Source organism: Carettochelys insculpta, chromosome 34 (assembly GCF_033958435.1).
Source record: "Carettochelys insculpta isolate YL-2023 chromosome 34, ASM3395843v1, whole genome shotgun sequence".
NCBI lineage: Eukaryota > Metazoa > Chordata > Testudines > Carettochelyidae > Carettochelys > Carettochelys insculpta.
The window spans coordinates 988,506-1,049,453 of record NC_134170.1 but is presented as its reverse complement, the minus strand read 5'-3'; the positions used below and the strand labels follow the sequence as shown (position 1 = coordinate 1,049,453).

Below are 60,948 nucleotides of genomic sequence, written 5' to 3'. Positions count from 1 at the left end.
CACCTCCATCCTGTCCTCTACAGCAGAGACCAGCTCCGTCTCCTCTCGCAGCACCTCCATCCTGTCCTCTACAGCAGAGACCAGCTCCGTCTCCTCCCCCAGCACCTCCATCCTGTCCTCTACGGCAGAGACCAGCTCCGTCTCCTCCCCCAGCACCTCCATCCTGTCCTCTACAGCAGAGACCAGCTCCGTCTCCTCTCGCAGCACCTCCATCCCGTCCTCTACTGCAGAGACCAGCTCCGTCTCCTCTCCCAGCACCTCCATCCCGTCCTCTACAGCAGAGACCAGCTCCGTCTCCTCCCAGAGCACCTCCTTCCCGTCCTCTACGGCAGAGACGAGCTCCGTCTCCTCCCCCAGCACCTCCATCCCATCCTCTACGGCAGAGACCAGCTCCGTCTCCTCCCCCAGCACCGCCATCCCATCCTCTACTGCAGAGACCAGCTCCGTCTCCTCCCCCAGCACCTCCATTCTGTCCTCTACAGCAGAGACCAGCTCCGTCTCCTCCCCCAGCACCTCCATCCCATCGTCCATGGCAAAGACAAGCTCCGTCTCCTCCCCCATCACCTCAATCCTGTCCTCTACGGCAGAGACCAGCTCCATCTCCTCTCCCAGCACCTCCATCCCGTCCTCAACGGCAGAGACCAGTTCCGTCTCCTCACCCAGCACCTCCATCCCGTCCTCTACAGCAGAGACCAGCTCCGTCTCCTCCTCCAGCACCTCCATCCCGTCCTCTACGACAGAGACCAGCTCCGACTCCTCCACCAGCATCTCCAACCCGTCCTCTACGGCAGAGACCAGCTCCGTCTCCTCACCCAGCACCTCCATCCCGTACTCTACGGCAGAGACAAGCTCCGTCTCCTCCCTGACCACCTCCATCCCGTCCTCTACGGCAGAGACCAGCTCCGTCTCCTCCCCCAGCACCTCCATCCCATCCTCTACTGCAGAGACCAGCTCCGTCTCCTCTCCCAGCACCTCCATCCTGTCTTCTACGGCAGAGACCAGCTCCGTCTCCTCCCCCAGCACCTCCATTCTGTCCTCTACAGCAGAGACCAGCTCCGTCTCCTCCTCCAGCACCTCCATTCCGTCCTCTACGGCAGAGACCAGCTCCGTCTCCTCCTCCAGCACCTCCATCCCGTCCTCTACGGCAGAGACCAGCTCCGTCTCCTCTTACAGCACCTCCATCCCGTCCTCTACGGGAGAGACGAGCTCCGTCTCCTCCCCCAGCACCTCCATTCCGTCCTCTACAGCTGAGACCAGCTCCGTCTCCGCTCCCATCACATCCATCCCGTCCTCAACGGCAGAGAACAGCTCCGTCTCCTCCCCCAGCACCTCGATCCCGTCCTCTACGGCAGAGACCAGCTCCGTCTCCTCCCCCAGCACCTCCATCTTGTCTTCTACGGCAGAGACCAGCTCCGTCTCCTCCCAGAGCACCTCCATCCCGTCCTCTACAGCAGAGACCAGCTCCGTCTCCTCTCCCAGCACCTCCATCCCGTCCTCTACGGCAGAGACCAGCTCCGTCTCCTCCCCCAGCACCTCCATTCTGTCCTCTACAGCAGAGACCAGCTCAGTCTCCTCTCCCAGCACCTCCATCCCATCCTCTACTGCAGAGACCAGCTCCGTCTCTTCTCCCAGGACCTCCATCCCGTCTTCTACGGCAGAGACCAGCTCCGTCTCCTCTACCAGCACCTCCATCCCGTCCTCTACGGCAGAGACCAGCTCCGTCTCCTCCCCCAGCACCTCCATCCCTTCCTCCACTGCAGAGACCAGCTCCGTCTCCTCTCCCAGCACCTCAATCCCGTCCTCTATGGCGGAGACCAGCTCCGTCTCCTCCCAGAGCACCTCCTTCCCGTCCTCTATGGCAGAGACCAGCTCCGTCTCCTCTCCCAGCACCTCCATCCTGTCCTCTACGGCAGAGACCAGCTCCGTCTCCTCCTCCAGCACCTCCATCCCGTCCTCTACGGCAGAGACCAGCTCCGTCTCCTCCCCCAGCACCTCCATTCTGTCCTCTACAGCAGAGACCAGCTCCGTCTCCTCCCCCAGCACCTCCATCCCGTCCTCTACTGCAGAGACCAGCTCCGTCTCCTCCCCCAGCACCTCCATCCCGTCTTCTACGGCAGAGACCAGCTCCGTCTCCTCTCCCAGCACCTCCATCCCGTCTTCTACGGCAGAGACCAGCTCCGTCTCCTCTCCCAGCACCTCCATCCCGTCTTCTACGGCAGAGACCAGCTCCGTCTCCTCCCCCAGCACCTCCATCCCGTCCTCTACGGCAGAGACCAGCTCCGTCTCCTCCCTGACCACCTCCATCCCGTCCTCTACGGCAGAGACCAGCTACGTCTCCTCTCCCAGCACATCCATTCCGTCCTCTACGGCAGAGACCAGCTCCGTCTCCTCCCCCAGCACCTCCATCCCGTCCTCTACGGCAGAGACCAGCTCCGTCTCCTCCCCCAGCACCTCCATCCCGTCCTCTACGGCAGAGACCAGCTCCGTCTCCTCCCCCAGCACCTCCATCCCGTCCTCTACGGCAGAGACCAGCTCCGTCTCCTCCCCCAGCACCTCCATCCCGTCCTCTACGACAGAGACCAGCTCCGACTCCTCCACCAGCATCTCCAACCCGTCCTCTACGGCAGAGACCAGCTCCGTCTCCTCCCCCAGCACCTCCATCCCGTCCTCTACAGCAGAGACCAGCTCCGTCTCCTCCCAGAGCACCTCCTTCCCGTCCTCTACGGCAGAGACCAGCTCCGTCTCCTCTCCCAGCACCTCCATCCCGTCCTCTACGGCAGAGACCAGCTCCGTCTCCTCCCCCAGCAACTCCATTCTGTCCTCTACAGCAGAGACCAGCTCAGTCTCCTCTACCAGCACCTCCATCCCATCCTCTACTGCAGAGACCAGCTCCGTCTCCTCTCCCAGCACCTCCATCCCATCTTCTACGGCAGAGACCAGCTCCGTCTCCTCTACCAGCACCTCCATCCCGTCCTCTACGGCAGAGACCAGCTCCGTCTCCTCCCCCAGCACCTCCATCCCGTCCTCTACGGCAGAGACCAGCTCCGTCTCCTCCTCCAGCACCTCTATCCCGTCCTCTACGACAGAGACCAGCTCCGACTCCTCCACCAGCATCTCCAACCCGTCCTCTATGGCAGAGACCAGCTCCGTCTCCTCCCCCAGCACCTCCATCCTGTCCTCTACGGCAGAGACCAGCTCCGTCTCCTCCCCCAGCACCTCCATCCCGTCCTCTACGGCAGAGACCAGCTCCGTCTCCTCCTCCAGCACCTCCATCCCGTCCTCTACGACAGAGACCAGCTCCGTCTCCTCCACAAGCATCTCCATCCCGTCCTCTACGGCCGAGACCAGCTCCGTCTCCTCCTCCAGCACCTCCATCCCGTCCTCAACGGCTGAGACCAGCTCCGTCTCCTCCCTGACCACCTCCATCCCGTCCTCTACGGCAGAGACCAGCTCCGTCTCCTCTCCCAGCACCTCCATCCCGTCTTCTACGGCAGAGACCAGCTCCGTCTCCTCCGAGAGCACCTCCTTCCCGTCCTCTACGGCAGAGACCATCTCCGTCTCCTTTCCCAGCACCTCCATCTTGTCCTCTACGGCCGAGACCAGCTCCGTCTCCTCCTCCAGTACCTCCATCCCGTCCTCTACGGCCGAGACCAGCTCCGTCTCCTCCTCCAGTACCTCCATCCCGTCCTCTACGGCAGAGACCAGCTCCATCTCCTCCCCCAGCACCTCCATCCCGTCCTCTACGGCAGAGACCAGCTCCGTCTCCTCCCCCAGCACCTCCATCCCGTCCTCTAAAGCAGAGACCAGCTCCGTCTCCTCCCTCATCACATCCATCCCGTCCTCTACGGCAGAGACCAGCTCCGTCTCCTTTACCAGCACCTCCATATTGTCCTCTACGGCAGAGACCAGCTCCGTCTCCTTCCCCAGCACCTCCATCCCATCCTCTACTGCAGAGACCAGCTCCGTCTCCTCTCCCAGCACCTCCATCCCGTCCTCTATGGCAGAGACCAGCTCCGTCTCCTCCCAGAGCACCTCCTTCCCGTACTCTACAGCAGAGACCAGCTCCGTCTCCTCTCCCAGCACCTCCATCCTGTCCTCTACGGCAGAGACCAGCTCCGTCTCCTCTCCCAGCACCTCCATCCCGTCCTCTACGGCAGAGACCAGCTACGTCTCCTCCCAGAGCACCTCCATCCTGTCCTCTACGACAGAGACCAGCTCCGTCTCCTCCTCCAGTACCGCCATCCCATCCTCTACTGCAGAGACCAGCTCCGTCTCCTCCCCCAGCACCTCCATCCCGTCCTCTACGGCCGAGACCAGCTCCGTCTCCTTCCTGACCACCTCCATCCCGTCCTCTACGGCAGAGACCAGCTCCGTCTCCTCCCCCAGCACCGCCATCCCATCCTCTACTGCAGAGACCAGCTCCGTCTCCTCCCCCAGCACCTCCATTCTGTCCTCTACAGCAGAGACCAGCTCCGTCTCCTCCCCCAGCACCTCCATCCCGTCGTCCACGGCAAAGACAAGCTCCGTCTCCTCCCCCATCACCTCAATCCTGTCCTCTACGGCAGAGACCAGCTCCGTCTCCTCTCCCAGCACCTCCATCCCGTCCTCAACGGCAGAGACCAGCTCCGTCTCCTCACCCAGCACCTCCATCCCGTTCTCTACGGCAGAGACCAGCTCCGTCTCCTCCTCCAACACCTCCATCCCGTCCTCTACGACAGAGACAAGCTCCGACTCCTCCACCAGCATCTCCAACCCGTCCTCTACGGCAGAGACCAGCTCCGTCTCCTCACCCTGCACCTCCATCCCGTACTCTACGGCAGAGACCAGCTCCGTCTCCTCCCTGACCACCTCCATCCCGTCCTCCACGGCAGAGACCAGCTCCGTCTCCTCCCCCAGCACCACCATCCCATCCTCTACTGCAGAGAACAGCTCCGTCTCCTCTCCCAGCACCTCCATCCTGTCTTCTACGGCAGAGACCAGCTCCGTCTCCTCCCCCAGCACCTCCATTCTGTCCTCTTCAGCAGAGACCAGCTCCGTCTCCTCCTCCAGCACCTCCATTCCGTCCTCTACGGCAGAGACCAGCTCCGTCTCCTCCACCAGCACCTCCATCCCGTCCTCTACGGCAGAGACGAGCTCCGTCTCCTCCCCCAGCATCTCCGTTCCGTCCTCTACAGCTGAGACGAGCTCCGTCTCCGCTCCCATCACATCCATCCCGTCCTCAACGGCAGAGACCAGTTCCGTCTCCTCACCCAGCACCTCCATCCCGTCCTCTACAGCAGAGACCAGCTCCGTCTCCTCCTCCAGCACCTCCATCCCGTCCTCTACGACAGAGACCAGCTCCGACTCCTCCACCAGCATCTCCAACCCGTCCTCTACGGCAGAGACCAGCTCCGTCTCCTCACCCAGCACCTCCATCCCGTACTCTACGGCAGAGACAAGCTCCGTCTCCTCCCTGACCACCTCCATCCCGTCCTCTACGGCAGAGACCAGCTCCGTCTCCTCCCCCAGCACCTCCGTCCCATCCTCTACTGCAGAGACCAGCTCCGTCTCCTCTCCCAGCACCTCCATCCTGTCTTCTACGGCAGAGACCAGCTCCGTCTCCTCCCCCAGCACCTCCATTCCGTCCTCTACAGCAGAGACCAGCTCCGTCTCCTCCTCCAGCACCTCCATTCCGTCCTCTACGGCAGAGACCAGCTCCGTCTCCTCCTCCAGCACCTCCATCCCGTCCTCTACGGCAGAGACCAGCTCCGTCTCCTCTTACAGCACCTCCATCCCGTCCTCTACGGGAGAGACGAGCTCCGTCTCCTCCCCCAGCACCTCCATTCCGTCCTCTACAGCTGAGACCAGCTCCGTCTCCGCTCCCATCACATCCATCCCGTCCTCAACGGCAGAGACCAGCTCCGTCTCCTCCCCCAGCACCTCGATCCCGTCCTCTACGGCAGAGACCAGCTCCGTCTCCTCCCCCAGCACCTCCATCTTGTCTTCTACGGCAGAGACCAGCTCCGTCTCCTCCCAGAGCACCTCCATCCCGTCCTCTACAGCAGAGACCAGCTCCGTTTCCTCTCCCAGCACCTCCATCCCGTCCTCTACGGCAGAGACCAGCTCCGTCTCCTCCCCCAGCACCTCCATTCTGTCCTCTACAGCAGAGACCAGCTCAGTCTCCTCTCCCAGCACCTCCATCCCGTCTTCTACGGCAGAGACCAGCTCCGTCTCCTCCCAGAGCACCTCCTTCCCGTCCTCTACGGCAGAGACCAGCTCCGTCTCCTCCCCCAGCACCTCCATCCCGTCCTCTACGGCAGAGACCAGCTCTGTCTCCTCCTCCAGCACCTCCATCCCGTCCTCTACGACAGAGACCAGCTCCGACTCCTCCACCAGCATCTCCAACCCGTCCTCTACGGCAGAGACCAGCTCCGTCTCCTCCCCCAGCACCTCCATGCCGTCCTCTACAGCAGAGACCAGCTCCGTCTCCTCACCCAGCACCTCCATCCTGTCCTCTACGGCAGAGACCAGCTCCGTCTCCTCCCCTAGTACCTCCATCCCGTCCTCTACGGCAGAGACCAGCTCCGTCTCCTCCCTGACCACCTCCATCCCGTCCTCTACGGCAGAGACCAGCTACGTCTCCTCTCCCAGCACATCCATTCCGTCCTCTACGGCAGAGACCAGCTCCGTCTCCTCCCCCAGCACCTCCATCCCGTCCTCTACGGCAGAGACCAGCTCCGTCTCCTCCCCCAGCACCTCCATCCCGTCCTCTACTGCAGAGACCAGCTCCGTCTCCTCCCCCAGTACCTCCATCCCCTCCTCTACGGCAGAGACCAGCTCCGTCTCCTCCCCCATCACCTCCATCCCGTCCTCTACGGGAGAGACCAGCTCCGTCTCCTCCCCCAGCACCTCCATCCCGTCCTCTACGCCACAGACCAGCTCCGTCTCCTCCTCCAGCACCTCCATCCCGTCCTCTACGACAGAGACCAGCTCCGACTCCTCCACCAGCATCTCCAACCCGTCCTCTACGGCAGAGACCAGCTCTGTCTCCTCCCCCAGCACCTCCATCCCGTCCTCTATGGGAGAGACCAGCTCCGTCTCCTCTCCCAGCACCTCCATCCTGTCCTCTACGGCAGAGACCAGCTCCGTCTCCTCCCCCAGCACCTCCATTCTGTCCTCTACAGCAGAGACCAGCTCAGTCTCCTCTCCCAGCACCTCCATCCCGTCCTCTACTGCAGAGACCAGCTCCGTCTCCTCTCCCAGCACCTCGATCCCGTCTTCTACGGCAGAGACCAGCTCCGTCTCCTCCCAGAGCACCTCCTTCCCGTCCTCTACGGCAGAGACCAGCTCCGTCTCCTCTCCCAGCACCTCCATCCTGTCCTCTACGGCCGATACCAGCTCCGTCTCCTCCTCCAGTACCTCCATCCCGTCCTCTACGGAAGAGACCAGCTCCGTCTCCTCCCCCAGCACCTCCATTCTGTCCTCTACAGCAGAGACCAGCTCCGTCTCCTCCCCCAGCACCTCCATCCCGTCCTCTACTGCAGAGACCAGCTCCGTCTCCTCCCCCAGCACCTCCATCCCGTCCTCTACGACAGAGACCAGCTCCGACTCCTCCACCAGCATCTCCAACCCGTCCTCTACGGCAGAGACCAGCTCCGTCTCCTCCCCCAGCACCTCCATCCCGTCCTCTACAGCAGAGACCAGCTCCGTCTCCTCCCCCAGCACCTCTATCCCGTCTTCTACGGCAGAGACCAGCTCCGTCTCCTCCCCCAGCACCTCCATTCTGTCCTCTACAGCAGAGACCAGCTCCGTCTCCTCCCCCAGCACCTCCATCCCGTCGTCTACGGCAAAGACCAGCTACGTCTCCTCCCAGAGCACCTCCTTCCCGTCCTCTACGGCAGAGACCAGCTCCGTCTCCTCTCCCAGCACCTCCATCCCGTCCTCTACGGCAGAGACCAGCTCCGTCTCCTCCCCCAGCACCTCCATTCTGTCCTCTACAGCAGAGACCAGCTCAGTCTCCTCTACCAGCATCTCCATCCCATCCTCTACTGCAGAGACGAGCTCCGTCTCCTCTCCCAGCACCTCCATCCCGTCTTCTACGGCAGAGACCAGCTCCGTCTCCTCTCCTAGCACCTCCATCCTGTCCTCTACGGCCGAGACCAGCTCCGTCTCCTCCTCCAGTACCTCCATCCCGTCCTCTACGGCAGAGACCAGCTCCGTCTCCTCTACCAGCACCTCCATCCCGTCCTCTACGGCAGAGACCAGCTCCGTCTCCTCCCCCAGCACCTCCATCCCGTCCTCTACGGCAGAGACCAGCTCCGTCTCCTCCTCCAGCACCTCTATCCCGTCCTCTACGACAGAGACCAGCTCCGACTCCTCCACCAGCATCTCCAACCCGTCCTCTATGGCAGAGACCAGCTCCGTCTCCTCCCCCAGCATCTCCATCCTGTCCTCTACGGCAGAGACCAGCTCCGTCTCCTCCCCCAGCACCTCCATCCCGTCCTCTACGGCAGAGACCAGCTCCGTCTCCTCCTCCAGCACCTCCATCCCGTCCTCTACGACAGAGACCAGCTCCGTCTCCTCCACCAGCACCTCCATCCTATCCTCTACGGCAGAGACCAGCTCCGTCTCCTCCCTGACCACCTCCATCCCGTCCTCTACGGCAGAGACCATCTCCGTCTCCTTTCCCAGCACCTCCATCTTGTCCTCTACGGCCGAGACCAGCTCCGTCTCCTCCTCCAGTACCTCCATCCCGTCCTCTACGGCAGAGACCAGCTCCATCTCCTCCCCCAGCACCTCCATCCCGTCCTCTACGGCAGAGACCAGCTCCGTCTCCTTTACCAGCACCTCCATATTGTCCTCTACGGCAGAGACCAGCTCCGTCTCCTCCCCCAGCACCTCCATCCCATCCTCTACTGCAGAGACCAGCTCCGTCTCCTCTCCCAGCACCTCCATCCCGTCCTCTATGGCAGAGACCAGCTCCGTCTTCTCCCAGAGCACCTCCTTCCCGTACTCTACAGCAGAGACCAGCTCCGTCTCCTCTCCCAGCACCTCCATCCTGTCCTCTACGGCAGAGACCAGCTCCGTCTCCTCTCCCAGCACCTCCATCCCGTCCTCTACGGCAGAGACCAGCTACGTCTCCTCCCAGAGCACCTCCATCCTGTCCTCTACGACAGAGACCAGCTCCGTCTCCTCCTCCAGTACCGCCATCCCATCCTCTACTGCAGAGACCAGCTCCGTCTCCTCCCCCAGCACCTCCATCCCGTCCTCTACGGCCGAGACCAGCTCCGTCTCCTTCCTGACCACCTCCATCCCGTCCTCTACGGCAGAGACCAGCTCCGTCTCCTCCCCCAGCACCGCCATCCCATCCTCTACTGCAGAGACCAGCTCCGTCTCCTCCCCCAGCACCTCCATTCTGTCCTCTACAGCAGAGACCAGCTCCGTCTCCTCCCCCAGCACCTCCATCCCGTCGTCCACGGCAAAGACAAGCTCCGTCTCCTCCCCCATCACCTCAATCCTGTCCTCTACGGCAGAGACCAGCTCCGTCTCCTCTCCCAGCACCTCCATCCCGTCCTCAACGGCAGAGACCAGCTCCGTCTCCTCACCCAGCACCTCCATCCCGTTCTCTACGGCAGAGACCAGCTCCGTCTCCTCCTCCAACACCTCCATCCCGTCCTCTACGACAGAGACAAGCTCCGACTCCTCCACCAGCATCTCCAACCCGTCCTCTACGGCAGAGACCAGCTCCGTCTCCTCACCCAGCACCTCCATCCCGTACTCTACGGCAGAGACCAGCTCCGTCTCCTCCCTGACCACCTCCATCCCGTCCTCCACGGCAGAGACCAGCTCCGTCTCCTCCCCCAGCACCTCCATCCCATCCTCTACTGCAGAGAACAGCTCCGTCTCCTCTCCCAGCACCTCCATCCTGTCTTCTACGGCAGAGACCAGCTCCGTCTCCTCCCCCAGCACCTCCATTCTGTCCTCTTCAGCAGAGACCAGCTCCGTCTCCTCCTCCAGCACCTCCATTCCGTCCTCTACGGCAGAGACCAGCTCCGTCTCCTCCACCAGCACCTCCATCCCGTCCTCTACGGCAGAGACCAGCTCCGTCTCCTCTTACAGCACCTCCATCCCGTCCTCTACGGCAGAGACGAGCTCCGTCTCCTCCCCCAGCATCTCCGTTCCGTCCTCTACAGCTGAGACCAGCTCCGTCTCCGCTCCCATCACATCCATCCCGTCCTCAACGGCAGAGACAAGCTCCGTCTCCTCCCCCAGCACCTCGATCCCGTCCTCTACGCCAGAGACGAGCTCCGTCTCCTCCCCCAGCACCTCCATCTTGTCTTCTACGGCAGAGACCAGCTCCGTCTCCTCCCAGAGCACCTCCATCCCGTCCTCTACAGCAGAGACCAGCTCCGTCTCCTCCCCCAGCACCTCCATCCTGTCCTCTACGGCAGAGACCAGCTCCGTCTCCTCCCCCAGCACCTCCATCCCGTCCTCTACGGCAGAGACCAGCTCCGTCTCCTCCCCCAGCACCTCGATCCTGTCCTCTACGGCAGAGACCAGCTCCGTCTCCTCCCCCAGCACCTCCATCTTGTCTTCTACGGCAGAGACCAGCTCCGTCTCCTCCCCCAGCACCTCCATCCCGTTGTCCACGGCAAAGACAAGCTCCGTCTCCTCCCCCATCACCTCAATCCTGTCCTCTACGGCAGAGACCAGCTCCGTCTACTCTCCCAGCACCTCCATCCCGTCCTCAACGGCAGAGACCAGCTCCGTCTCCTCACCCAGCACCTCCATCCCGTTCTCTACGGCAGAGACCAGCTCCGTCTCCTCCTCCAGCACCTCCATCCCGTCCTCTACGACAGAGACAAGCTCCGACTCCTCCACCAGCATCTCCAACCCGTCATCTACGGCAGAGACCAGCTCCGTCTCCTCACCCAGCACCTCCATCCCGTACTCTACGGCAGAGACCAGCTCCGTCTCCTCCCTGACCACCTCCATCCCATCCTCTACTGCAGAGACCAGCTCCGTCTCCTCTCCCAGCACCTCCATCCTGTCTTCTACGGCAGAGACCAGCTCCGTCTCCTCCCCCAGCACCTCCATTCTGTCCTCTACAGCAGAGACCAGCTCCGTCTCCTCCTCCAGCACCTCCATTCCGTCCTCTACGGCAGAGACCAGCTCCGTCTCCTCCACCAGCACCTCCATCCCGTCCTCTACGGCAGAGACCAGCTCCGTCTCCTCTTACAGCACCTCCATCCCGTCCTCTACGGCAGAGACGAGCTCCGTCTCGTCCCCCAGCATCTCCGTTCCGTCCTCTACAGCTGAGACCAGCTCCCTCTCCGCTCCCATCACATCCATCCCGTCCTCAACGGCAGAGACAAGCTCCATCTCCTCCCCCAGCACCTCGATTCCGTCCTCTACGCCAGAGACGAGCTCCGTCTCCTCCCCCAGCACCTCCATCTTGTCTTCTACGGCAGAGACCAGCTCCGTCTCCTCCCAGAGCACCTCCATCCCGTCCTCTAAAGCAGAGACCAGCTCCGTCTCCTCCCCCAGCACCTCCATCCTGTCCTCTACGGCAGAGACCAGCTCCGTCTCCTCCCCCAGCACCTCCATCCCGTCCTCTACGGCAGAGACCAGCTCCGTCTCCTCCTCCAGCACCTCCATCCCGTCCTCTACGACAGAGACCAGCTCCGTCTCCTCCACCAGCATCTCCATCCCGTCCTCTACGGCTGAGACCAGCTCCGTCTCCTCCTCCAGCACCTCCATCCCGTCCTCAACGGCCGAGACCAGCTCCGTCTCCTCCCTGACCACCTCCATCCCGTCCACTACGGCAGAGACCAGCTCCGTCTCCTCCCCCAGCACCTCCATCCTATCCTCTACGGCAGAGACCAGCTCCGTCTCCTCCCAGAGCACCTCCTTCCCGTCCTCTACGGCAGAGACCAGCTCCGTCTCCTCTCCCAGCACCTCCATCCCGTCTTCTACGGCAGAGACCATCTCCGTCTCCTTTCCCAGCACCTCCATCCTGTCCTCTACGGCCGAGACCAGCTCCGTCTCCTCCTCCAGTACCTCCATCCCGTCCTCTACGGCAGAGACCAGCTCCGTCTCCTCCCCCAGCACCTCCATCCCGTCCTCTACGGCAGAGACCAGCTCCGTCTCCTCCCCCAGCACCTCCATCCCGTCCTCTACGGCAGAGACGAGCTCCGTCTCCTCCCCCAGCATCTCCGTTCCGTCCTCTACAGCTGAGACCAGCTCCGTCTCCGCTCCCATCACATCCATCCCGTCCTCAACGGCAGAGACAAGCTCCGTCTCCTCCCCCAGCACCTCGATCCCGTCCTCTACGCCAGAGACGAGCTCCGTCTCCTCCCCCAGCACCTCCATCTTGTCTTCTACGGCAGAGACCAGCTCCGTCTCCTCCCAGAGCACCTCCATCCCGTCCTCTACAGCAGAGACCAGCTCCGTCTCCTCCCCCAGCACCTCCATCCTGTCCTCTACGGCAGAGACCAGCTCCGTCTCCTCCCCCAGCACCTCCATCCCGTCCTCTACGGCAGAGACCAGCTCCGTCTCCTCCCCCAGCACCTCGATCCTGTCCTCTACGGCAGAGACCAGCTCCGTCTCCTCCCCCAGCACCTCCATCTTGTCTTCTACGGCAGAGACCAGCTCCGTCTCCTCCCCCAGCACCTCCATCCCGTTGTCCACGGCAAAGACAAGCTCCGTCTCCTCCCCCATCACCTCAATCCTGTCCTCTACGGCAGAGACCAGCTCCGTCTACTCTCCCAGCACCTCCATCCCGTCCTCAACGGCAGAGACCAGCTCCGTCTCCTCACCCAGCACCTCCATCCCGTTCTCTACGGCAGAGACCAGCTCCGTCTCCTCCTCCAGCACCTCCATCCCGTCCTCTACGACAGAGACAAGCTCCGACTCCTCCACCAGCATCTCCAACCCGTCCTCTACGGCAGAGACCAGCTCCGTCTCCTCACCCAGCACCTCCATCCCGTACTCTACGGCAGAGACCAGCTCCGTCTCCTCCCTGACCACCTCTATCCCGTCCTCCACGGCAGAGACCAGCTCCGTCTCCTCCCCCAGCACCTCCATCCCATCCTCTACTGCAGAGACCAGCTCCGTCTCCTCTCCCAGCACCTCCATCCTGTCTTCTACGGCAGAGACCAGCTCCGTCTCCTCCCCCAGCACCTCCATTCTGTCCTCTACAGCAGAGACCAGCTCCGTCTCCTCCTCCAGCACCTCCATTCCGTCCTCTACGGCAGAGACCAGCTCCGTCTCCTCCACCAGCACCTCCATCCCGTCCTCTACGGCAGAGACCAGCTCCGTCTCCTCTTACAGCACCTCCATCCCGTCCTCTACGGCAGAGACGAGCTCCGTCTCCTCCCCCAGCATCTCCGTTCCGTCCTCTACAGCTGAGACCAGCTCCCTCTCCGCTCCCATCACATCCATCCCGTCCTCAACGGCAGAGACAAGCTCCGTCTCCTCCCCCAGCACCTCGATCCCGTCCTCTACGCCAGAGACGAGCTCCGTCTCCTCCCCCAGCACCTCCATCTTGTCTTCTACGGCAGAGACCAGCTCCGTCTCCTCCCAGAGCACCTCCATCCCGTCCTCTACAGCAGAGACCAGCTCCGTCTCCTCCCCCAGCACCTCCATCCTGTCCTCTACGGCAGAGACCAGCTCCGTCTCCTCCCCCAGCACCTCCATCCCGTCCTCTACGGCAGAGACCAGCTCCGTCTCCTCCTCCAGCACCTCCATCCCGTCCTCTACGACAGAGACCAGCTCCGTCTCCTCCACCAGCATCTCCATCCCGTCCTCTACGGCCGAGACCAGCTCCGTCTCCTCCTCCAGCACCTCCATCCCGTCCTCAACGGCCGAGACCAGCTCCGTCTCCTCCCTGACCACCTCCATCCCGTCCTCTACGGCAGAGACCAGCTCCGTCTCCTCCCCCAGCACCTCCATCCTATCCTCTACGGCAGAGACCAGCTCCGTCTCCTCCCAGAGCACCTCCTTCCCGTCCTCTACGGCAGAGACCAGCTCCGTCTCCTCTCCCAGCACCTCCATCCCGTCTTCTACGGCAGAGACCATCTCCGTCTCCTTTCCCAGCACCTCCATCCTGTCCTCTACGGCCGAGACCAGCTCCGTCTCCTCCTCCAGTACCTCCATCCCGTCCTCTACGGCAGAGACCAGCTCCGTCTCCTCCCCCAGCACCTCCATCCCGTCCTCTACGGCAGAGACCAGCTCCGTCTCCTCCCCCAGCACCTCCATCCCGTCCTCTAAAGCAGAGACCAGCTCCGTCTCCTCCCTCATCACATCCATCCCGTCCTCTACGGCAGAGACCAGCTCCGTCTCCTTTACCAGCACCTCCATATTGTCCTCTACGGCAAAGACCAGCTCCGTCTCCTCCCCCAGCACCTCCATCCCATCCTCTACTGCAGAGACCAGCTCCGTCTCCTCTCCCAGCACCTCCATCCCGTCCTCTATGGCAGAGACGAGCTCCGTCTCCTCCCCCAGCACCTCCATCCCATCCTCTACTGCAGAGACCAGCTCCGTCTCCTCCCCCAGCACCTCCATCCCGTCCTCTATGGCAGAGACCAGCTCCGTCTCCTCTCCCAGCACCTCCATCCCGTCCTCTATGGCAGAGACCAGCTCCGTCTCCTCCCCCAGCACCTCCATCCCGTCCTCTATGGCAGAGACCAGCTCCGTCTCCTCTCCCAGCACCTCCATCCCGTCCTCAACGGCAGAGACCAGCTCCGTCTCCTCCCCCAGCACCCCCATCCCGTCCTCTATGGCAGAGACCAGCTCCGTCTCCTCCTCCAGCACCTCCATCCCGTCCTCTACGACAGAGACCAGCTCCGACTCCTCCACCAGCATCTCCAACCCGTCCTCTATGGCAGAGACCAGCTCCGTCTCCTCCCCCAGCACCTCCATCTTGTCTTCTACGGCAGAGACCAGCTCCGTCTCCTCCCCTAGTACCTCCATCCCATCCTCTACGGCAGAGACCAGCTCCGTCTCCTACCTGACCACCTCCATCCCGTCCTCTACGGCAGAGACCAGCTACGTCTCCTCTCCCAGCACCTCCATTCCGTCGTCTACGGCAGAGACCAGCTCCGTCTCCTCCTCCAGCACCTCCATCCCGTCCTCTATGGCAGAGACCAGCTCCGTCTCCTCCCCCAGCACCTCCATCCCCTCGTCTATGGCAAAGACCAGATCTGTCTCCTCCCCCATCACCTCAATCCTGTCCTCTACGGCAGAGACCAGCTCCGTCTCCTCTCCCAGCACCTCCATCCCGTCCTCAACGGCAGAGACCAGCTCTGTCTCCTCCCCCAGCACCTCCATCCCGTCCTCTACGGCAGAGACCAACTCCGTCTCCTCCTCCAGCACCTCCATCCCGTCCTCTACGACAGAGACCAGCTCCGTCTCCTCCACCAGCATCTCCATCCCGTCCTCTACAGCAGAGACCAGCTCCGTCTCCTCCCCCAGCACCTCCATCCCGTCCTCTACAGCAGAGACCAGCTCCGTCTCCTCACCCAGCACCTCCATCCTGTCCTCTACGGCAGAGACCAGCTCCGTCTCCTCCCCTAGTACCTCCATTCCATCCTCTACGACAGAGACCAGCTCCGTCTCCTCCACCAGCATCTCCATCCCGTCCTCTACGGCAGAGACCAGCTCCGTCTCCTCCCCCAGCACCTCCATCCCGTCCTCTACAGCAGAGACCAGCTCCGTCTCTTCACCCAGCACCTCCATCCTGTCCTCTACGGCAGAGACTAGCTCCGTCTCCTCCCCTAGTACCTCCATCCCATCCCCTACGACAGAGACCAGCTCCGTCTCCTCCCTGACCACCTCCATCCCGTCCTCTACGGCAGAGACCAGCTCCGTCTCCTCTCCCAGCACCTCCATTCCGTCCTCTATGGCAGAGACCAGCTCCGTCTCCTCCCCCAGCATCTCCATCCCGTCGTCTACGGCAAAGACCAGCTCCGTCTCCTCACCCATCACCTCCTTCCCGTCCTCTACGGCAGAGACCAGCTCCGTCTCCTCCCCCATCACCTCAATCCTGTCCTCTACGGCAGAGACCAGCTCCGTCTCCTCCTCCAGCACCTCCATCCCGTCCTCAACGGCCGAGACCAGCTCCGTCTCCTCCCTGACCACCTCCATCCCGTCCTCTACGGCAGAGACCAGCTCCGTCTCCTCCCCCAGCACCTCCATCCTATCCTCTACGGCAGAGACCAGCTCCGACTCCTCCCCCAGCACCTCCATCCCGTCCTCTACGACAGAGACCAGCTCCGTCTCCTCCTCCAGCACCTCCATCCCGTCCTCTACGACAGAGACCAGCTCCGTCTCCTCCTCCAGCACCTCCATCCCGTCCTCTACGACAGAGACCAGCTCCGACTCCTCTACCAGCACCTCCATCCCGTCCTCTACAGCAGAGACCAGCTCCGTCTCCTCACCCAGCACCTCCATCCTCTCCTCTACGGCAGAGACCAGCTCCGTCTCCTCCCCCAGCACCTCCATCCCATCCTCTACGGCAGAGACCAGCTCCGTCTCCTCCCTGACCACCTCCATCCCGTCCTCTACGGCAGAGACCAGCTACGTCTCCTCTCCCAGCACCTCCATTCCGTCCTCTACGGCAGAGACCAGCTCCGTCTCCTCCTCCAGCACCTCCATCCCGTACTCTACGGCACAGACCAGCTCCGTTTCCTCTTACAGCACCTCCATCCCGTCCTCTACGGCAGAGACGAGCTCCGTCTCCTCCCCCAGCACCTCCATTCCGTCCTCTACAGCCGAGAACAGCTCTGTCTCCTCTCCCATCACATCCATCCCGTACTCTACGGCAGAGACCAGCTCCGTCTCCTCCCCCAGCACGTCGATCCCGTCCTCTACGGCAGAGACCAGCTCCGTCTCCTCCCCCAGCACCTCCATCTTGTATTCTACGGGAGAGACCAGCTCCGTCTCCTCCCAGAGCACCTCCATCCCGTCCTCTACGGCAGAGACCAGCTCCGTCTCCTCCCCCAGCACCTCCATCCTGTCCTCTACGGCAGAGACCAGCTCCGTCTCCTCCCCCAGCACCTCCATCCCGTCCTCTACGGCAGAGACCAGCTCTGTCTCCTCCTCCAGCACCTCCATCCCGTCCTCTACGACAGAGACCAGCTCCGTCTCCTCCACCAGCATCTCCATCCCGTCCTCTACGGCCGAGACCAGCTCCGTCTCCTCCCTGACCACCTCCATCCCGTCCTCTACGGCAGAGACCAGCTCCGTCTCCTTCCCCAGCACCTCCATCCCGTCCTCTATGGCAGAGACCAGCTCCGTCTCCTCCCAGAGCACCTCCTTCCCGTCCTCTACGGCAGAGACCAGCTCCGTCTCCTCTCCCAGCACCTCCATCCTGTCCTCTACGGCAGAGACCAGCTCCGTCTCCTCCCCCAGCACCTCCATTCTGTCCTCTACAGCAGAGACCAGCTCAGTCTCCTCTCCCAGCACCTCCATCCCGTCCTCTACTGCAGAGACCAGCTCCGTCGCCTCCCCCAGCACCTCCATCCCGTTCTCTACGGCAGAGACCAGCTCCGTCTCCTCTCCCAGCACCTCCATCCTGTCCTCTACGGCAGAGACCAGCTCCGTCTCCTCCCCCAGCACCTCCATTCTGTCCTCTACAGCAGAGACCAGCTCCGTCTCCTCTCCCAGCACCTCCATCCCGTCCTCTACTGCAGAGACCAGCTCCGTCTCCTCCCCCAGCACCTCCATCCCGTCCTCTACGGCAGAGACCAGCTTCGTCTCCTCCTCCAGCACCTCCTTCCCGTCCTCTACGACAGAGACCAGCTCCGTCTCCTCCACCAGCATCTCCATCCCGTCCTCTACGGCCGAGACGAGCTCCGTCTCCTCCTCCAGCACCTCCATCCCGTCCTCAACGGCCGAGACCAGCTCCGTCTCCTCCCTGACCACCTCCATCCCGTCCTCTACGGCAGAGACCAGCTCCGTCTCCTCCCCCAGCACCTCCATCCTATCCTCTACGGCAGAGACCAGCTCCGTCTCCTCCCAGAGCACCTCCTTCCCGTCCTCTACGGCAGAGACCAGCTCCGTCTCCTCTCCCAGCACCTCCATCCCGTCTTCTACGGCAGAGACCATCTCCGTCTCCTTTCCCAGCACCTCCATCCTGTCCTCTACCGCCGAGACCAGCTCCGTCTCCTTCTCCAGTACCTCCATCCCGTCCTCTACGGCAGAGACCAGCTCCGTCTCCTCCCCCAGCACCTCCATCCCGTCCTCTAGGGCAGAGACCAGCTCCGTCTCCTCCCCCAGCACCTCCATCCCGTCCTCTAAAGCAGAGACCAGCTCCGTCTCCTCCCTCATCACATCCATCCCGTCCTCTATGGCAGAGACCAGCTCCGTCTCCTTTACCAGCACCTCCATATTGTCCTCTACGGCAAAGACCAGCTCCGTCTCCTCCCCCAGCACCTCCATCCCATCCTCTACTGCAGAGACCAGCTCCGTCTCCTCCCCCAGCACCTCCATCCCGTCCTCTATGGCAGAGACCAGCTCCGTCTCCTCTCCCAGCACCTCCATCCCGTCCTCTATGGCAGAGACCAGCTCCGTCTCCTCCCCCAGCACCTCCATCCCGTCCTCTACGACAGAGACCAGCTCCGACTCCTCTACCAGCATCTCCAACCCGTCCTCTACGGCAGAGACCAGCTCCGTCTCCTCCCCCAGCACCTCCATCCCGTCCTCTACAGCAGAGACCAGCTCCGTCTCCTCACCCAGCACCTCCATCCTCTCCTCTACGGCAGAGACCAGCTCCGTCTCCTCCCCCAGCACCTCCATCCCATCCTCTACGGCAGAGACCAGCTCCGTCTCCTCCCTGACCACCTCCATCCCGTCCTCTACGGCAGAGACCAGCTACGTCTCCTCTCCCAGCACCTCCATTCCGTCCTCTACGGCAGAGACCAGCTCCGTCTCCTCCTCCAGCACCTCCATCCCGTACTCTACGGCACAGACCAGCTCCGTTTCCTCTTACAGCACCTCCATCCCGTCCTCTACGGCAGAGACCAGCTCCGTCTCCTCCCCCAGCACCTCCATTCCGTCCTCTACAGCCGAGAACAGCTCTGTCTCCTCTCCCATCACATCCATCCCGTACTCTACGGCAGAGACCAGCTCCGTCTCCTCCCCCAGCACGTCGATCCCGTCCTCTACGGCAGAGACCAGCTCCGTCTCCTCCCCCAGCACCTCCATCTTGTATTCTACGGGAGAGACCAGCTCCGTCTCCTCCCAGAGCACCTCCATCCCGTCCTCTACGGCAGAGACCAGCTCCGTCTCCTCTCCCAGCACCTCCATCCTGTCCTCTACGGCAGAGACCAGCTCCGTCTCCTCCCCCAGCACCTCCATCCCGTCCTCTACGGCAGAGACCAGCTCTGTCTCCTCCTCCAGCACCTCCATCCCGTCCTCTACGACAGAGACCAGCTCCGTCTCCTCCACCAGCATCTCCATCCCGTCCTCTACGGCCGAGACCAGCTCCGTCTCCTCCCTGACCACCTCCATCCCGTCCTCTACGGCAGAGACCAGCTCCGTCTCCTTCCCCAGCACCTCCATCCCGTCCTCTACGGCAGAGACCAGCTCCGTCTCCTCCTCCAGCACCTCCATCCCGTACTCTACGGCACAGACCAGCTCCGTTTCCTCTTACAGCACCTCCATCCCGTCCTCTACGGCAGAGACGAGCTCCGTCTCCTCCCCCAGCACCTCCATTCCGTCCTCTACAGCCGAGAACAGCTCTGTCTCCTCTCCCATCACATCCATCCCGTACTCTACGGCAGAGACCAGCTCCGTCTCCTCCCCCAGCACGTCGATCCCGTCCTCTACGGCAGAGACCAGCTCCGTCTCCTCCCCCAGCACCTCCATCTTGTATTCTACGGGAGAGACCAGCTCCGTCTCCTCCCAGAGCACCTCCATCCCGTCCTCTACGGCAGAGACCAGCTCCGTCTCCTCCCCCAGCACCTCCATCCTGTCCTCTACGGCAGAGACCAGCTCCGTCTCCTCCCCCAGCACCTCCATCCCGTCCTCTACGGCAGAGACCAGCTCTGTCTCCTCCTCCAGTACCTCCATCCCGTCCTCTACGACAGAGACCAGCTCCGTCTCCTCCACCAGCATCTCCATCCCGTCCTCTACGGCCGAGACCAGCTTCGTCTCCTCCCTGACCACCTCCATCCCGTCCTCTACGGCAGAGACCAGCTCCGTCTCCTTCCCCAGCACCTCCATCCCGTCCTCTATGGCAGAGACCAGCTCCGTCTCCTCCCAGAGCACCTCCTTCCCGTCCTCTACGGCAGAGACCAGCTCCGTCTCCTCTCCCAGCACCTCCATCCTGTCCTCTACGGCAGAGACCAGCTCCGTCTCCTCCCCCAGCACCTCCATTCTGTCCTCTACAGCAGAGACCAGCTCAGTCTCCTCTCCCAGCACCTCCATCCCGTCCTCTACTGCAGAGACCAGCTCCGTCTCCTCCCCCAGCACCTCCATCCCGTTCTCTACGGCAGAGACCAGCTCCGTCTCCTCCTCCAGCACCTCCATCCTGTCCTCTACGGCAGAGACCAGCTCCGTCTCCTCCCCCATCACCTCAATCCCGTCCTCTACGGCAGAGACCAGCTCCGTCTCCTCCCCCAGCACCTCCATCCCGTCCTCTACGGCAGAGACCAGCTCCGTCTCCTCTCCCAGCACCTCCATCCTGTCCTCTACGGCAGAGACCAGCTCCGTCTCCTCCCCCAGCACCTCCATTCTGTCCTCTACAGCAGAGACCAGCTCCGTCTCCTCTCCCAGCACCTCCATCCCGTCCTCTACTGCAGAGACCAGCTCCGTCTCCTCTTCCAGCACCTCCATCCCGTCTTCTACGGCAGAGACCAGCTCTGTCTCCTCCCAGAGCACCTCCTTCCCGTCCTCTACGGCAGAGACCAGCTCCGTCTCCTCCCAGAGTACCTCCGTCCCGTCGTCTATGGCAAAGACCAGATCTGTCTCCTCCCCCATCACCTCAATCCTGTCCTCTACGGCAGAGACCAGCTCCGTCTCCTCTCCCAGCACCTCCATCCCGTCCTCAACGGCAGAGACCAGCTCTGTCTCCTCCCCCAGCACCTCCATCCCGTCCTCTACGGCAGAGACCAACTCCGTCTCCTCCTCCAGCACCTCCATCCCGTCCTCTACGACAGAGACCAGCTCCGTCTCCTCCACCACCATCTCCATCCCGTCCTCTACGGCAGAGACCAGCTCCGTCTCCTCCCCCAGCACCTCCATCCCGTCCTCTACGGCAGAGACCAGCTCCGTCTCCTCACCCAGCACCTCCATCCTGTCCTCTACGGCAGAGACCAGCTCCGTCTCCTCCCCTAGTACCTCCATTCCATCTTCTACGACAGAGACCAGCTCCGTCTCCTCACCCAGCACCTCCATCCTGTCCTCTACGGCAGAGACCAGCTCCGTCTCCTCACCCAGCATCTCCATCCCGTCCTCTACGGCAGAGACCAGCTCCGTCTCCTCCCCCAGCACCTCCATCCCGTCCTCTACAGCAGAGACCAGCTCCGTCTCCTCACCCAGCACCTCCATCCTGTCCTCTACGGCAGAGACCAGCTCCGTCTCCTCCCCTAGTACCTCCATCCCATCCTCTACGGCAGAGACCAGCTCCGTCTCCTCCCTGACCACCTCCATCCCGTCCTCTACGGCAGAGACCAACTACGTCTCCTCTCCCAGCACCTCCATTCCGTCCTCTACGGCAGAGACCAGCTCCGTCTCCTCTCCCATCACCTCCATCCCGTCCTCTACAGCAGAGACCAGCTCCGTCTCCTCCCCCAGCACCTCCATCCCGTCCTCTACGGCAGAGACCAGCTCCGTCTCCTCCTCCAGCACCTCCATCCCGTCCTCTACGGCAGAGACCAGCTCCGTCTCCTCCCCCAGCACCTCCATCCCATCCTCTACGGCAGAGACCAGCTCCGTCTCCTCCTCCAGCACCTCCATCCCGTCCTCTACGGCAGAGACCAGCTCCGTCTCCTCTTACAGCACCTCCATTCCGTCCTCTACGTCAGAGACGAGCTCCGTCTCCTCTCGCAGCACCACCATCCCATCCTCTACTGCAGAGACCAGCTCCGTCTCCTCCCAGAGCACCTCCTTCCCGTCCTCTACAGCCGAGACCAGCTCCGTCTCCTCTCCCATCACATCCATCCCGTCCTCTTCGTCAGAGACCAGCTCCGTCTCCTCCCCCAGCACCTCCATTCCGTCCTCTACAGCCGAGACCAGCTCCGTCTCCTCTCCCATCACATCCATCCCGTCCTCTTCGTCAGAGACCAGCTCCGTGTCCTCCTCCAGCACCTCCATTCCGTCCTCTACGGCAGAGACCAGCTCCGTCTCCTCTCCCAGCACCTCCATCCCATCCTCTACGGCAGAGACCAGCTCCGTCTCTTCCCCCAGCACCTCCATCCTGTCCGCTATGACAGAGACCAGCTCTGTCTCCTCCCCCAGCACCCCCATCCCTTCCTCTACGGCAGAGACCAGCTCCGTGTCCTCACCCATCACCTCCATACTGTCCTCTACAGCCGAAACAGTTCCCTCTAACATCACCTTGGTGACCCAGCCGAGCACCGTCTCCTCGTCTGTCCCCTCCAATGTCACCTCGACCACCCTTCCCAGAACCGTCTCCTCGTCCGTCCTCTCCAACATCACCTCCACCACCCATCCCAGCACCGTCTCCTCGTCCGTCCCCTCCAACGTCACCTCCACCACCCAGCCCAGCACCGTCTCCTCGTCCGTCCCTTCTAACGTCACCTCCACCACCCAGCCCAGCACCGTCTCCTCGTCCGTCCTCTCCAACGTCACCTCCACCACCCATCCCAGCACCGTCTCCTCGTCCGTCCCCTCCAACGTCACCTCCACCACCCATCCCAGCACCGTCTCCTCATCCGTCCCCTCCAACGTCACCTCGACCACCCATCCCAGCACCGTCTCCTCGTCCGTCCCCTCCAACGTCACCTCCACCACCCATCCCAGCACCGTCTCCTCGTCCGTCCTCTCCAACGTCACCTCCACCACCCATCCCAGCACCGTCTCCTCCTCCGTCCCGTCTAACGTCACCTCGACCACCCAGCCCAGCACCGTTTCCTCGTCCATCCCCTCCAACGTCACCTCCACCACCCATCCCAGCACCGTCTCCTCATCCGTCCCGTCTAACGTCACCTCGACCACCCATCCCAGCACCGTCTCTTCTTCCATCCCCTCCAGCGTCACCTCCACCACCCAACCCAGCACCGTCTCCTCGTCCGTCCCCTCTAACGTCACCTCGTCCACCCAGCCCAGCACCGTCTCCTCGTTCGTCCCCTCTAACGTCACCTCGTCCACCCATCCCAGCACCGTCTCCTCGTCCGTCCCCTCTAACGTCATCTCGTCCAGCCATCCCAGCACCGTCTCCTCGTCCGTCCTCTCCAACGTCACCTCCGCCACCCAGCCGAGCACTGTCTCCTCGTCCGTCCTCTCCAACGTCACCTCCGCCACCCAGCCGAGCACTGTCTCCTCGTCCGTCCCCTCCAACGTCACCTCTACCACCCATCCCAGCACTGTCTCCTCGTCCGTCTTCTCCAATGTCACCTCCACCACCCAACCCAGCACCGTCTCCTCGTCTGTCCCCTCCAACGTCACCTCCACCACCCAGCCCAGCACCCTCTCCTCCTCCGTCCCCTCCAACATTACCTCGACCACCCATCCCAGCACCGTCTCCTCATCCGTCCTCTCTAACGTCACCTCCACCGCCCAGCCCAGCACCGTCTCGTCGTCCGTCCCCTCCAACGTCACCTCCACCACCCATCCCAGCACCGTCTCCTCGTCCGTCCCCTCCAACGTCACCTCCACCACCCAGCCCAGCACCGTCTCCTCGTCCGTCCCCTCCAACGTCACCTCCACCACCCATCCCAGCACTGTCTCCTCGTCCGTCCCCTCCAACGTCACCTCCACCACCCATCCCAGCACTGTCTCCTCGTCCGTCCCTTCCAACGTCACCTCTACCATCCATCCCAGCACTGTGTCCTCGTCTGTCCTCTCCAATGTCACCTCGACCACCCAACCCAGCACCGTCTCCTCGTCTGTCCCCTCCAACATTACCTCGACCATCCATCCCAGCACCGTCTCCTCGTTCGTCCTCTCTAACGTCACCTCCACCGCCCAGCCCAGCACCGTCTCCTCGTCTGTCCCCTCCAACGTCACCTCCACCACCCATCCCAGCACCGTCTCCTCGTCTGTCCCCTCCAACGTCACCTCCACCACCCAGCCCAGCACCGTCTCCTCGTCCGTCCCCTCCAACGTCACCTCCACCACCCAGCCCAGCACCGTCTCCTCGTCCGTCCCCTCCAACGTCACCTCCACCACCCAGCCCAGCACCGTCTCCTCGTCCGTCCCCTCCAACGTCACCTCCACCACCCAGCCCAGCACCGTCTCCTCGTCCGTCCCCTCCAACGTCACCTCGACCATCCATCCCAGCCCTGTCTCTTCGTCTGTCCCCTCCAACGTCACCTCCACCACCTATCCCAGCACTGTCTCCTCGTCCGTCCCTTCCAACGTCACCTCCACCACCCAGCCCAGCACCGTCTCCTCGTCCGTCCCGTCTAACGTCACCTCGACCACCCATCCCAGCACCGTCTCCTCATCCGTCCCCTCCAATGTCACTTCGACCACCAAGCCCAGCACCGTCTCCTCGTCCGTCCTCTCCACCACCCAACCCAGCACCGTCTCCTCGTCCGTCCCCTCCAACGTCACCTCCACCACCCATCCCAGCACCGTCTCCTCGTCCGTCCCCTCCAACGTCACCTCCACCACCCATCCCAGCACCGTCTCCTCATCCGTCCCCTCCAATGTCACTTCGACCACCAAGCCCAGCACCGTCTCCTCGTCCGTCCCCTCCACCACCCAACCCAGCACCGTCTCCTCGTCCGTCCCCTCCAACGTCACCTCCACCACCCATCCCAGCACCGTCTCCTCGTCCGTCCCCTCCAACGTCACCTCCACCACCCATCCCAGCACCGTCTCCTCGTCCGTCCCCTCCAACGTCACCTCCACCACCCATCCCAGCACCGTCTCCTCGTCCGTCCTCTCCAACGTCACCTCCACCACCCATCCCAGCACCGTCTCCTCGTCCGTCCCCTCCAACGTCACCTCCACCACCCATTCCAGCACCATCTCTTCGTCCGTCCCCTCCAACGTCACCTCGACCACCCATCCCAGCACCGTCTCCTCGTCCGTCCCCTCTAACGTTACCTCCACCACCCATCCCAGCACCGTCTCCTCGTCCGTCCCCTCCAACGTCACCTCGACCACGCAGCCCAGCACTCTCTCCTCATCCAGCACCTTCACCCCACAGCCCAGCACTCTTCTGCCGTCAAGCAGTACCAGAGTCCCTGTTGTTGTTTCGACCAGTGTCTTCCCTTCTACAACAACTGTGGGTGAGTTGTGACATCTGAGTCAACGAAGCCTTTGATTGTGCGTCTGCCTCAGCAGCAGAGTCTTGATTTCATTTGGGGTTCAGCCTCCTGCCCCAGAGGTGGGCCCATCTCAGCGCCGGGTGAGGGGGTCCCCATGTCACCGGCCCCCCAGCCACAGAGGTGGGTGCATCTCAGTGCCAGGCGAGGAGTCTCCGTGTCACCGGCCGCCCCACCCCAGAGGTGGGCGCATCTCAGCACTGGTCGAGGGGTCCCCGTGTCACTGGCCGCTACACCCCAGAGGTGGACGCATCTTGGCGCTGGGTGAGGGGTCCCCGTGTCACCGGCCGCCCCACCCCAGAGGTGGGCGCATCTCAGCACCGGTCGAGGGGTCTCCGTGTCACCGGCCGCCCCACCCCAGAGGTGGGCACATCTCAGCACCGGTCGAGGGGTCTCTGTGTCACCGGCCGCCCCGCCCCAGAGGTGGGCGCATCTCAGTGCCAGAGTCGCTGTCCCTTTTTGGTTTAGAAGGCCCTGCATTCCCGCTCCCCCTTTCCTCCCCTGCAGTTCCCACCTCCGCGACGCTGACCCTGCAGTGCCAGAATGGTGGGACCCCCCTGGCCAACACATGCGTCTGCCCGCCCGGCTTCACCGGAGAGCTGTGTGAAACCGTCATCAACAACATCAATGTGGGTGAGCTGCTCCTGTGTCTCCCTGGGCGCTGGGTCCCCCTGGGCTGGCAGGATCCCGGCTCTCGGAGGGGTCGGGCGGTGCTGCTCGGTTCATGGCCGTACCCCTCTGTCCAGTGGGGTGCTGCTCGGTGCGTTGGTCTCCAAGGGGCAGCCACGGTTGTCACCCCCCCCCGGGGTGCTGGCTCAGGGCCTCTCTTCACCCCACTTCTGCCCCTTTCATTCACGCCCGCCTTTGCCCCTTTTCTCGAGCCAACGCGCCGCCTCTTTCCTGCTCCGCCCCAGAGCTGGGCACAAGTTGGCTCTTCCCAGGGGTTTGTTTTGTTGGCTTTCGGTGGCCGGGGTTGGACGGTGCCTGTTCCTGCAACACCTCAAGGGGAGTGTGGGGGGGTCCCCAGGCCTTGCCCCCCAACCTGCCGCAGCTCGGGGGGTAATCGAATCATAGCATCGCAGGGTGGGACGTGACCTCAGGAGGTCTGGGGTCCAGCCCCCTGCCCACAGCAGGACTAGCCCCAACTCCATCATCCCAGCCAGGGCTTGGGCCAGCTCCACCTCCAGGATCCCCCCACCTCTCCAGGGCCCCGTCCCAGTGCCGCCCCGCCCTGCTGGGAAAGAGCGTTTCCCCCTCCCCCCGGCCCCCCGAGAACAGCCTCTCCCCGGCCTCGTCCGAGCCCCTCCAGGGGGTGGAGGCTGCCAGCAAATCCCCCCTGGCTCTGCTCCTCTGCCGACTCACCGCGCCCCAGTCCCTCGGCCACGTGCTCCGGCCCCCGACGCCTTTCCGTGGCCTCCGCCGGCCCCTCTCCAGCGCACCCCCGTCCTTTCTGCACGGGGGGCCGGAACCGGATGCGACCCTCCGGCTGCGGCCTCCCCGGTGCCGAGGGGAGGGGAACAGCCACTTCCCTAGCGCCGCTGGAAATGCTCCTCCGGAGGCAGCCCCATGCGCCCTTGGCCGTCTCGGCTGCAAGGCCCCACTGGCGGCTCCTCTCCGGCCTCTCGCCGGGGTTTCTGGCTCAGTTCTGGAGCCGCGCGGGGAGGTGCCGGGGGTGCCCCCGCCGGTGACTTCGGAGCAGGCTGGGCAGCGGGGCTGGGGGGAGCCCGTTCCCTGCTGCCAACGTCGCCTGCTCTCTTCCACCTGCAGAGGTGGTGGTGGCGCAGATCAGCATCACACTGGAGGTGTTAGTGAATTTCCAATCCAGCATGGCCGACCCCAGCTCCACGGTGTTCACGGACTTTGTGGAGAAATTCAAGAGCCTGGTGAGGGCAGCGGGGGTTGGGCAACGGGGCACGTGCTAATCCAGAGATGGGGATGGGGGTCGGGGCTGGTGCAGGGGCCGTGCGAGGCCAGGGCCAGGGCTGGTGCATGGGGAGTGTGAGGCCAGGGCTGAGGGCTGGTGCAGGGGGTGTGCAAGGCCAGGCCTGGGGGCTGGTGAAGGGTGGCATGTGAGGCTGGGACTGGGGACTGGTGCAGGGGGGCGTGGGAGGCCAGGCCTGGGGCCTGGTGCATGGGAGTGTGCGAGGCCAGGGGCTGATGCAGCTGGTGCAGGGGGACGTGCGAGGCCAGGGCTGCTGCAGCTGATGCGGGGGGTGTGCGAGGCTGGTGGCTGGTGCACAGGGGTGTGCGAGGCCAGGGGCTGGTGCAGCTGGTGTGGGGGGCGTGCGAGGCTGGGGGCTGGTGCACGGGGGTGTGCGAGGCCAGGGGCTGGTGCAGCTGGTGTGGGGGGGGTGTGCGAGGCTGGGGGCTGGTGCACGGGGGGGGTGTGCAAGGCCAGGGGCTGGTGCAGCTGGTGCGGGGGAAATGTGAGGCCAGGGCTGGTGCAGCTGGTGAAGGGGGACATGCGAGGCCGTGGCTGGTGCAGGGTGCCGTGCGAGGCTGGGGGCTGGTGCACAGGGGCGTGCGAGGCCAGTGCTGTGGGCTGGTGTACAGTGGCGTGCGAGGCCCAGCCCAGGGCTGGGCGCTGCCGGCTGACCCTGCTGTCTCGCAGATGGCTCCGGTGTACAGGCGGGCGGTGTCCCGGTTCTTGCGCATCAAGGTGATCCGGCTGAGGTGAGGGGCGGGGGGGGGGCGGGGCAGGGGGGGGGCCCAGCCCCACGGGGCGGCAGCGGGGGGGAGCCTGCGGCCGCCTCCTAACTCCTCCTCTCTCTGCAGCCCTGGCAGCGTGGTGGTCGATCACCAGGTGCTGCTGGACGTCCCTTACACCACCTACACCAGCACCTATGCCCAGGCCCTGGCCAACGTCACCCAGCAGCTCGCGAACACCGAATGCGCCAGCAACACCACGCAGGGTCTGTCCCGCCGCTCCGCGTGGGTCCCACCTCCCCAGCAGCCGGGCTGGGATCTGCCCCTTACCGCCCGTCAGCGTGCCTGCCTTCCCGGCTGCGCCAGCTGTGGGGAATTCATCCCACCGCTGCCACCAGAAGTCATGGGGGGTGGGGGGTCCCCAGGCCCTGCACCCCATCCGCAGTCAGTCTATCCTGGGGAGAGGGACACAGCCCCCCCCCCGGGAAACCAGTAACCCCTACTCACTTCCCCAGCCCCCCCGGGTCCGTGCTCACCGGTCGGGTTCTCTCTTTCAGCTGACGCCCAGTTCTGCTTCAACACCAGCTTCACACGTGTCAGCTCCGTTCCCTTGTCGACGGCAGGTGAGAGACAGCTTCACTGGAGGGGCGGGAACGGGTCCCCCCAGACTCACCCCTGTGCCAAGGGGAAGCTGCTTCCCTGCTTGGCCACCGACACCCTGGTCCCATCCAAAGTTCTCCCTCCCCTTTTTCCACCCGTGGGTGGAATAAATTTTATTCTGTGCCTGGCTGGGAGCCGCCCGCCGCTGGGCGCACGGCTCACCCGCCCGGCGATCTTCCGACCCCGGCTGTGCGGCCTCTGCCTTGGCAGGTGTCTGCCAGAACAACTCGGTCATCAGCACCGCCTACGAGAAGTACTTCGTGCCCGTCAACGTCTCAGGCCAGCTCATGTGTGTCTCCAACTGCAGCGTGTACCATCCCCAGACATACACCTGCAGCGACCGGGGGTACTGCTACATCCAGACCAACGGCCCCAGCTGCTTGTGAGTGTTGTGGATGGGGGTGTGGGGACACAGGAGTCCTGGCTCCCAGCCCCTGCTCTAACCACCAGCCCCCACTGCCCTCCCAGCGCTGGGGAGAGAACCCAGGAGTCCTGGCTCCCACCCCCTGCTCTAACCACCAGCCCCACTGTCCTCCCAGCGCCGGGGAGAGAACCCAGGAGTCCTGGCTCCCAGCCCCTGCTCTACCCACCAGCCCCCACTGCCCTCCCAGCGCCGGGGAGAGAACCCAGGAGTCCTGGCTCCCACCCCCTGCTCTAACCACCAGCCCCCACTGCCCTCCCAGCGCTGGGGAGAGAACCCAGGAGTCCTGGCTCCCGGCCCCTGCTCTAACCACCAGCCCCCACTGCCCTCCCAGCGCCGGGGAGAGAACCCAGGCGTCCTGGCTCCCACCCCCTGCTCTAACCACCAGCCCCCACTGCCCTCCCAGCACCGGGGAGAGAACCCAGGCGTCGGGGCCGCCTGACGCTCCCGTCTCTCGGCAGCTGCCAGCACTCGGACTCGGCGTGGTACACGGGCGCTCACTGCGAGCAGGTTGTCAGCAAGGTGGGGGTGGCGGTGGGGGTGGCCCTGGGCCTGGCTGCTTTGATGCTGCTGATCGTCATCCTGAGCATCTGCGTCTGCTGGCGCCGGCGGGAGAGCAGCAAGCTCAGGTAAGGGCAGGGGGGCGGGTGGGATCTCCTGCACCCCCCGGCCAGCGGGCAGCTCCCACCCCACCCCCGGGAGCGCCGGGCCCGGCCGTCAGTGGGGAAAGGGTCCTGCTGCCCCCACCGATCACAGCGCCCCCCAGCTGCCCCCACGCCTCCCTCAGCACAAGCTCTGGTGCACACGCACAACAGCGGTTGCACTAGTGATTTGCACAATCCAGTCGCCCGCCTGGAGAGACGTGCAAGCCAGTCACGTCCGCCACACCTCCTCCAGCTGCAGTGCAGAGGGAAGATTCCCCCCAGGGTAAACGGAGGCACACGGCAGGCTGCAGGGAGGTGCAGCTGGGTGAGGCTCCCCGCGTGGTCTAGGGCAGAGCACTGAAGGGGGGTGGTCACCGCGGCCGCTCTCCCCACAGCGTGGCTGACCTCGATCAGAAGCTGGGGAAGTGGAACGAGAACGAGGAATGGGAATGGAGCCCGCCCCAGCCGAGCAGCGCTCACCCGCCAGGTAATGGCCCTGTGTGATGGGGTTCTGGGGTCCCCCAAGCTCTGCACCCCGTCCGCAGGCAGGAGAGTCTCTCACTCTGCAGGAGAACAGCAGGTTTATTCGCCGACAGGACACAGCATCGTACAGAGGAGTCAGTGCAGCCGGCAGAGACAGCCAGTCCCATCCATGTTGGGGAGAGGAGGCCCCGAGGGGCCCCCAGAGCTGGGGCCTGGCCCCCTCCTTTGTCTCTCTCTCTCTCCCAGCCCAGACTAACTGCTCCCAACTCCCAGTTCCAATTCAAACCCCTCAGGCTCCACCTCCTCCTTTGTCTGCAGTACAAAGGTGTTACCTGGTTGTCAGGGTTACCCTCAGCAGGAGCCCCACACCCTCTGTGAGCCCCCCACATACACACCGGTATCCCCCACTCCATCACACCCTGTGCAGTCATCCCCAGCCCCTGCTCTACCCACCAGCCCCCACTGCCCTCCCAGCGCCAGGGAGAGAACCCAGGAGTCCTGGCTCCCACCCCCTGCTCTAACCACCAGCCCCCACTGCCCTCCCAGCGCCAGGGAGAGAACCCAGGAGTCCTGGATCCCACCCCCTGCTCTAACCACCAGCCCCCACTGCCCTCCAGCACCAGGGAGAGAACCCAGGAGTCCTGGCTCTGGGCCCCCTGCTCTAACCACCAGCCCCCACTGCCCCCCAGCGCCGGGGAGAGAACCCAGGAGTCCTGGCTCCCACCCCCTGCTCTAACCACCAGCCCCCACTGCCCTCCCAGCGCCGGGGAGATAACCCAGGTGTCCTGGCTCCCACCCCCTGCTCTAACCACCAGCCCCCACTGCCCTCCCAGTGCCGGGGAGAGAACCCAGGGGCGGCAGGCAGGTGGGACAGGCTGGGCTGGGCTGGGGCGTGGGGGACTAGGCAGGAGCCCTGCAGACGGGGGTCACAGGAAAGGCGAGAGATCGGGAGACCATGGAGGAGGGGGGACCATTCAGCTGTAGCCCCGGCGCGATCTGGTGCCATCCACCCCCCGTGCAGCGAAGAAGCAAACCGGGATGGCTCCGACGGGGTGCTGAATTGGACAGGGAGGAGCTAATGGGCTCTGTACCCACCCGGGGGTGCCCACCGCTGGCTCCCGGCCTGTGCAGGTGGGCGCCTCGTGCCCGGCACGGCGTGTGGGTGCTGGAGAAGGCCATGAGAAATCCCAGGGGACCGGGAAGGAGAAAAGCAACATGATTTTTCCCGGCACACCAGGCCCAGGGGTCGCCCCGGGCAAGGAGCAGGCGGCGGGCTGGACGCAGGCAGGAGGGAGCTGTTCTTCCCCTGGGGGTGCCGTTCACCAGGGGAACTCCTCGCTGCAGGAGAGCTCGCACCGGAGCTAGATCCATCCCTGGCTCCCTGCGGGGCAGTCAGCCGGGCCGGGCGACGGGGGCGGGGTGCCTGGATGATTCCCAGCAACCCGTCCTGGGCAGAGGAGCCCGAGGGGTGCCCCTCTGGGGTGTAGCTTCCCCCCTCGCCAGGCTGGCTGCCCTCCAGCTCCCTCTCCCCCCAGCTTCTCACTGCCACCCCCATTCCAACCCAGCTCGGCTCCTCCCTGCTCTGTGCTCAGGGCAGAGGTGTTACCTGCCAGCCTAGGGTACAGCCCAGGGGTCACCCTTAGCCGCTGGGAGCTGCTCTGCCCCTCACACACATCCAGCCTGAGTCTCACACACACACACACACCCCACTACATCACAGACACGACCCAGGGCTGGACGGACCAGGGGCCCAGCCCTGCGTGGGCATTTTCGTGAATCTGGGAAGATCGGGGCTTGTTTAGTCTGGGGACGAGGGGACGTGACGGTGGTTTCCTAACGCCTGTGAGAGGGTCACGGTTCTCCTGGGCCTCTGCGGGTAAGTCAGAGCAATGGGGTTAACCTGCAGCAGGGGAGGCGTCAGGACAGGCGGGTGGTGGGCACAGGGGGGAGCTCCCCCAGCAAACGGCAGCGGCTCACCCCTTCGGGGCTGTTGCAGGAAGCGATGGTGGCAGCAGCCAGAGATCGGCGTCCTCCTTCCGGCCCTCGCTGGACAAAGTGGACACATCTGTGCAGGTACCTGGAAGGGGGTGTTGGCAGGGGCTGTGGGTCGGGCGTGAGGGGCACCGGTAGGACCAGGCTGGCAGGGGCTGCGGGTCGGGCGTGCAGGGCACCGGGCTCCTGGCACTGGCTGACCCGGGCTGCTCTGGCCCCCAGCTGCGAATCGACCGGCCTCAGGTGACCCAGCTCTGAGCCCCGGCGGCTGCTGTGGCCAACGACTCCTGTGACCGACCCGGCGGCTGCTGCTGTCCGGTCCCTGCGCCCACCCAAGGAGGAGCCGAGGCCGGGGAGCGGGTGCGTGACCCACGCCGGAGCCGAACCCCGGAGCCGCCTCTCGGCCGGCAACTCTGCGGTGGAGGGACCCGGCAGACCCCGCCCATCTGCTGGGGTGACTGTCCTCCCGAAGCTCTCTGCAATCGGTGGTGGACGTTGGACACGGGGCCATGGGGCAGCTGTGGGTTCTGTCCCCCTGTGTCTGGCGGGACCCCTGGGGGGCCTGGCCGCCCGGGCGCTTCTGGTTGTTTGGGCAGGCCGAGGACAAGGGAATGGTGAGTTCCCAGGATGTACCTGGGACCCAGGCATCCGGGGGCAGAAGGGGCCTTGCAGTGCGGGGCGGGGGGGCTTAGATCGGGTCCTCCCAGGCCCCCCACGACGGGGAGCTACTGCTCCTGGTGCCACCCCGTGATTTAGCCCCCCGCCAGGCTTGAAATGATGTGTCAGCAATTCAACTTGGGGATGATCGAAGGGTGAATAAATCGGTGGAAAACGCCGGGCGTCAGCTGGGTTCCTTGCAGGCGTGGGGCGGCGGGGAGCTGGTCCCCCCCGGCCCAGAGTCGGGCAGACTCGGCGGGTAACAGCAGCCGAGTCCGGGGGCTGGTCTGTGGCCGTGCAACCCCCACCCCGGGCAGGGACGGCTCGGCTCGGCTCAGCCCAGCGATGTCCCGCCACGGACGGTGGGTTCGCCCGCGTGACGGTTGGACAGAAGCAGGCCTGGGGTCATGTGGCTGCTGAGGCAAACGAGCCCTGGGAAGGCAGGGGCCACGGGGTGATGGGTGGACAAACGGCTGCGTCAACAGCCACCGGCGTGTTGGGGCGCTGCCCTGGCACATACTGATAGGCCTCTCCAGCCCCTCGCGCCTGCCCCGGCTTCCCACCGCCTGGCCGGGCGGCGCCCTGGGCCGATGGGAACGAGGCAAAGGGCCTCCGGGGCTGACGTTGGTCCAGGGCGAAGTTCTGGACTTGCTTCGTCCATGGTGAAAGGCAGAGGATGCCAACCCACGTGGGGCCACGGAGCCTGGCACCTGGCCCGTGAGCCAGCTGGGTGTTACAGACGAGACAAGCCTGGCGGAAGGAGAGCGTCCTGCCACCCCCGTCCAACGCTCGAGGGGCCCGTAACCCCAGCTTTGCTCTGCGCCCCAAGCTTCCTGCCGCGAAAGCTCAGCCGGGCCGCCCCTTTCAGCAAGGGAAGAATAACGCGCCGCGGTCTCTCTCCCCTCCAAGTCGCAATCATTTCTCGTGGGCTTGGTCATCAACACGCGTTTGTGTAAGTATCAAAAGCCGGACTGGAGGGGCGGCAGGGGGCGGCCGTCGGCTCGAAGGAAGGGTCTGTGTCTCCAGCAGCCTGCAGCCGAAGCACGCCGAGCCCTCGGTTTGCCAGCGCGATGAAAGCGGCTCGTCAGGTGAAAATTCGTGGAAGGAGAATGGAGCTGCCGGCGCAGGCCAGCAAATTGCTGGGTCACAATCGACCGGTTACGGGAGGTGTTTGGGTTACCGTCTTAGTCATAAGGCAATTCTCAACCAGCACGTGTGCAATGGGGGGGGGGGCTCCTACCAGGTCTTGGGGTCCGGCAGCCTCTGTCCCCAGCAGCGAGGGGGTGGGCAGTGTGGGACGATGGCGGTGATAGGACTGTTACCTCTCTGAAGAGTCGCAACAACTGTGTATCTCGCAGCATGTCTGCACAAGGCTAATAAGCAGCAGGGCTGTTACCTCCTGCGTCACAACCTGCGTCCAGGCGGTTGTGCCCCGAGGGGGCCCAGACGCCGAGCAGCTGAAGAGAGACATGACGCTTCTCCTGACCCAGCCCGCAATCCTGGACACAAGGCGCTTGTGCGGCAGACCTTGGACTGGTTTACGACCCTGTGCCGGGCCGATAGCTGCTGATAAGAGGCCCGTCTTTTCCACGGCTGTAAATAGCGGAGGAGTCAGCGGCTGAGTGAGGGCTGAACCGGTCCCCACCTCGCCCGCTGGGAGGGCCACAAAGCCATGTGACGTCAATGCCATTAATGGCAGTCTAAAGATCTTCCCAGCCTGGGCGTGGACCAGGTGTCTGGGTCAGCCAGGGCATCCCACCCATCTCTCCAGCCCGTCCGAAGGCGATGCCCCCCGGTCATCCCCAAATCCCCCGGCAGGCGCCCACACTGCCCCTCACGGAGCTGGTGGCCAGTTACAGGGCCGGCAACGCTGGAGGTTTTTCTGGGCACCGTTGGGAGGGTCCCACCACAGCGAATTGCTCAGAGCCAGGGCTGCTTTCAGGGCCCCGCACCCATCAGGCAGAGCAGTCCTGTCCCCGCACAGGCCGGCGAGTCACCCGGACAGGCCAGTTTTCCTGGGCCACCACCTACCTCAGGTGAGAGGTGAGGGGAACCCGTCCCACCCAGTCCGCATGGGTTTGACCAGCCATCTCCCTGAGTCGATGGGCGCCTGAGCTCTGACCCCACAAGGTTTTTGCCCCCCTTTCTGGTTAGCCCTGTGGGGTCGAGCTCTGCTCTCCTTGGCTGGCTTTGGTAATGAGGGCTGGGGAAGGTTCCTCGCCTCCATCATTCGAGTAACTTGCAGTCACGCACTCCTCGGTTCTCAGCTTCTTAGCTGCCGCCCTCTCTGTTCGGCTCACCGTTCCTTGGCCCTTCCACCTCCATCTTCCGGGTGGAGTCCCCCCGTGTCCACAGCTGCCTGGAGCCGGGACGTCACCTGCCACCTGCTCTGCCGTTTGCAAAGGGTCATCTTTTAATTATCTCGAAAAATTAAAATGGAATTAACGGAATGAGACGAAGTTCAGAAAGCTTTAAAGACGATGGCGCGGCTGAACGTCCCCAACCCCTTCGTCTCCCGGGGCCGGAGACATCGACCGAACCGGGCTGGAGGCATTTCGTTTCCAACAGCTGGTTGAACACGTGGTCACGCTCCGTCCAACTCCCTGCTGTTCCCACCGCACCCGAAACAACTTGCAGAGCCCCAGGGCTGTCCGCTCGGGACTGCCCCACAGCAAAGCCAGCGGCTTCACGCCCAGCGGAAAACCGTGCGCGCTCGGGAACGGAAACAAGCTCTTCTGAAGTCTGCTCAGCCCCTGCCCGCTCTGCCCTGGGTTTCGGGGGTACCCAGGATCGTCTCCGGCCTGTTGGGCTGATTTCTCTGCCATCCCCTTTCAGGCACCCCACGAGCACTGCTAGATAAAAGGCCAGAGGGGTTCCGGTCGTAGACTCCTAGAGCTGGATGGGGTCTCAGGAGGTCGTTGGGTCCAGCCCCCTGCCCAGAGCAGGACCGACCCGACTCCATCGTCCCAGCCAGGGCTTGGGCCAGCTCCACCTCTAGGGCTGGAGATCCCCCCACCGCTCTGGGGAACCCTCCCCAGCGCCTCACAGCCCTCCTGGGGGGAGAGTTTTTCCTCCTCTCCCTCCCCCACTGTGACATGAGCCCATCGCTCCTCGTCCTGCCACCCGGCACCCCCGAGAACAGCCTCTCCCCGGCCTCGTCCGAGCCCCTCCAGGGGGTGGAGGCTGCCAGCAAATCCCCCCTGGCTCTGCTCCTCTGCCGACTCACCACGCCCCAGTCCCTCGGCCACGTGCTCCGGCCCCCGACGCCTTCCCGTGGCCTCCGCCGGCCCCTCTCCAGCGCACACCCGTCCTTTCTGCACGGGGGGCCGGAACCGGACGCGACCCTCCGGCTGCGGCCTCCCCGGTGCCGAGGGGAGGGGAACAGCCACTTCCCTAGCGCCGCTGGAAATGCTCCTCCGGACACAGCCCCATGCGCCCTTGGCCGTCTCGGCTACAAGGCCCCACTGTTGGCCTCTATCCAGCCGCTGATCCGCTGTGCTCCCAGGTCCTTTTCCTGGCCCGTCTCTGGGGCGACTGGACCATTCCCAGCCGCCCCAGGCACCTTCCACAGCCAAAAGACCTGCTTTTGCTACGCGCCTGCTGCCCAGCGCAGATGGCCAGTGGGAGCCTTTCTGTCCTCCAGCCCAGCTGGTTTCCTACACACGCCTCGAACCTGAGCCCCCTTTCCTGCGAGCGAACCAGCCGCGTCCGCAGATAAGCTGCTTGTCTCCGCAAACAACTCACTTTCCGCGTGTGCAGCTGTGATGGGGTTCGGGGTCCCCCAAGCTCTGCCCCTGGCTGCAGGCAGGAGTGACTCTCACTCAGCAGGAGAACAGCGGGTTTATGAGCCGACAGGACACAACGTCGTACAGAGGAGTCAGTGCAGCCGGCAGAGACAGCCAGTCCCATCCATGTTGGGGAGAGGAGGCCCCGAGGGGCACCCGGAGCCGGGGCCTTGTCCCCTCCTTGGTCTGTCTCTCTCCCAGCCCAGACTCACTGCTTCCAACTCCCAGTTCCAATTCACACCCCTCAGGCTCCACCTCCTCCTTTGTCTGCAGCCCAGAGGGGTCACCTGGTCGCCAGGTCACCCCCAGCAGGAGCCCCCCACAGCCTCTGTGAGCCACACACACAGGTATCCCCCACTCCATCACAGCAGGTTTGCTTTCACAGGCTTCACTAGTCACCAGTCCGTCGCCCTCACCAGCTGTTTCCTTTTCGCCAGCTAGGATTTCAGCCCCGATCCCCCACCTCCAATCTGCTCCGGAGAACCTTTTCCCTGGTCCCTGCGCTTGAGCCAGCTCCAGGTTCCACCCGACCGACATCCAGGGAGCTCCCTTGCAGACAGGCTGCTCATCTGCCCAGACCAATGGGCGCCTCCCCTTGGCACGCAAGCAGAGAAACTTTCCTCTTGGTCATAGCAAACCTGGTTAGGGACAGACAATTAGTTAGAGCTGTACCCCCCACACACCCCTTCCCTGGCCGGTACAGGCAACAGGGACCAATTACATTTATACTCGTTCTGCGGCTGGGCTGAGACACAGAATCACAGAATCCCGGGGCTGGAAGGGACCTCAGGAGGTCGTCTACTCCGGCCCCCTGCTTCAAGCAGGATCAACCCCCACTAAGTCATCCCAGCCAGGACCTTGTCCAGCCGGGACTTAAACACCTCCAGGGATGGAGAATCCACCACCTCTCTGGGCAGCACATTCCAGTGCTTCACCTCCCGCCTGGGGAAGGAGTTTTTCCTAATATCCAACCTGCACCTCCCCCTCTTCAACTTCAGCCCATTGCTCCTTGTTCTGCCATCTGACACCCCTGAGAACAGCCTCTCGCCAGCCTCTTTAGAGCTCCCCTTCAGGAAGTTGAAGGCTGCTATTAAATCACCCCTCAGTCTTCTCTTCTGCAAACTAAACAAGCCCAAATCCCTCAGCCTCCCCTCATCGGTCTTGTGCTCCAGACCCTCAATCATTTTTGTGGCCCTTCACCGAACCTCCTCCAGCAAATCCACATCCCAGTTCACAATCATAGTACAGGGGAGCAACCGAGTGAGTGAGCTGAGTAATTAGCGTTCATAAAACTGCAACATCGAGCCGCATTTCGTGTGGCGTCGCTTCCATGCCACTTATTTCGAAAAAGTTCATTTCAAAATAACGGCTCGGGATAAGCCATTTCGATGTCGCTCCCTAGTGTGGATTAAACAACAGTGGGACAGGGACGCTGAAAAGTTACTTGAGTAAAGGCACAGCTGCATCGTGGAGGCGAATATACGTAGGTACCAGTCCCCCATGCTCCTTTGCAGAACTACTTGAGTAAGTTCACACACACTCAAACCCACGGCACACCTTTATTGTACTCTTGCGCTCAGGACGGGAATGGCTCTGCTGTTCTCTTTTACATCTGGAGCTAGGGTTTGTCTGGCGATATTTTCTGCCTCTCGATTGGCTCCCTCCTCAGTTCACCTGGCCCTGACTGTACCTTGCCTGACTTTCTCTGCAGCAGCTGTAGTCCCCCACGCCTTGCCTGGGCTCCTCTATCCAATGCAGCCTTCCTTTCTCTGATGGCTTCTGCAGCAGCTCTGGCCGCTGACAAAAACCTGCCTTCCTCGGCCTTTTCCTAAAGGTGGGTTCCTTTAGCACATATCTTCCAGGGTGTTATTACTCAGGTCCTCTGACCACGGCTGATTCGTTGCAACCCCACTTTAACTCATAAATCTGTGAAATCCAAACTGAAATTTAGAGTAACTTGGGGGCCCAATCCCAGCTCAGTTGACATGGGTTGGGGGAGCCTGCCGACTACGCCAACGTAATGTAGAAGGCTTCTCTGGGTGCCACACAGGGCTATGCACAGCCCAAGACGCGGGGGGGTGGTTCCTCCTTTAAAAGTGTGATGGGTTCAGGGGTCCCCAAGCTTTGCCCCCCCCCCCCGCCCGCAGGCAGGGGGGACTCTCACCTAGCAGGTAGAACGGGAGGTTTATGAGGCGCCAGAGCCCAGCTCAGCACAGAGGTGTCAGTACAGGCGGCAGAGACAGTCATTCCAACCCGTCCTGGGGAGAGGAGCCCAAGGGGTGCCCCTCTGGGGTGTAGCTTCCCCCCAGCCAGGCTGGCTGCCCTCCAGCTCCCTCTCCCCTCAGCTTCTAACTGCCGCCTCCCATTCAAACCCAGCTCGGCTCCTCCCTGCTCTGTGCTCAGGGCAGAGGTGTTACCTGCCAGCTCAGGGTACAGCCCAGGGGTCATCCTTAGCCGCTGGGAGCTGCTCTGCCTGTCTCCCACACACACATCCAGCCTGAGTCTCACATGCACTCCCCCAACCCCGACTCCACCACAACAAGGAAATGGCCTCAGACCCTCCAGTTCTCCTGTGCCACAATCAGTCCACTCTGCACACAGACAAGAGGTTATGAAAACCCATCACATGTTCTTTCAACCCCAAAGGACCAGCCACATCCCCAGGTCAAGAAGTACCTTAACCTGTGACCCCCCCAGAGCATGCCACGCCCGTCCTTTAAAAGCTAAAAGCTAAAGGTTATTAATAAAAAGAGAGAAAAGGGTGGGAGTAAATATTGTTAAAGCCGTCAAATTACACACACCCATCACCAAGTTCTTGGTGCAGGCTGCAGCAGGTGGAATTGCTGTTATCTCTGGAGTACGTCCTCTGTCTGTCTGAGCTGGCAATCTTGCCAGGCTCCGCTCACAGCAGAGATGCTCCTGGAGTGAAGACAAAGTCGGAGGAACCTCCGGGTCCCCTTTGCATCCGTGCCCGTGTGGAGGGAATCCCCTTGTTCTCCTCCTGTGGGAGCACGTCCAGGACACTGTCTGCGCACGCGCAGTCCTTTCGGCAGCTGCACCTCACGGGCCAGTGTGAACGTTCCCAGCCAAGCTCCTTGGATGCGGCTGGGCACCTGTTACGGCCCACGTCCGCTCAGGCACGCCGAGTCCTGTGACTGGTGACCCTTTCCCAACGCCCGCCACCTTTGTCCACAAATGACCGTGCGCGACACACCTCCAGGGCCAATCCTCCGTACTCTGAGCACAAAAACGGCACGCGCTCCGGAGCTGTACGAGCAGAACTGGGGCTGGTTAGGCTCACCGCCCCGGGCCCACGCTGCAGGAGGTCTGGGGCACGCGTGGGACGGTGGGTGCGACAGTGAGTTGTGTGTTTATCTCCAAACTCGACAACCTCACTCACTCTATCTATCCATCCTCTGCTGCCCCATCTATCTATCTACCCCCCCACCCCTCTATCTATCCATCCTCTCCTGCCCCATCTATCTATCTACCCCCCCACCCCTCTATCTATCCATCCCCTCCCGCCCCATCTATCTATCTACCCCCCCACCCCTCTATCTATCCATCCCCTCCTGCCCCCTCTATCTATCTACCCCCCACCCCTCTATCTATCCATCCCCTCCCGCCCCATCTATCTATCTACCCCCCCACCCCTCTATCTATCCATCCCCTCCTGCCCCATCTATCTATCTACCCCCCCACCCCTCTATCTATCTATCCCCTCCCGCCCCATCTATCTATCTATCCCCCCACCCCTCTATCTATCCATCCCCTCCTGCCCCATCTATCTATCTACCCCCCCACCCCTCTATCTATCCATCCCCTCCTGCCCCCTCTATCTACCCCCCACCCCTCTATCTATCCATCCCCTCCCGCCCCATCTATCTATCTACCCCCCCACCCCTCTATCTATCCATCCCCTCCTGCCCCCTCTATCTATCTACCCCCCACCCCTCTATCTATCCATCCCCTCCCGCCCCATCTATCTATCTACCCCCCCACCCCTCTATCTATCCATCCCCTCCTGCCCCATCTATCTATCTACCCCCCCACCCCTCTATCTATCCATCCCCTCCTGCCCCATCTATCTATCTACCTCCCCACCCCTCTATCTATCCATCCCCTCCTGCCCCCTCTATCTATCTATCTATCTACCCCTCCTGCCTATCTATCTATCTATCTACCTATCTATCTATTTATCCCCTCCTGCCCCCTCTATATATCTATCATAAGAACAGGCACACTGGGTCAGACCAAAGGTCCATCAAGCCCAGTATCCTGTCTGCCGACAGTGGCCAGTGCCGGGTGCCCCAGAGGAGGTGAACTGAAGACAATGATCAAGCGATTTGTCTCCTGCCATCCATCTCCCGCCTTCGACAAAAGGCCAGGGGCACCATACCTTACCCCTTGCTAATAGCCAGCTATGGACCTAACCTCCAAACATTTATCGAGCTCTTTTTTAACTCTGTTCGAGTCCTGGTTTTCACAGCCTCCTCCGGCGAGGAGTTCCACAGGTTGACTGTGCGCTGTGTGAAGAAAAACTTTTTCTTATTCGTTTTGAACCTGCTACCCATGAATCTCCTTTGGTGTCCTCGAGTTCTTATATTATGGGAACAAGTAAATGACTTTTCTGTACTCACTTTCTCCACACCATTCATGATGTTATATACCTCTATCATATCGCCCCCCAGTCTCCTCTTTTCTAGACTGAAAAGTCCCAGTCTCTCTCGCCTCTCCCCATATGGGACCCCTTCCAAACCCTTCATCATTTTAGTTGCCCTTTTCTGAACCTTTTCTAACGCCAATATATCCTTCCGGAGGTGAGGAGACCACATCTGCAGGCAGTACTCAAGCTGTGGGTGGACCATGGTTTTATAGAGGGGAAGTAAGAGATTCTTTGTCTTATTTTCTACCCCTTTTTTAATGATTCCTAACATCCTATTTGCTTTACTGACAGCCGCTGCACACGGCGTGGATGTCTTCCGAGAGCTATCCACTGTCAGTCCACGATCCCTCTTCTGAGCTGTTGTAGCTAAATTTGCCCCCATCGTATTGTACGTGTAATTGGGGTTATTTTTCCCAATGTGCGTTACCTTACACTTCCCCACATTACATTTCATTTGCCATTTTGCTGCCCAATCGCTCAGTTTGCCGAGATCTTTTTGAAGTTCTTCACAGTCTGCTTTGGTTTTGACTGTCCCGAACAGTTTGGTGTCATCTGCAAACTTTGCCACCTCACTGCTTACCCCTTTCTCTAGATCATTGACGAACAAGATTGGTCCCAGGACTGACCCTTGGGGAACACCACTAGTTACCCCCACCTTGTGAAAATTTACCATTTATTCCAACCTTTTGTTTCCTGTCTTCTAACCAGTTCCCAATCCATGAAAGGATCTTTCCTCCTATCCCATGACCACCTAATTTACATAAGAGCCTTTGGTGCGGGACCGTGTCAAATGCTTTCTGGAAATCGAAGTAGACTGTGTCTACTGGATCCCCCCCCGTCCACATGCTTGTTAACCCCTTCAAAGAACTCTAACAGACTGGTAAGACACAACTTCCCTTTACAGAAACCATGTTGACTTTTGCTGAACAAATCATGTTGCTTTACGTGTCTGACAATTTTATTCTTTACTTTTGTTTCTGCTAATTTGCCCGGTACTGATGTTAGACTTACTGGTCTATAATTGCCAGGGTCTCCTCTAGAGCCCTTTTTAAATATCGGTGTTATATTAGCTGTCTTCCAATCGCTGGGTACCGAAGCTGATTTAAAGGGTAGGTTACAAACCACCGTTAATAGTTCCGCGATTTCACATCTGAGTTCTTTCAGAACCCTTGGGTGAATACCATCCGGTCCCGGAGACGTGTGACTGTTTAGCTTATCAATTAGTTCCAAAACCTCCTCTAATGACATGTCAATCTGGGACAGTTCCTCAGATTTGTCACCGATAAAGGACGGCTCAGATTTGGGAATCTCTCTAACAGCCTCAGCTGTGAAGACTGAAGCAAAGAAATCATTTAGTTTTCCCGCAATGGCATTATCTTCCTTGATTGCTCCTTTTATCTCTCTATCGTCCAGGGCCCCACTGCTTTTTTACCAGGCTTCCTGCTTCTAATGTACTTAAAAAACGTGTTACTATTGTTTTTTGAATTCACGGCTAACTCTTCCTCAGAGTCTTTTCTGGCTTTTCTTATTACATTTTTACATGTAATTTGGCAGTGTTTAGCTGTGTCTACACGTGCACGCTACTTCGAAGTAGCGGCACTAACTTCGAAATAGCGCCCGTCGCGGCTACATGCGTCGGGCGCTATTTCGAAGTTAACTTCGACGTTAGGCGGCGAGACATCGAAGTCGCTAACCTCATGAGGGGATCGGCATAGCGCCCTACTTCGACGTTCAACGTCGAAGTAGGGAACGTGTAGATGATCCGCGTCCTGCAACGTCGAAATTGCCGGGTACTCCATGGCGGCCATCAGCTGGGGGGTTGAGAGATGCTCTCTCCCCAGCCCCTGCGGGGCTCTATGGTCACTGTGGGCAGCAGCCCTTAGCCCAGGGCTTCTGGCTGCTGCTGCGGCAGTTGGGGATCCATGCTGCAGGCACAGGATCTGCAACCAGTTGTCGGCTCTGTGTATCTTGTGTTGTTTAGTGCAACTGTGTCTGGGAGGGGCCCTTTAAGGGAGCGGCTGGCTGTTGAGTCCGCCCTGTGACCCTGTCTGCAGCTGTGCCTGGCACCCTTATTTCGATGTGTGCTACTTTGGTGTGTAGACGTTCCCTCGCAGCGCCTATTTCGATGTGGTGCCGCGCAACGTCGAAGTTGAACATCGACGTTGCCAGCCCTGGAGGACGTGTAGACGTTATTCATCGAAATAGCCTATTTCGACGTTGCTACATCGAAATAAGCTATTTCGATGTTGGCTTCACGTGTAGACGTAGCCTTAATGTTCCTTTCTATTTTGATGACTAAGATTTGACTTCCACTTTTTAAAAGATGCCTTTTTATCTCTCACGGCCTCTTTTACGTGGTTGTTAGGCCACGGTGGCTTTTTTTTAGGTCGCTTACTGTGGTTTTTAGTTTTGGGGTGTACATTTAAGTTGGGCCTCTAATCTGGTATCTTTGAAAAGTTTCCAAGCAGCCTGCCCCCCCCACCCCCTCTATATATCTATCTGCCCCCTCTACCTATCCCCTCCCTTCCCCTCTATCTAGCTATCCCCTCCCACGCCCTCTATCTATCTATCTATCTAGCTAGCTATGCTCTCCTGCCCCCTCTATTGGTCTACCCATCCATCCCTACCTGTCGGTGTCTCACCCTCCGTGTCTGTCCTGGGGCGCGGCCTGTGATGGAGTTGGGGGGGTGCATGTGTGAGTCAGGCTGGATGTCTGAGGCAAGCAGCAGCTCCCAGTGGCTAAGGATGACCCTAGGGCTACAACTGGCAGATAACACCTCTGCCTAAACAAAGAGCAGGGAGGAGCCGAGCTGGGTTTTGAATCGGGGGCGGCAGTTAGAGGCTAGGAAAAGGGAGAGCTGGAAGGCAGCCAGCCTGAGGAGGGAGAAAGCTACACCCCAGAGGGGCACCCCTCGGGGTCTTCCCCCCAGGACGGGTTGGAAGGACTGTCTCTGGCGGCTATGCTGTTGCTTCTGTGAGAAACTGGACATCTGTTGCCTAATAAACCTGCTGTTGTGCCTGCTGAGTGAGAGTCTCTCCTGCCAGCGGACGGGGTGCAGTGCAGGGGGACCCCTGAACCCCATCACACGGCCCGAGTGCGCGTGTGTGTGTGTGTCTGTCTCTCTGCACGTCCCAGCGGCAGCCAAGGTCTCCTGGCTCGGGCGCGCGTCCCCCACCCCGGGAGCTTCCAGCAGGAGCCTCCCTTTGCCCTTTGGCTTTTGCATCAGCTGGAGAGCCCCACTCCTATTTTTGGAACATCCTTGAGGAAGCTCTTGTGAGGGGGCAAAGGTCCGGGCCAGGCCCTTGATATTGTGCAGAGGTTTGGTCTCTCCCTTCAGTTCCTGCCTGGGCAGGTGGAGGCGAGGGCCAGCCAAGCGCCTGTTCTCAGCTCCGCCTGGGCGCGCTCGAGGGTCCTGCTTCCGGGCCTCCGACACCTCGCTGCCGCGGAGCCCGGCGCAGCCTGTGGCCGGGAAGGATGAGGAAATACGTCAGTCTCCTTCTGCTCTTCCACTTCGCCTGCGCGGGCATTGTCACAGGTGAGGGGCACCGCTCAGGCCCTTTGCGTGCGGCTTGGCCTCCACGTTCGTACCTCCGAGGCCCCTCTCCGACCCGGCTGGGCCCTCGGTGTCTCCCCGTCTTTCCTGGCTGTGGGCGCGCCTGGCCGGTCCCCCCAGATCTCTCTCCGTCCTCCGCCAGCACAGACATGGGCCCCTCCCGGGCTGGGGCCTCTGCGAATCTCCGGGCAGGGGTTCAGCTTCTCTGCCGGGTCGCAGAGGACAACGAGAAGTCAATTGGGGCTCAGTCTTGGCCACTGAGGGAGGGAACAGCCAGGAGCCATCCAGGGATCCGGCCCCATCACCCATCCCCAGCTCCCGGCACGCAGAGGTCCTGCCCGGCCAGGCTGATGGCCACGGAGGGACCTGTCCTCCGAGAAGGCCAACGGCGCATTGGGCAGCATCTGGAGGAGCATTTCCAGCAGCGCTCGAGAGGTGGTTGTTCCCCTCCCCTCGGCACCGGGGAGGCCACAGCCAGAGGGTTGAATCCTGTTCTGCGCCCCCCCGGTATAAAAGGACGTGGATGTGCTGGAGCAGGTTCAGCGAAGGGCCACAAAAATGATTGAGGGGCTGGAGCACAAGACCGATGAGGAGAGGCTGAGGGATTGGGGCTTGTTTAGTTTGCAGAAGAGTGAGAGGTGATTTAATAGCAGCCTTCAACTTCCTGAAGGGGAGCTCTAGAGAGGAGGGCGAGAGGCTGTTCTCAGGGGTGTCAGACGGCAGAACAAGGAGCAATGGGCTGAAGTTACAGAGGGGGAGGTGCAGGTTGGATATGAGGAAAAACTCCTTCCCCAGGCGGGAGGTGAAGCACTGGAATGTGTTGCCTAGAGAGGTGGTGGATTCTCCATCCCTGGAGGTGTTTAAGTCCCGGCTGGACAAGGTCCTGGCTGGGATGACTTAGTGGGGGGTTGATCCTGCTTGAAGCAGGGGCTGGACTAGACAACCTCCCGAGGTCCCTTCCAGCCCTGGGATTCTGTGATTCTGTGGGATTTGGGCTTGTTTAGTTTGCAGGAGAGAAGACTGAGGGGCGATTTAATAGCAGCCTTCAACTCCCTGAAGGGGAGCTGGAGAGAGGCTGTTGGTGCTGACCGGCGGCAGAACAAGGAGCGATGGGCTGAAGTTGCAGAGGGAGAGGTGCAGGTTGGATATTAGGAGAATCTGTCTCATCAGGCGGGAGCTGAAGCCCTGGAAGGCGTTGCCTGGAGAGGTGGTGGGACCTCCATCCCTGGAGGCTCTCAAGTCCTCGCTTGACAAAGCCCTGGCTGGGATGATTTCGTTGGGGTTGGTCCTGCTTTAGGCAGGGGCTGGACTCGACGACCTCCTGAGGTCCCTTCCGGCCCTGGCATCCTGTGGGGCTATGATTCTACCGAGCTGGGCTATGACCCTTGCTTAAGTCCTGCTCTGCTCAGTCTGCCCGGCGAGGAGTTCCCCAGGTGAACGGTGCGCCAGGGGAAGGACAACTTCCTTCTGCCTCTTTGTCACCCCTATGTGCAAGCCCTGGGGCGCTGAGCGCCTCTCCCTTGGCCTGCAAGCCCTGGGGTGCTGAGCGCCTCTCCCTTGGCCTGCAAGCCCTGGGGTGCTGAGTGCCTCCCCCCGACTGCAAGCCCTGAGGTGCTGAGCGCCTCCCCCCGACTGCAAACCCTGGGGTGCTGAGTGCCTCCCCCTGACTGCAAACCCTGGGGCGCTGAGCGCCTCCCCCTCTGTGAGCAATATGCTTGCCCCAAACCCAGGTGAGCGGGCCCCGCTCTGGTTTAAGCCGCCTGCCCCGGTCCTGCCTGGGGGGTTCGGAGAGCAATGGGAACCTTTCCTGGGGTGCCCCGCCCTGGCTCGCCCTTTTCCCGGACTCACCAGGGTGGGGCAGCTTCACGTGCTCCTCCGCGTCTCCCCTCTCCTCCCAGGTCAGTCACCCCGGAGACAGCTCATCTGCCCCAGCAGCGGCGCTGGGCCAAGCTAACGATTAACCCTCTCATTAGGCAGTCCTTGGCGTTGGTCTTCCTGGGACAGAGAACATCCTGGGGATTATTATAGAAAGGGAGGGAATTCATGTTCCTACCCTGGCCCAGCTGCTACCAGGGAGGTTCAAAAACCTCGACTTTAAAGGGGGTTTCACAACGCTTTTATTGGTGTAAATCTTCCATTCCTGCCTTCTGGCAGTCAGACCTTCAGGGTTCCCTGGAACATGGGGTTGCAACTTGTGATGGAGTTGGGGGGGGGTGCATGTGTGCGACTCAGGCTGGGTGCGCGTGAGACAGGCAGAGCAGCTCCCAGCAGCTAAGGATGACCCCTGGGCTGTACCCTGAGCTGGCAGGTAACACCTCTGCCCTGAGCACAGAGCAGGGAGGAGCCGAGCTGGGTTGGAATGGGGGCGGCAGTGAGAAGCTGGGGGGAGAGGGAGCTGGAGGGCAGCCAGCCTGGCGCGGGGGGAAGCTGCACCCCAGAGGGGCACCCCTCGGGCTCCTCTCCCCAGGACGGGTTGGAATGACTGTCTCTGCCGGCTGTACTGACCCCTCTGTGCTGAGCTGGGCTCTGGCGCCTCCTAAACCTCCCGTTCTACCTGCTGAGTGAGAGTCCCTCCTGCCTGCGGCTGGGGGGCAGCGCTTGGGGACCCCTGAACTCCATCACACACCTACCTAGATCTATTCTGAAGCCAGTTATAATTGGGGCCTTGCAGCCGAGAAGCCTGAGGGCGCATGGGGCTGTGCCCGGAGGAGCATTTCCAGCGGCGCTAGGGAAGTGGCTGTTCCCCTCCCCTCGGCACCGGGGAGGCCGCAGCCGGAGGGTCGCGTCCGGTTCCGGCCCCCCGTGCAGAAAGGACGGGGGTGCGCTGGAGAGGGGCCGGCGGAGGCCACGGAAAGGCGTCGGGGGCCGGAGCACGTGGCCGAGGGATTGGGGCGTGGTGAGTCGGCAGAGGAGCAGAGCCAGGGGGGATTTGCTGGAGGGGCTCGGACGAGGCCGGGGAGAGGCTGTTCTCGGGGGGCCGGGAGGAGGGGGAAACGCTCTTTCCCAGCAGGGCGGGGCGGCACTGGGACGGGGCCCTGGAGAGGTGGGGGGATCTCCAGCCCTGGAGGACTTTAAGTCCCAGCTTGACCAAGCCCTGGCTGGGATGATTTAGTTGGTGTTGATCGTGCTTTGAGCATGGAGCTGCACTCATTGACCTCCTAAGGTCCTGCCCCACCCCAGCACCCTTTGATTCTCTGAGTCTAACATCCCCTGGTGAGGAGTTCCGCAGGTTAGTTGCGGTTTCCTTGCAGGAAATTTCAACTTCTTGCGGGAAAAAAAAAATCTAGATTCTGAAAACAGAACCAAACCTGTCTGGAAATCCTGCCGAGGAGGCTCATGGGCGCTGAAATTGAGGGGCAAGACAATTTCTATGTGCTCCACAGCCTGGGCTTCCTGAAGGAAGCTCATCTCTCAGGATGCAGCAGGGTTTCTCTTCCAGCACAGCTCTGCTATTGCAACATGGGAGAGGTAGTCTAGGCAGGAAGCCTGGGTCGTTGTGAGGGAGGTCAGCTAGGATTTGTCCATCACATGTACACTGCATCACCTGTACACCATGTCAGGGATTTTTCATCCCTTGGGCATACTCGTCCCCGTGGGCCAGGGAAAAGAAGAATGTTGCAGCGTGCCCGCCTGTTGAAGCCCAGGGCCTGCCATCACAGCAGCACCTTCGCTCCCACCGCCTGCCGTCTTGCGGCATCGACGCTTCACCGCTACCGGACCGGACTCATACTGGAGAGGACCTAACCTAACCGGACTGGAACACGTAAAACTTGCCTTGACACAACTACACACGTAGGCTAAACACCTTCCCACCTGGGTAATCGGGACCCTCTATGAGGGAACAGGGGGTTGCTCCTTCGTTGTTCCCTTCCCTGACGAGGGGAGGGAAGTGCCTGGAGGCCTGACCCCCTGAGGCCGGGCCTGGACATCCCAGGCAGGGTTTTTCTCCATACTAACAAAGCCAAAGCACATTTAACTAATAATTAGTATCTAATAGTTAAAGGTAGTAAGTTTAAATTGTTATAGTGTGTTGCTCTTAATGATAAGCCTTAATGAACCTTTATCCCTCTACCCTGTATCCCTCTATCCCTAGTCACCTCCTTTAAATAAACTGCAGGACAAGGCATTGCCTCCCTGCCTCCCTTAGCTGTCAATCCTCCCCCAGTGACCTGAGGAAGAGCATAAGCCTCCCAGGTACACTTAGTTGGACCCACTAAGAGGGTACCGGGGAACCCCACAAAATAAAGGGACAGTCCCAACTGGCCCTTGGGTACCAACCCCTTGGGTTGGGGTAGCAACCCGACCCCGCATGGAAGTGGGGTTTAGCACCCCCACTCTGGCTTTGGAAGGAGACAGCGGGGATTTCTAAACTCCCAACAACCCTCATTCCTAAACCCCTCTATCCTTCCTCCCTTGCTCTAGTAACCAAAGCTTTTGCCTTGCGGAGTAATAAGATCAAATTCAAGAATTAGGAGAAAGACTCAAAATGGAAACAGTGTCAAACATAAGTGTAGCTATTAATGGAGTGTAAATAGGTTTGTAGTTTAAACTGTAACTTGTTGCATCCTGACCTTGTTGTGTCCCTTCATAAAAATCTTAGTTACTTCGTTTTTTTTGTCCTTTCACCCTTGTCTTGGTCTCATTGTTCCTGCTACCTACTCATTTCCAGGAGGCTCAGGGCGGAGTCCAGAAACTTTCCTGGGCGGGCATTATCCTGGCGGGGTTTCGCAGCAGGAATTTGGTCTGGGTCCCGGCATCGAACACACAGGGAGTTTGCTCCCTTATTCAGGGACTCATTCAAATATTATTTACCTGACCATCCAGAGAGTCCCGTCACACCACAAAGAGAAATGTAGAGATGTGAGTTTAGTTTGGGGTGGGTCTGTGTCTGGGAGAAGGCTCACATGTATTAAGGTAAAATGTGATACCTCTCCACAGGCACGAAAACTAGCTTATCCACTTCTTCCACCACCAGTGTCTCCTCAGAAAGGACCACAGGTGCTCATGTCATCTCCACGACCTCTGTGGAAACTACCACAGCCACTGATGTCACAACCACTGTGTCCCCAGGTACTACCACAACTACTGATGTCACCACCAGCATCTCCCCAGAAACTACTACAGCTGCTGATGTCACCACCACCATCTCCCCAGAAACCACCACAGGTGCTGATGTCACAACCAGCATTTCCCAGGAAACCACCACAGCCGCTGATGTCATCACCACCATCTCCCCAGAAACCACTACAGCCGCTGATGTCATCACCACCATCTCTGTGGAAACTAGCACAGCCGCTGATGTCACAACCAGCATGTCCCCAGATACTACCACAGGTGCTGACATCACCACCAGCATCTCCCCGGAAACCACCACAGGTGCTGACGTCACCACCAGCATCTCCCCGGAAACCACCACAGGTGCTGACGTCACCACCAGCATCTCCCCGGAAACCACCACAGGTGCTGACGTCACCACCAGCATTTCTCCAGAAACCACCACAGGTGTTGATGTCACCACCACCATCTCCATGGAAACCACCACAGGTGCTGATGTCACCACTGCCATCTCCATGGAAACCACCAGAGATGCTGATGTCACCACCAGCATCTCCCCAGAAACTACTACAGCTGCTGATATCACCACCACCATCTCCCCAGAAACCACCACAGGTGCTGATGTCACAACCAGCATTTCCCCAGAAACCACTACAGCCGCTGATGTCATCACCACCATCTCTGTGGAAACTAGCACAGCCGCTGACATCACCACCAGCATGTCCCCGGAAACCACCACAGGTGCTGACGTCACCACCAGCATCTCCCCGGAAACCACCACAGGTGCTGACGTCACCACCAGCATCTCCATGGAAACCACCACAGGTGCTGACGTCACCACCAGCATTTCTCCAGAAACCACCACAGGTGTTGATGTCACCACCACCATCTCCATGGAAACAACCACAGGTGCTGATGTCACCACCAGCATCTCCCCAGAAACTACTACAGCCGCTGATATCACCACCACCATCTCCCCAGAAACCACCACAGCCACTGATGTCATCACCACCATCTCCTCAGAAACCACCACCACCACTGATGTCACAACCACCATGTCAGCAGATACTACCACAGGTGCTGACGTCACCACCAGCATCGCCCCGGAATCCACCACAGATGCTGATGTCACAACCACTATCTCCTCAGAAACCACCACAGATGCTGATGTCATCACCACCATCTCCGTGGAAACTACCACAGCCTCTGATGTCACAACCACCGTGTCCCCAGACACCACCACAGGTGCTGACATCACCACCAGCATCTCCCCGGAAACCACTACAGGTGCTGATGTCACCACCAGCATCTCCCCAGAAACTATTACAGCTGCTGATATCACCACCACCATCTCCCCAGAAACCACCACAGGTGCTGATGTCACAACCAGCATTTCCCAGGAAACCACCACAGCCACTGATGTCATCACCACCATCTCCCCAGAAACCACTACAGCCGCTGATGTCATCACCACCATCTCTGTGGAAACTAGCACAGCCGCTGATGTCACAACCAGCATGTCCCCAGATACTACCACAGGTGCTGACATCACCACCAGCATCTCCCCGGAAACCACCACAGGTGCTGATGTCACCACCAGCATCTCCCCGGAAACCACCACAAGTGCTGACGTCACCACCAGCATCTCCATGGAAACCACCACAGGTGCTGACGTCACCACCAGCATTTCTCCAGAAACCACCACAGGTGTTGATGTCACCACCACCATCTCCATGGAAACCACCACAGGTGCTGATGTCACCACCAGCATCTCCCCAGAAACTACTTCAGCCGCTGATATCACCACCACCATCTCCCCAGAAACCACCACAGCCACTGATGTCATCACCACCATCTCCTCAGAAACCACCACCACCACTGATGTCACAACCACCATGTCAGCAGATACTACCACAGGTGCTGACGTCACCACCAGCATCGCCCCGGAATCCACCACAGATGCTGATGTCACAACCACCATCTCCGTGGAAACTACCACAGCCTCTGATGTCACAACCACCGTGTCCCCAGACACCACCACAGGTGCTGACATCACCACCAGCATCTCCCCGGAAACCACTACAGGTGCTGATGTCACCACCAGCATCTCCATGGAAACCACCACAGGTGCTGATGTCATAACCAGCATCTCCCCGGAAACCACCACAGCCACTGATGTCATCACCACCATCTCTGTGGAAACTAGCACAGCCACTGATGTCACAACCACCATGTCAGCAGATACTACCACAGGTGCTGACGTCACCACCAGCATCGCCCCGGAATCCACCACAGATGCTGATGTCACAACCACTATCTCCTCAGAAACCACCACAGATGCTGATGTCATCACCACCATCTCCGTGGAAACTACCACAGCCTCTGATGTCACAACCACCGTGTCCCCAGACACCACCACAGGTGCTGACATCACCACCAGCATCTCCCCGGAAACCACTACAGGTGCTGATGTCACCACCAGCATCTCCATGGAAACCACCACAGGTGCTGATGTCACCACCACCATCTCCATGGAAACCAGCACAGGTGCTGATGTCACCACCAGCATCTCCCCAGAAACCACCACAGCCGCTGATGTCATCACCACCATCTCCTCAGAAACCACCACCACCACTGATGTCATCACCACCATCTCTGTGGAAACTAGCACAGCGGCAGATGTCACAACCACCATGTCAGCAGATACTACCACAGGTGCTGACGTCACCACCATCATTGCCCCACAATCAACCACAGGTGCTGTCGTCACCACCAGCATCTCCCCAGAAACCACCACAGCCGCTGATATCACAACCACTATCTCCTCAGAAACCACCACAGATGCTGATGTCATCACCACTATCTCCTCAGAAACCACCACAGACGCTGATGTCATCACCACCATCTCCGTGGAAACTAGCACAGCCGCTGATGTCACAACCACCGTGTCCCCAGATACTACCACAGGTGCTGACGTCACCACCAGCATCTCCCCGGAAACCACCTCAGGTGCTGATGTCACCACCAGCATCTCCATGGAAACCACCACAGGTGCTGATGTCACCACCAGCATTTCTCTGGAAACCACCACAGGTGTTGATGTCACCACCACCATCTCCATGGAAACCAGCACAGGTGCTGATGTCACCACCAGCATCTCCCCAGAAACTACTACAGCCGCTGATATCACCACCACGATCTCCCCAGAAACCACCACAGGCGCTAATGTCACAACCAGCATCTCCCCGGAAACCACCACAGCCGCTGATGTCATCACCAACATCTCTTCAGAAACCACCACAGACGCTCATGTCATCACCACCGTCTCCGTGGAAACTACCACAGCCTCTGATGTCACAGCCACTCTGTCCCCAGACACCACCACAGGTGCTGATGTCACCACCAGCATCTCCCCAGAAACTACTACAGCCGCTGATATCACCACCACGATCTCCCCAGAAACCACCACAGGCGCTAATGTCACAACCAGCATCTCCCCGGAAACCACCACAGCCGCTGATGTCATCACCAACATCTCTTCAGAAACCACCACAGACGCTGATGTCATCACCACCGTCTCCGTGGAAACTACCACAGCCTCTGATGTCACAGCCACTCTGTCCCCAGACACCACCACAGGTGCTGAGATCACCACCAGCATCTCCCCGGAAACCACTACAACTGCTGATTTCACCACCACCATCTCCTCAGAAACCACCACCGCCGCTGATGGCATCACCACCATCTCTGTGGAAACTAGCACAGCCGCTGATGTCACAACCAGCATGTCCCCAGATACTACCACAGATGCTGACATCACCACCAGCATCTCCCGGGAAACCACCACAGGTGTTGATGTCACCACTGCCATCTCCATGGAAACCACCAGAGATGCTGATGTCACCACCAGCATCTCCCCAGAAACTACTACAGCTGCTGCTATCACCACCACCATCTCCCCAGAAACCACCACAGGTTCTGATGTCACAACCAGCATCTCCTCGGAAACCACCACAGCTGCTGATGTCATCACCACCATCTCCCCAGAAACCACCACAGGTGCTGATGTCACAACCAGCATCTCCCAGGAAACCACCTCAGCCGCTGATGTCATCACCACCATCTCTCTGGAAACTAGCACAGCCGCTGATGTCACAACCAGCATGTCCCCAGATACTACCACAGGTGCTGACATCACCACCAGCATCTCCCCGGAAACCACCACAGGTACTGCTGTCACCACCAGCATCTCCATGGAAACCACCACAGGTGCTGACGTCACCACCAGCATCTCCCCAGAAACTACTACAGCCGCTGATATCACCACCACGATCTCCACAGAAACCACCACAGGCGCTGATGTCATAAGCAGCATCTCCCCGGAAACCACCAGAGCCGCTGATGTCATCACCACCCTCTCCTCAGAAACCACCACCACCACTGATGTCATCACCACCATCTCTGTGGAAACTACCACAGCCACTGATGTCACAACCACCATGTCCCCAGAAACCACCACAGGTGCTGATGTCACCACCAGCATCTCCATGGAAACCAGCACAGGTGCTGATGTCACCACCAGCATCTCCCCAGAAACTAGTACAGCCGCTGATATCACTACCACCACCTCCCCAGAAACCACCACAGGTGCTGATGTCACAACCAGCATCTCCTCGGAAACCACCACAGCCGCTGATGTCATCACCAACATCTCCCCAGAAACCACCACAGGTGCTGATGTCACAACCAGCATCTCCCAGGAAACCACCTCAGCCGCTGATGTCATCACCACCATCTCTGTGGAAACTAGCACAGCCGCTGATGTCACAACCAGCATGTCCCCAGATACTACCACAGGTGCTGACATCACCACCAGCATCTCCTCGGAAACCACCACAGGTGCTGACGTCACCACCAGCATCTCCATGGAAACCACCACAGGTGCTGACGTCACCACCAGCATTTCTCCAGAAACCACCACAGGTGCTGATGTCACCACCACCATCTCCATGGAAACCACCACAGGTGCTGATGTCACCACCAGCATCTCCCCAGAAACTACTACAGCCGCTGATATCACCAACACCATCTCCCCAGAAACCACCACAGGTGCTGATGTTATAACCAGCATCTCCCCGGAAACCACCACAGCCACTGATGTCATCACCACCATCTCCTCAGAAACCACCACCACCACTGATGTCATCACCACCATCTCTGTGGAAACTAGCACAGCCACTGATGTCACAACCACCATGTCAGCAGATACTACCACAGGTGCTGACGTCACCACCAGCATCGCCCCAGAATCCACCACAGATGCTGATGTCACAACCACTATCTCCTCAGAAACCACCACAGATGCTGATGTCATCACCACCATCTCCGTGGAAACTACCACAGCCTCTGATGTCACAACCACCGTGTCCCCAGACACCACCACAGGTGCTGACATCACCACCAGCATCTCCCCGGAAACCACTACAGGTGCTGATGTCACCACCACCATCTCCTCTGAAACCACCACCGCCACTGATGTCATCACCACCATCTCGGTGGAAACTAGCACAGCCGCTGATGTCACAACCACCATGTCAGCAGATACTACCACAGGTGCTGATCTCACCACCACCATCTCCATGGAAACCAGCACAGGTGCTGATGTCACCACCAGCATCTCCCCAGAAACTACTACAGCCGCTGATATCACCACCACCATCTCCCTGGAAACCACCACAGCCGCTGATGTCATCACCACCATCTCCACAGAAACCACTACAGCCGCTGATGTCATCACCACCATCTCTGTGGAAACTAGCACAGCCGCTGATGTCACAACCAGCATGTCCCCAGATACTACCACAGGTGCTGACATCACCACCAGCATCTCCCCGGAAACCACCACAGGTGCTGCTGTCACCACCAGCATCTCCCCAGAAACTACTACAGCCGCTGATATCACCACCACGATCTCCAGAGAAACCACCACAGGCGCTGATCTCATAAGCAGCATCTCCCCGGAAACCACCACAGCCGCTGATGTCATCACCACCCTCTCCTCAGAAACCACCACCACCACTGATGTCATCACCACCATCTCTGTGGAAACTACCACAGCCACTGATGTCACAACCACCATGTCCCCAGAAACCACCACAGATGCTGATGTAACCACCAGCATCTCCCCAGAAACTAGTACAGCCGCTGATATCACTACCACCATCTCCCCAGAAACCACCACAGATGCTGATGTCACAACCAGCATCTCCCCGGAAACCACCACCGCCACTGATGTCATCACCACCATCTCCTCAGAAACCACCACCACCACTGATGTCATCACCACCATCTCGGTGGAAACTAGCACAGCCGCTGATGTCACAACCACTATGTCAGCAGATACTACCACAGGTGCTGATGTCACCACCACCATCTCCATGGAAACCACCACAGGTGCTGATGTCACCACCACCATCTCCCCAGAAACCACCACAGGTGCTGATGTCACAACCAGCATCTCCCCAGAAACCACCACCATCTCTGTGGAAACTAGCACAGCCGCTGATGTCACAACCACCATGTCCCCAGATACTACCACAGGTGCTGACATCACCACCAGCATCGCCCCAGAATCCACCACAGGTGCTGACGTCACCACCAGCATCGCCCCAGAATCCACCACAGGTGCTGTCGTCACCACCAGCATCTCCCCGGAAACCACCACAGCCGCTGATATCACAACCACTATCTCCTCAGAAACCACCACAGATGCTGATGTCATCACCACCATCTCCTCAGAAACCACCACAGACGTTGATGTCATCACCACCATCTCCGTGGAAACTAGCACAGCCGCTGATGTCACAACCACCGTGTCCCCAGACACCACCACAGGTGCTGATGTCACCACCAGCATCTCCCCGGAAACCACCTCAGGTGCTGATGTCACCACCAGCATCTCCATGGAAACCACCACAGGTGCTGATGTCACCACCACCATCTCCATGGAAACCACCACAGGTGCTGATGTCACCACCAGCATCTCCATGGAAACCACCACAGGTGCTGATGTCACCACCACCATCTCCATGGAAACCACCACAGGTGCTGATGTTACCACCAGCATCTCCGCAGAAACCACCAGAGGTGCTGATGTCACCACCACCATGTCCCCAGATACTACCACAGGTGCTGACGGAACCACCAGTGTCTCCCCGGAATCCACCACAGGTGCTGACATCACCACCAGCATCTCCATGGAAACTACCACAGGTACTGACGTAACCACCAGCATCTCCGCAGAAACCACCTCAGGTGCTGACATCACCACCAGCATCTCCCCGGAATCCACCACAGGTGCTGAAGTCACCCCCAGCATCTCCCCGGAAACCACCGCAGCCACTGATAACACCACCAATATCTCCTCAGAAACCACCACAGCCGCTGACGTCATCACCACCATCTCCATGGAAACTACCACAGCCGCTGATGTCACAACCACCATGTCCCCAGATAGCACCACAGGTGCTGACATCACCACCACCATCTCCCCGGAAACCAGCACAGGTGTTGATGTCACCACCAGCATCTCCCCAGAAAGCACAATGGGCCCAGATGTCACCACGACTACCACCTTCATGCCACTGAGCTCGACCAACCCAACCCTTGCCACAACCACAAAGATCATCACGCCCACCTCAACAATGATTACCACAATGACAGAGAGTACCACCAGGATTACAACTCCTCCTTCTACCTCTAAACCAACAGGTGTGTCACCCTATATTGTGAAAGTCTCTTAAAATATCCCTCGGAGGGTCTGTCAGCAATTCACACAATGGTCATGAATTGTTAGGGAGACGAGTCCTGTGCTTCAGCAATAATAGGGTAGCTGTCGAGAAGGACTGGTGGTGCACGTCTATGGCATGTCAGATGTGATTTGAAGGAGGGTGGGTGGGAGAAGCTGGAATGGCTGATCAGGTTGATGCGACTGTGGGTGGATGGATGGATGGGGAGGTGGGTGTGGCTGTGGATGGATGGATGGATGGATGGATGGAGAGGTGGGTGCGGCTGTGGATGGATGGATGGATGGATGGAGAGGTGGGTGCGGCTGTGGATGGATGGATGGATGGATGGGGAGGTGGGTGCGGCTGTGGATGGATGGATGGATGGGAAGGTGGGTATGGCTGTGTATGGATGGATGGACGGATGGATGGGGAGGTGGGTGTGGCTGTGGATGGATGGATGGATGGATGGATGGGGAGGTGGGTGTGGCTGTGGATGGATGGATGGATGGATGGATGGGGAGGTGGGTGTGGCTGTGGATGGATGGATGGATGGGGAGATGGGTGTGGCTGTGGATGGATGGATGGATGGATGGATGGATGGGGAGGTGGGAGTGGCTGTGGATGGATGGATGGGGAGGTGGGTGTGGCTGTGGATGGATGGATGGATGGATGGATGGGGAGGTGGGTATGGCTGTGGATGGATGGATGGATGGATAGATGGGGAGGTGGGTGTGGCTGTGGATGGATGGATGGATGGGGAGGTGGGTGTGGCTGTGGATGGATGGATGGGGAGGTGGGTGTGGCTGTGGATGGATGGATGGATGGATGGATGGGGAGGTGGGTATGGCTGTGGATGGATGGATGGATGGATAGATGGGGAGGTGGGTGTGGCTGTGGATGGATGGATGGATGGGGAGGTGGGTGTGGCTGTGGATGGATGGATGGATGGATGGATGAGGAGGTGGGTATGGCTGTGGATGGATGGATGGGGAGGTGGGTATGGCTGTGGATGGATGGATGGATGGATGGATGGGGAGGTGGGTGTGGCTGTGGATGGATGGATGGATGGATGGGGAGGTGGGTGTGGCTGTGGATGGATGGATGGATGGATGGATGGATGAGGAGGTGGGTATGGCTGTGGATGGATGGATGGGGAGGTGGGTATGGCTGTGGATGGATGGATGGATGGATGGATGGGGAGGTGGGTGTGGCTGTGGATGGATGGATGGATGGATGGATGGATGGGGAGGTGGGTGTGGCTGTGGATGGATGGATGGATGGATGAGGAGGTGGGTATGGCTGTGGATGGATGGATGCATGGGTAGATGGGGAGGTGGGTGTGGCTGTGGATGGATGGATGGATGGATGGATGGGTAGATGGGGAGGTGGGTGTGGCTGTGGATGGATGGATGGATGGATGGATGGATGGAGGGGGAGGTGGGTGTGGCTGTGCGTGGATGGAAGGATGGATGGATGGATGGGGAGGTGGGTATGGCTGTGAATGGATGGATGGATGGATGGGTAGATGGGGAGGTGGGTGTGGTTGTGGATGGATGGATGGGTAGATGGGGAGGTGGGTGTGGCTGTGGATGGATGGATGGAGGGGGAGGTGGGTGTGGCTGTGGGTGGATGGAAGGATGGATGGGGAGGTGGGTATGGCTGTGGATGGATGGATAGATGGATGGATGGGGAGATGGGGAGGTGAGTGTGGCTGTGGATGGATGGATGGATGGAGGGGGAGGTGGGTGTGGCTGTGGGTGGATGGAAGGATGGATGGATGGAGGGGGAGGTGGGTGTGCCTGTGGATGGAAGGATGGATGGATGGTGGGGGAGGTGGGTGTGGCTGTGGATGGATGGATGGGGAGGTGGGTATGGCTGTGGATGGATGGATGGATGGATGGGGAGGTGGGTGTGGCTGTGGATGGATGGATGGAGGGATGGGGAGGTGGGTGTGGCTGTGGATGGATGGATGGATGGATGGATGGGGAGGTGGGTATGGCTGTGGATGGATGGATGGGGAGGTGGGTGTGGCTGTGGATGGATGGATGGATGGATGGGGAGGTGGGTGTGGCTGTGCATGGATGGATGGATGGGGAGATGGGTGTGTCTGTGGATGGATGGATAGATGGGGAGGTGGGTGTGGCTGTGGATGGATGGATGGATGGGGAGATGGGGAGGTGGGTATGGCTGTGGATGGATGGATGGATGGGGAGGTGGGTATGGCTGTGGATGGATGGATGGATGGATGGATGGGGAGGTGGGTGTGGCTGTGGATGGATGGATGGATGGATGGATGGGGAGGTGGGTGTGGCTGTGGATGGATGGATGGATGGGGAGGTGGGTGTGGCTGTGGATGGATGGATGGATGGATGGATGGGGAGGTGGGTGTGGCTGTGGATGGATGGATGGATGGATGGATGGGGAGGTGGGTGTGGCTGTGGATGGATGGATGGATGGATGGATGGGGAGGTGGGTGTGGCTGTGGATGGATGGATGGATGGATGGATGGGGAGGTGGGTGTGGCTGTGGATAGATGGATGGATGGGGAGGTGGGTGTGGCTGTGGATGGATGGATGGATGGGGAGGTGGGTATGGCTGTGGATGGATGGATGGATGGATGGATAGATGGGGAGGTGGGTGTGGCTGTGGATGGATGGATGGATGGATGGATGGGGAGGTGGGTGTGGCTGTGGATGGATGGATGGATGGGGAGGTGGGTGTGGCTGTGGATGGATGGATGGATGGATGGATGGGGAGGTGGGTGTGGCTGTGGATGGATGGATGGATGGATGGATGGGGAGGTGGGTGTGGCTGTGGATGGATGGATGGATGGATGGATGGGGAGGTGGGTGTGGCTGTGGATGGATGGATGGATGGATGGATGGGGAGGTGGGTGTGGCTGTGGATAGATGGATGGATGGGGAGGTGGGTGTGGCTGTGGATGGATGGATGGATGGGGAGGTGGGTATGGCTGTGGATGGATGGATGGATGGATGGATGGGGAGGTGGGTATGGCTGTGGATGGATGGATGGATGGATGGGGAGGTGGGTATGGCTGTGGATGGATGGATGGATGGATGGGGAGGTGGGTGTGGCTGTGGATGGATGGATGGATGGATGGATGGGGACGTGGGTATGGCTGTGGATGGATGGATGGAT

At 60.7% G+C, this 60,948-nt stretch overlaps 2 protein-coding genes across 2 annotated transcripts; both read left to right on the top strand.

The window, feature by feature from the left end:
• Window positions 1-1,804: 1,804 nt before the first annotated feature.
• On the top strand, window positions 1,805-21,318 carry LOC142005617 (uncharacterized). The gene is made up of 14 exons (XM_074982896.1): window positions 1,805-1,848; window positions 4,897-5,116; window positions 7,243-7,279; window positions 7,980-8,121; window positions 9,844-9,982; window positions 10,790-10,913; window positions 11,094-11,278; window positions 11,453-11,742; window positions 12,835-12,946; window positions 17,294-17,887; window positions 19,226-19,300; window positions 20,123-20,263; window positions 20,816-20,922; window positions 21,294-21,318. Exons 1-14 carry the CDS (start codon window positions 1,805-1,807, stop codon window positions 21,316-21,318), a joined length of 2,235 nt encoding a protein of 744 aa, XP_074838997.1.
• Window positions 21,319-24,011: 2,693 nt separating this feature from the next.
• LOC142005615 (uncharacterized) lies at window positions 24,012-33,114 on the top strand. The gene is made up of 12 exons (XM_074982894.1): window positions 24,012-24,040; window positions 24,088-25,403; window positions 25,947-26,072; window positions 27,207-27,322; window positions 28,051-28,112; window positions 28,215-28,351; window positions 28,643-28,708; window positions 28,956-29,127; window positions 29,628-29,795; window positions 30,206-30,297; window positions 32,290-32,366; window positions 32,508-33,114. The coding sequence occupies exons 1-12, from the start codon at window positions 24,012-24,014 to the stop codon at window positions 32,541-32,543; spliced, it is 2,397 nt and encodes a 798-aa protein (XP_074838995.1). The 3' UTR covers window positions 32,544-33,114.
• Window positions 33,115-60,948: the final 27,834 nt, after the last annotated feature.

Bases quoted from the DNA above. Each gene is read 5' to 3' on its own strand.
- LOC142005615 (XM_074982894.1), top strand. From the start codon at position 24,012: ATGTCACCTCGACCACCCAACCCAGCACC. The intron at 25,404-25,946 runs GTGAGTTGTGAC...CCTCCCCTGCAG, and splicing joins CCCTTCTACAACAACTGTGG to TTCCCACCTCCGCGACGCTG. The intron at 32,367-32,507 runs GTACCTGGAAGG...TCTGGCCCCCAG, and splicing joins AAGTGGACACATCTGTGCAG to CTGCGAATCGACCGGCCTCA.
- LOC142005617 (XM_074982896.1), top strand. From the start codon at position 1,805: ATGGCGGAGACCAGCTCCGTCTCCTCCCAGAGCACCTCCTTCCC. The intron at 11,279-11,452 runs GTTCCGTCCTCT...TCTACGGCAGAG, and splicing joins TCTCGTCCCCCAGCATCTCC to ACCAGCTCCGTCTCCTCCCA. The intron at 17,888-19,225 runs GTCTCCTCCCTG...GTCTCCTCCCAG, and splicing joins CAACGGCCGAGACCAGCTCC to AGCACCTCCATCCCGTCCTC.